We start from the raw sequence: 72,089 nt of genomic DNA, 5'->3' as shown, positions 1-72,089 counted from the left end.
TAGGCAGGTGATCCCCTGTGCCAGACCACTGCTCAGACAATGAAAACAAAAATTAACCCATTGTGTCCTATTAATCCCTTCACACAGTGCATTCAGAGACACTCATTCTGGCCGAAGTGGAATTTCAAAAAAATCATTCTTTTATGGGGTTTGGACATCACTGGATGGGCCAGCATTCATTGCCCATCTCTAATTGCCCTTGAGAAGGTTGTCGTGAGCTGCCTTCTTGACCAACTGCAGTTCATGTGGTGTAGCTACACCCACGGTGCTGTTAGCAGGGGAGTTCCAGGATTTTGACCCAGCGACAGTGAAGGGACCACGATATAATTCCAAGTCAGGGTGGTATGTGGCTTGGAGGGGAACTTGAAGGTGTGGTGTTCCTATGTATCTGTCACCCTTGTCTTTTGAGGTGCTAGAGGTTGTACGTTTAGAGGGTGCTGTCAAAGGAGCCTTATATGAACATACGAAATAGGAGCAGAAGTAGGCCATTTGGCTCATCGAGCCTGCTCCGCCATTCAATAATATCATGGATGATCTGTTTGTGTTTCAAATTCTACATTCCCATTCCAAGAATCAATCTAGCTCCACCTTAAAAATATTCATTGACCATAGCCTTCTGAGGTAGGGAGTTCCAAAATCGCACAACCCTCTTGAGAGAAAAAGATTCTCCTCATCTCAGACCTAAACGGCGTCTCCTAATTTTAAAAGCGTGTCTCCTAGTTCTGGACTCACCCACAACAGGAAACATACTTTCCACATCCACCTTGTCAATACTGTTCAGGAGCTTAAATAATTCAATCAAGTCTTCCCTCAATCTTCTAAACTCCAGTGGAAACAAGCATGGACTGTCCAACCATCCCTCATAAGACATGAGGATTGGAGGCCTAACACTTCAACTTCAACTCAGCAGAGAGAGTGAGTTCCAATTGATTTTAAAAAGTGTATTTTGAATCTCTATTCTAACTTGCTTTCAGATTAAAGGTAAATAGGAGAAATATTTTACAGATTGATAAACTAAAGTCCAGTAGGAAATTTAAAAACTAGTTAAATAAAATAGAGACGCAGGGCCAGGTGATGTGTTGTAGCTGCATGATGTGGGAGCTGGTGGACCCCATTGTGGTTCCTAGTGACCACATCTGTAGCAAATGTTGGTTGCTCGAAGAACTCCAGCTCAGAGTTGATGAGCTGGAGTCTGAGCTTTGGACACTGCGACACATCAGGGAGGGGGAGAGTTACCTGGATGCTGTGTTTCAGGAGACAGTCACACCCCTTAGATTAACTAACTTAACTTTGGCCAGTGTTCAGGAACAAGAGGATGTGACTATGAGTGAGGCAGGTAGAGGGATCCAGGAAGTGGCACTGCAGGAGCCTCAGCCCTTGCCCTTATCCAACAGGTTCGAGATTCTTGCTCCCTGTGTGGACGAGAGCGGGGACTGTAGGGAGGATAAGCAAACTGACCATAGCACCGTGGTACAAGGAGCAATTCAAGTGGGGGGGAGAAAAGATAAATGTAGTTGTAATCGGGGATAGGATAGTTAGGGGAATAGATACTGTTCTCTGTAGCCAGGATCGAGAGTCCCGAAGGCTGTGTTGCCTACATGGTGCCAGGGTTAAGGATATCTCATCTGGGCTGCAAAGGCACTTGGAGTTGGAGGAAAAAGATCCAGTTGTCATGGTCCACGTAGGTACCAACGATATAGGTAGAAGAAGGAAAGAAGTTCTGCTGAGGGAATACGAGCAGCTAGGGGCTAAATTAAAAAGCAGAACCAAAAGGGTAATAATCTCCAGATTACTACCTGTGCCATGAGCTAATAGGGCCAATACGATTAAATAAGTAAATGTGTGGCTCAATGATTGGTGCGGGAGAAGTGGGTTTGAATTCATGTGACATTGGCAACAGTACTGGGGAAAGAGGGAGCTATTCTGTTCGAACAGGCTCCACTTGAATCATGCTGGGTCCAGTGTCCTGGCGAATTGCATAACTAGGGTCGTAGATAGGGCTTTAAATTAAATAGTCGGGGGGAGGGTTCAGTTGCACGGAAATATTAAAAATCAAAGTTTAAGGAGAGGATAAGAGTGCAGGTTAGTGACGAGGCTGATTGCTATCAAAAAGTGAGAGGAAGGGACAGAGTGTGTGAACGCCATATTGCACCAAAGAATAATATAAGATCAGGGAAAATTGACAATAGGGCAAACTTAAAGGCTTTTTATCTGAATGCACGTAACATTCAGAATAAAACTAATGAGGTATCAGCGCAAATAAAAATAAATAGGTATGATTTGGTAGCGATTACTGAGACGTGGTTACAGGGAGAACAGGTTTGGGAGTTGATGTTTCCAAGGGTGCTCAGTGTTTCAGAAGGATAGGCAGGAAAGAAAAGGAGGTGGTGTAACTTTGTTAGTAAAGGAAGAGATCAGTGCTATAATCAGGAATGATATAGGAACTGGAGAGCAAGACGTAGAGTCAGTCTGGGTAGAAATAAGAAATAACAAGGGAAAGAAGTCCCTGGTGGGAGTAATCTATAGGTCCCCAAACAATAGTTTAGCAGTAGGGCACAATATAAACCAGGAAATACTGGGAGCATGTAAGAAAGGCATGGCAATAATCATGGGTGATTTTAATATGCATATAGACTGGACTAATCAAATCGGCAATGATAGCCTTGAGGGAGAGTTCATTAAGTGTATTAGAGATTGTTTCTTGGAACAATATGTTGTGGAACCAATCAGGGAGCAAGCTATTCTGGATTTGGCTTTGTGTAATGAGATGGGATTAATTCATGATCTCATAGTAAAGGATCCTCTAGGGAAGAGTGATCATAGCATGGTAGAATTTCAAGTTTAGTTTGAGAGCGAGAAACTTGAGTCCCATACAAGTGTTCTGGAGTTAATCAAAGGTAACTAATTAGGTATGAGGGCAGTATAAAAGCTGGGAAGTCATGCTGCAGCTGTATAGAACCTTGGTTAGGCCACACTTGGAATATTGCATGCAATTCTGGTCGCCACATTACCAGAAGGATGTGGAGGCATTGGAGAGGGTGCAGAGGAGGTTTACCAGGATGCTGCCTGGTCTGGAGATTACTAGCTATGAGGAGAGGTTGGAGAAACTCGGATTGTTCTCACTAGAGCGATGTAGATTGAGGGACGACTTGATAGAAGTTTACAAAGTTATGAGTGGCATGGACAGAGTAGATAGTCAGAAGCTTTTTCCCAGGGCGGAAGAATCAATTACAAGGGGACATAGATTTAAGGTGAGAGGAGAAAACGATAGAGGAGATGTGTGGGGCAAGTTTTTTACGCAGAGGGTAGTGAGTGTCTGGAATTCGCTGCTAGAGGAGGTGGTGGAAGCAGGTACGATAGTGGTGTTTAAGAGGCAGCTTGACAAATACATGAATAGGATGGAAATAAAAGGATATGGACCCCGTATGTGCAAAATGTTTTAGTTGACAGGCAATATGATCGGCGCAGGCTTGGAGGGCCGAAGGGCCTGTTCCTGTGTTGTACTTTTCATTGTTCTTTGTTCTTATTTGGCCCTAGTGGACCGGGCAGGAAGACTACAAGGTAGGACAGTTGATGAACAGTGGCAGATATTTAAGGAGATATTCAATTCCTCCCAAGTAAAATATATCCCAATGAGGAAGAAAGGTGGTAAGAGGGGGAAAAAGCATCCATGGCTAAGCAAGGAAGTTAAAGATAACTTAAAGGCAAAAACTAAGGCATACCAAATTGCAAAGGTTAGTGGCAGGCTTGAAGATTGGGAAACTTTTAGAGATCAACAAAGGGTTACTAAAAAAATAATAAAAAGAGCAAAGGTAAATTAAGAATGCAAACTAGCACAAAATGTAAAAACTGATAGCAAAAGTTTCTGCAAGTATATAAAAGGAAAGACAGTAGCTAAAGCAAATGTTGGTCCCTTGGAGAGACTGGGGAGTTAGTAGTAGGGAACGTAGAATGGCAGTGACGCTAAATCAATATTTTGCCTAAGTTTTCATAGTGGAGGACACTAGTACCACCCCAACAGTAACAGGTAGTGCAAAGGTTATAGAGAAGGAGGAACTTAGAGCAATCACCATCACTAGAGAAAAAGTACTGAGCAAACTATTGGGATTAAAAGGTGACAAGGCCCCAGGACCTGATAGCCTACATCCCAGGGTTTTAAAGGAAGTGGCAGCGGAGATAGTGGATGCATTGTCTATAATATTCCAAAATTCCCTGGAATCTGGAAAGGTTCCAATGGATTGGAAAAATGTTAAAATAATGCATTATTATTCAAAAAGGGAGAGAGGCAGAAAGTAGGAAACTATAGACCAGTTAGTTTAACATCTGTCGTTGGGAAATTGTTGGAATCCATTATTAAGGAAGTAGTAATGGGGCATTTGGAAAGTCAAAATGCAATCCAACAGAGTCAGCATGGTTTTATGAAGAGTAAATCACGTTTGACTAATTTTCTAGAGTTCTTTGAAGATGTGACAACTCTAATTTCTTACTCCTGATTAAGTTTTTAGTCATTCTCTGCCATTCTTTATATTCTGGCCAATCACCTGACCTGCCACTCATCTTTGTGCACTTAAAAGCCTTTTTCTTAAGTTTGATGTTTTTCTTAACTTCTTCAGTCAAACACGGATGGTGGGTCCTCCCTTTAGGATTTTTCTTCATAGTAGGAATATGCTCATTCTGAAATATTGCCTTAAATGTCTGCTACTGCTTCTCTATTGATCTATCCCCTAGCCTAGTATCCCAGTTCACTTCAGCTAGCTCAGCTTTCATGCCCATGTAGTTACCCTCATTTAAGTTTAAATTATCAATCTTAGACCTACTTGCCTCCCTTTCAAACTGGACGTAAAATGGCCATATTGTGGTCACTGCTACCTAGGGGTGCCTTCATTCTGAGGTCATTAATTAATCCTGTCACATTACACAATACCAAGCCTAATATAACCTGCCCTCTGATTGTTTCCAGAATGTGCTGCTCACCAATGATTATCGCCGTCCCTTTATCACAAGCACCCAATATTTCTTCTTGCATACTTTGTCCTACATCGTGGTTACTGTTAGGAGGCCTGAAGACCACTTCCACTAGTCACTTCTTTCTTCTACTATTCCTTACCTCACCCAAACCAATTCTACATCCTGATCTCCTGAACCAAGGTCATCTCCAACAATTGCACAAATGCCATTCCTGATCAACAGTGCTACCCCTCCACCTTCACCTAGCTTCCTATTCTTCTTGAATTCCCCTCAATATCCATGAATCCAATCCTTCTCATCATGCAGCCATGTCTCTGTAAGGGCTATCAGATCATATTTATTTACTTCAATGTGCACTATCAATTTATTTACTTTGTTATGAATGCTACACGCATTTAGATACAGAGCCTTTAGTTTTGTCTTTTTGTATTTTTTATTCATTCATGGGATGTGGGCTTCAATAGCTGGGCCAGCATTTATTACCCATCCCTGATTGCCCTTGAGAAGGTGATGGTTAGCTGCCTTCTTGAACCTGCTATGTTATCTTTGTAACATCTAGTCTTGACTATTGGTAAACTCTTAGGTTTTATCTCTTGGCCCTTCCTGCTGTTCTAATGACTCTCATTTCCCATATTATTATTATGGTCAGCTGCCTTGAATCTACCCCTTGATTTGTCACATCTACCCAAGCTTGATCCCTCACCACCTCCCTGTTTAGTTTAAAACCCTCTGTACTTCCCTAGCTATGCAATTCATAAGAACACACATCCTAGCAAGGTTCAGCTGTAGATAAACCCAACAGTACAGCCCCCATTTTTCCCAGTACTGATGCCATTGCCCCACAAACCAGAACCCACTTCTCCCACATCAGTCTTTGAGCCACGGGTTCATCTCTCTAATCTTATTTGCCCTATGCCAATTTGCACATGGCTCAGGTAATAATCCAGAGATTATTACCTTTGAGGTTCTGCTTCTTAATTTGGTACCTAGCTTCTCATGCTGACTAGGCAGAACCTCCTTCCTTGTCCTGCCTATGTCATTGGTACCTACATGGAGCTCGACAACTGGATCCTCCCCCTCCCACTACAAGTTCCTCTCCAGCGCTGAGCAGGTGCACTGAACGCTGGCATCAGACAGGCAACACAGCCTTCTGGACTCTCGCCCTTTGCTGCAGAGAACAGTGTCAATCCCCCTAACTATTATTTCCTCTACTACCACTACATTCCTATTTGCTTCCCCACTTAAACGGCTTCCTCTACCATGGTGCCATGGCCAGCTTGCTCATTCACCTTGCAGACCTTGCTTTCATCCACACAGATTGACAGCAACTCAAAGCTGTTTGACAATTGCAAAATCTGAGGCCCCTCCACTACTGTCTAATCGGTCCTGTTACCTGCCTCACTCATGGTCACATCCTCCTGTCCTTCACTACTGACCAAAACAGACAATGCTATTCTAAGAGGTGTGACCACCATCTGGAACAAAGTGTCCAGGTATTTCTCCCCCTCCCTTATGTTGCAGTGTCTGCAGTTTGGCTCCCAGATCAATAAACCTGATCCGGAATTCCTCTAGCTGCTTACACTTTCCTCAGGCGTGTTTTTCATTACCTGTTGCTAGCCACCTTATTAGTTCCAATGGTACAGAAAGTTGTCCCCCTTATAGTAACATTCTTCATCAGGGCCATAATCTGGTGAAGAGGCTTTGTTTCACTTGCAGGGAGGACTGTCTTCGAACAGACAAATTTTGCCAAGATATATTAGCCTACAATCACAATTGCTGCATCACAGCACTAGGGGATGATGCATGCCAACAGGATCATGAGTCTACTCAGCCAAAAAATAAACGGGTCAAAGAGAAGGTGTTGCACAAGTTCAGTTGTTTCTTTGCAATATAATTGGGGTTCTCAACAACACTGGATTTTTTTTTACATTCGTCATTGAGTGATTCTGTATAGTGCACAAAATGATGTCAAGATTCTCAACATTGAAAATTAGTTTGATTAGACTTCCAGCGGTAAGTGATTTTAGAGATTGGAACATGTGGTTTAATACACCTTTGCATAGAATGATGGAGTGAATAGCTGCTTATGCGGAAACAGTGATGGATATAGACAATTCAAAATTCATTGCATTGCAAAGCAGGCTGAGAGGACAAGGAAATAAAAATGAAGCTCCACAGGTTACAGTCATAACAACTGATATGAATCAAATGAGAAACTATTGAGAAACTATAGCGGTGTTTTTAACTTAAATGGGATGATGCTAGCATTAGACTAACATCAATGACAAAATCTTGGCTTCTGCCTTCTACATTAACTTTTACTTCGCTTTGCAGCACAATAAATGATGAGGCTCAGCTTGTAGGAAAGAAATTCATCCCCAAGGATTCAAAATATGATAGAATCACTGGATCTTAGAATGACACAGCACAGAAGGAGGCCATTCAGCCCATCTTGCTTGTGACAGTTCTTTGAAAGAGCTACCAATTAGCCCCATTCCTTCTTTTCCCTTAGCCTGCAATCTTTCTTTCCCTTCATGTCTTTATCCAACTCTCTTTTGAAGATTATTATTTAATCTTCTTCCACTGCCCCTTCGACCAGTACATCACATTTTAGTGTTGCAGTCACTTTGTTGATTCGTTGCAGGAGAGTTACCAGAATGATAGCAAGGCTGAAAGAATTCAGTTATGTAAAGAAACTAGAGAAGCTAGGATTGTTCATCTTAGAACAAAGATGGCTAAGGGAGTTTTAAAAGAAGTGTTCAAATCATGAAGGGTTTTGCCAGAGTAGATAGGAAGAAATGATTCCCACTAGCAGGATGGTCGGTAATCAGAGAACACAGATTTAAAATATTTGCCAAAAATGCTGGGGGAAGATAAGGAGAAACATTTTCACTCATTGAGTTTTTATGATCTGGAATGCATTGACTGAAAGGGTGGCGGAACTGGATTTGCAGTAACTTTTAAGAAGTAAGTGAATACATCCATTTGCAGGGTGACAGAAAAAGAGCAGGGGAGCGGGACTAATTGGATAACTCATTCAAAGAGCTAGCACAAGCAAAATGGCCACCTCCTGTGCTGTATAATTCTATGATACTATAATCAGACAGTTACTCTGTTGGGAAATTTAGATTAAATACACAAGGCAGCTGTGCAGTGAATTAACAGAGCATTTATATATCAGGTTCGTGTCCCTCAAGTGACTGTGAGTATTAGGTTCACCATGAATGCCTTTGAACAGTTGCAAGCGCACCAGCCAAATGGATATCAATCAGTCACATCATCTATCGTTTCTCAAGTTGTCATTGATTTATACAAGAGCACATCTAACCAAATCAGCTCATGCCATGCCCAAAACAGTAACAGAGCATGCCAAAAAGACAATAGCCAGGGATTTTCTCAGACCTGCTCCTGTCCTACCACATGCGCAAACAGGATCTCCCTTTGCACTTCTGGCCAAGTTAAGTAAGCAGGTGCAGTTCCCAGGAATTTCCTGGCCAATATTTGCCACGTTCCCCTCCCAATCACCTGCTCTAACTTGACTATAACTAAGTGTCCACTTGTGCTATGTTTACTTTTCTATATGTCAATGTAGCCAAAGTCAAAATGATTTATTATTAATTTACATTTTACGAAGGCAGAAATATCTTCACAAATAAAGTAACCTGACCGTAAATCTACAGCAGTAGTAGATTTGCACAGGTTTGGACAATTTAACTGAGGTGAACCATATTCAGCCACAAGTGCCGAGTGGATGACTCATCTCGGCCTCCACCAGAGGTCCCAGCATCACAGATGCCAGTCTTCAGTCAATTCGATTCACTCCACTTAATATCAAAAAACGGCTGAAGGCACTGGATGCTGCAAAGGCTATGGACCCTGACAATATTCCGGCAATACTACTGAAGACTAATGCTCCAGAACTAGCCACATCTTAGCCAAATTCTTCCAGTACAGCTACAACACTAGCATCTACCTGACAACGTGAAAAATTGCCCAGGTGTGTCCTGACCACAAAAGAAAGGCAGGACAAACTCAAACTGATCAATTACCACCCCATCAATCTACTCTCGATCATCAGCCAGGTCATTGACACCTATCAAGCAGCAATTACTCAGCAACAACCTACTTACTGACACCCAGTTTGGGTTCCGCCAGGGCCACTCAGCTCCTGACCTCACTACAGCCTTGGTCCAAACATGGACTGAACTCCAGTGGTGAGGTGAGAGTGACTGCCCTTGATATTAAGGCAATTTTTGACCAAGCATGGGATCAAGGAGTGCTAGCAAAACTGGAATCAATGGGAATCAGGGGAACACTCTCCACTGTGAGGAGTCATACTTAGCACAAAGAAAGATGGTTGTGATTGATGGAGGTCAATCATCTCAGTCATAGAAACTAGGAAACGAGTAGGCAATTCAGCCCTTCAAGCCTGCTCCATCATTCAATATGGTCATGGCTGATCATCTATCTCAGCACCATATTCCTGCTTTCTCTCCATACCCCTAAATGCCCCTAATATCCAAAAATTTATCAATTTCTTCCTTGAATATACTCAGTCACCCGGCCTCCACAGTTTTCTATGGTAGAGAATTACACAGGTTGACCATCCTCTGAGGGAAGAAATTTTTCCTCATCTCAGTCCTAAAAGGCCTGCTCTGTATCCTGAGACTGTGGCCTCCGGTTCTAGACTCCCCAACAAGGGGAAATATCCTCCCTGCATCTAGTCTGTACAGTTCTGTCAGAATTTTATACATTTCAATCAGGTCCCCTCTCATTCTTCTAAACTCTAGAGAATACAGGCATGGTCAAACCAATCTCTCCCCATACAACAATCCTGCTATCCCCGGTATCAGCCTAGTGAACCTTTGCTGCACTCCCTCTATGGCAAGTATGTCCTTTCTTAGATAGGGAGATCAAAACTGCACACAATACTCCAAGTGTGGTCTCATCAAAGTCCTGTATAACTGCAGTAAGACACCCCTACTTCTGAACTCAAATCCTCTTGCAGTGAAGGCCAACATACCGGCCAGAATTTTCTGGCAGACATGAGGATGGCGTAGGCCATACGTCAGCGCGTAAAATGTCGCACACTGAGGTCGCGCGAGCGTGCCAACGTCAGCATTGCAATATTTTGTTGGGCGGGATCAGTTCGCCCGCCATTAATTGAAGGGCTTGTTAAGGCCCTTAACTAGCCAATTGTCCATGATTTTGAGGGGCCCATGCGAACTTCAGATTGGCGCACGGGCCCAACGGGCAGGCAGGTAGGAGATTATTTAAGAAAACTTTTGCAATGTCAGGATATGTGGGCTCAGAGGGGTTGTTCATGTTTTACATGAAGTTATAATTGATGAAACTGTTTAAAAGTTGCCTGTGTGATTGTTAGTAGTTCTCATCGATTTCCAATAGCTTCTTGTGTACTTTGCACCCAGTCTGCAGACAGTAATCTTTCTCGGGCCTGCAGCTTTCTGGAGGCCTCCATTTAGCCTGGGGATATGGGTTCTGATCTCTTCACTGGAGGCAGCTCCCCTGAGGAGGAAGGGACGGATAGAATAAGGAGCAGGCCAGGACTGGACAATCAGCCTCCAGAGGAGCCACCTTTGGGAGGCCAGGCTCAGGCACAAGGGGCACAGGGCCAAGAGGTTGTCCAAGGTGGAAGGGGTCGCTGAAGACGCCACTATCCTGCTGCCAGGGTATACAGGCGGCAAAGCAGCTACCTCAATATGACTGAGGTGCAGTGCCGAAGGAGGCTCCGATTCTCAAGGGAGACAGTCAACTATATCTGTCAGATGATTGGCCCTGAGATCTCCCCTAACTGTGTGGGTGGACACCCGATGCCAGCGACTCTGAAGGTCACAGTTGCCCTCAACTTCTATGTCTCTGGCTCCTTCCAGGGCTCAGTGGGTGATCTTTGCCGTGTCTCCCAATCAGCTGTCCACACTTGTGTCAAGCGGGTGACAGACGCTCTGTTTAGATGGGTATCCACCTTCATCCACTTCCACTGCGACCAGGCAAGTCAGGCACAGCGAGCCAGAGGCTTTGTGGCCTTTGCTGGCTTCCCCCGTGTCCAGGGTGCTATAGACTGTACACATGTGGCTATCAAGGCGCCAGCAGGTGAGCCCGGTGACTTCGTCAACAGGAAGGTCTTCCTCTCCATGAACGTGCAGATAGTGTGTGATCACAGGATGCAGATTCTACAAGTCTGTGCAAGGTACCCAGGCAGCTCCCATGACACCTACATCCTCAGACACTCCCAGGTGCCGAGGCTCTTCAGTACTCCGGCCTGGCTGGATGGTTGGCTGCTGGGTGACAAGGGCTATCCCCTGAGAAGGTGGCTCATGACGCTCCTTCGCTATCCAAGAACAGAAGCTGAGCAGCGGTACAATAGGAGCAAGGGCACCACAAGGAGAGAACCATCGGTCTTCTCAAGATGCGCTTCCGATGCCTGGACCGCTCAGGAGGCGCACTCCAGTACCTCCAAGATCGCGTCTCTGTGATAGTGGTAGTCTGCTGCGCCCTGCACAATCTTGCGCTGGAAAGGGGGGATGCAGTTGACGATGAAGACCTAGACGCCCTGGATGAGGCTGCATATGATGAATCCAGCAGTGCCTCAGAGGATGAGGAAGCACAGGGCGATGATGAGGGGCAGTACGCCTACCCGCTAAAACACCAAGGAGGCAGGGACCCCCAGGACAATTTAATCCAAAGAACCTTCAGCTAGCTCCACACACATGGATCAGCAGGAACAGCATTGCCTGGCGCTTCCACACGTGGCACTTAGGTGCCACATCTTCCACCTGTTCAGCTGCAAATAAGGAATTAGTACAGAAACATCAATGTCCACTTAAACACTCATGATAAATATGTGAAAAAGAAAAATACACCACAAACAAAAGACCCTCAGCCATGGTTACAAAGGTGGACTTTATTTTGTCCAAAACAAAAACACACACCACTTGTTAGCGATCACAAAAATATGGGTCCCTATTCTAAGGCCAACACAAAATCACCAGTGACATACCCGTGGAGTGCTTAAGGTGCCTTATGCTTACGTTTCCGGGTGCTACGTCTGGATGCCGCCCCATCGCTCGGAGTGGCTTGTGAGACAGCCTGCTGACTCTGCTGTCCTGTTGGCCTAGATGACCTTGGTGGGCGTCCTCTGGCCCGTGGAGCCTGTGATGGCCCCGCCTGGGAGGGTGTGGCCAGCTCCTGAACTGGCACCTCCCCAGTTGTCGCAGCCTCAACGGAAGAAACGTTGACTGGCAGAGGGGCGGAGGAGCTGCTGCCCTCATCCGGAGCACCATGAGAGGAGCTCGCAGCGATGGCAGGAAGCTGCTGCTCCGAGGTGAGGTCCAAATTGACCTCCCTGCTTACCGCAGATGCATGGGCACCGAGTGCCGGCGCTTGGTGTCCACAACGTCTCCCACAATGGAAAACACCACCTGTGGCCAGAACTGCTGTGAGGGCTCGCAGGTCAGAGCATAACCCAATCATATTTTGATCCATTTGGTGGAAGCCCCTCTCTACGAGAGTTGCCAATCTCTCATTGAAGGAATCCTGAAGCTCTGCCCTGAGGGCGGATTCTTCACGTGGACTCTGCCTAGAATCCTCCGTCGCAGAGAGCAACTGAACCATTCCCTCATGCAACCCTGCCAGATGCAAACGCACTTCCTGCTGCCTTTCCTGCAGCTGCTGCAATGGGGACAACTCCAGAGGCACGTCATCAGTGCCGGACTCAGCATGTGCCTTGTACCCTGCAGCCCTCTGGCTGCTGGAGCCATTGGCACTTTCTGCCCCTACCATCTCCTCCAGCGATCGTGATGTGCCCTCTCCACTGTGACCCGGGACACTAGCCGACGGTAAAGTCCCCGCCAAGGTGTGTGTGTCTGCGCTGGTGCGTGGCTGGCTGAAATGATGTGCCGCAAGTTGCACTTGTTGGCCCTCAGGTGTGGAGGGGGGGCAGTGGGGTCGAGGTGTGGGTCACTCTGGTGGTGATGCTGAAATTAACAACAAGGACACTGCATCAGTTAGCGTGCATTCAGTTCAACCTTTCATCCCTTTCCCCCCCAGCCTCATAAGTCGCTCACCCTTCAAGACCCTAAGGAGAAGAACATTGGTGAGGTGAAAAAGAGTTAAAAGGAGCCCCAAACATTAAACGCACATGCAGACAGGCTGGTCAGTTGGCCTCAGGAATGCCACATGGCATGTTATGAACCATAGGAGTGGGGAGAGTGCAGGGGTATCTGACCTGGATGCATTGTTGCCTGGATAGTTGCGGGGCTGAGGAAACATTGCAAACAGTAGCGACATTTGCCGTCGATCACAGGAGATTGAGAGGTCACATTATTGCTCTTCATTCCGTAAGGAGGGGCATAGACCGGGTGGGCAGAAGGCAACATTTCCCCTTGGTGCAGGGATGAGTAACGTGGTGGCATTCATTTAAGTTGAGTGCCATGATGTTCACAGCTGAGGTGCTGAGGACCTTTTGGACAAAGTAATGTGGGGTGCACTGGCTGAAAGGGTGCTGGAGGTCCCAAAGCCCCTCAGATGAAATATGTCTTTGGCTGTGCAGCAGCGATCCAATGGCATGTGAGACCATGGTGATAGTGGTCACAAATGGGATAAGGTGACTTTGGAAGGTGGTGGAGAGGCTATTCCTCAAGGGGATGAGGGTCCCTTCTATATGACCCACATGTCAGAATGCCTCAGTCTGTGAATGAGCATTGTTTCCGCATTAACGATTGCAGCAACCATCAGTGGTTTGGATGGTGGGCAGACAGAGTGGATGGGACTGTGGACCTCAAATACCTGGCCGCTGGACACCAGCCTCGCCGCCTCCAGCCTCGCCGCCCCCGGCTGCCCTGGCCTCCTGCCTCCTGCCCAGCTCCGTGGCCTGCTCTTCAAAAGGCATGAGGCGCTGCAGGAGGGCGCGCCCACCTCCAGTCCTCTGGCGTTCCCGGGCATTGTGGTGAGTTTTTGCCTGCAAAACAGAGAAGATGATTTATTGGGGCTGCTCGCTCATGTAGTCTGCACGCACACGCCGCACCCCAACCACAATGGCCCATCTGAGGCCTCCAGCGGCTCCTGTCCACACTACTGGTGATCAGTCCCCAGAAAATAGTACGGCTAGTCCCAACCCCCTCCCTCAATGGCCACCTTGGACACATTTGGCGTCCAGCACTTTGAATATCACACGGCTCTTAGCGCCCATGGCAAGGAGGCGCAGCTAGGTGCGGCGCTGATGCCAGCAGATGGCACTTGCCCAAAAGACCTTGAGGCACCCCTTGCACCATCTCATTACCATCACTATGCCATTTGTTGGAGTTCTGAGTATGTGCCGTGCGGCCTCCCCTGCAGGTTGCCCCCAGACTACTCAAATCCCACAAAGACCAACATATGCTGCGGGGAGAACCCTTCTCCTCAACCACTAAGGCTGGTGTAAGCATGGTCAGTACCCATTTGCCCACCCAGCGTGCAACAGATGCCCTATGCAGTAACGACAGCAAGACATGGTGGGGGAGGGTCACAGGCTTAGGCTGCCTTCTGGGTCAAATGGCCAATACAGATATGGTACTCACCCGTCCAGAGCGCAGCAAATCATTGAATTGTTTCCTGTGCTATGTGCCAATGCGCCGCACATCATCATGGGCGCTTACAGCGTCACCCACCTCCTCCCATGCCTGGCTGGTGACATGGGGGGCCCTCCTCCTCCCATCCTCCGGATACAGAAGGTGCCAATGGATGCCCACCTCTTGCAGGAGGATAGCAAGGCATGCATCAGAAAATCGGGGGGGCACAGTGGCCCCCTGCTGGCCTCTCCTGCAGCCTGCGCCCCTCCTCCTGCTCATGCTGCTGTCCACTCGGACACCCCTCCCTCTCTCCCCGAGTGGACATGGTGCACTGCCTCAAGCAGGCTGCCTGGCCACTCTTTAAACAGGCTGCCGGCTCCCCATTGGAACCGGCAGTCTGAGGCCGCCCGCCCCTGCGACTATTTTCCCGTTCTCCATGGAGTTGCTTACCCACGGGGCGGGCCTTAATTGGCCCGCCCGCGGAAAATGGCACGTGGCCCGTTTCGCCAGCGGCAATCGGCCACCCGCCCGCCACCGAGTCGGTTGGGACTGCCCGACCGAAGAACATAAAATTCTGCCCACCATTTGGCTTCCTAATTGCTTGCTGCACCTGCCTGTTTACTTTCATTGAGTGTTGTACAAGGACACCCAGGTCCCTTTGTACATCACATTTCCCAATATATCACCATTTAAATAATAGTCTGCCTTCCTATTTTTCACACTGAAGTGTATATCTTCAAATTTATCCATGTTATAATGCATCTGCCATGTGTTTGACCACACACACTTGTCTAAATCGTGCTGAAGCCTCCTTGCATCCTCCTCACAACCCTGGCCAGTTTTGTGTCATCAGCAAACTTGGGAATACCAAGCATTGTTCCCTGCGGTACACCACCAGGCACCGCCTGCCACATGGAAAAAGCCCAATGATTCCCACTCTCTGTTTCCGGTCTGTCAACTAATTCTGAATCCATGCCAGAAAATTACCCCCAATCCCATATGCTTTAATTTTGTCCACTAGCCTCTTATGTGGGATCTTATCAAAAGCTTTCTTGAAATCCAAATACACCACGTCCACAGGTCCTCCCTTATCTATTCTACTAGTTACATCCACAAAAAACTCCAGTGGATTAGTTAAGTATGATGTCCCTTTCATAAACCCATGCTGATGGGTTTTGTCTAATCCCTTTAATGCTTTCCAAGTGTTCTGTCACTGAATCTTTTATAATAGGCTTTAGCATTTTCCCCACTATTGATGTTAAGCTAACTGGTCTGTAATTCTCTGTTTTTTCTCTCCTTCATTTTTTTGAATAGTGGGGTTACATTTGCCACCCTCCAACCTGCAGGAACTGCTCCAGAGTCTAAAGAATTTTGGAAGATGACCACCAATGCATCCAATAATCCCAGGGCCACTTCCTTCAGTACTGTGGGATGTAGATTATCAGGCCCTGGGGATTTTTCAGCCTTTAACCCCATTAATTTCTTTAGCATCATTTTTTAATAATGCTGATTTTCTTCAATTCCTCCCTCTCACTAGACCCTTGGTTCCCTAACATTTCTGGGAAATTATTTGTGTCCTCTTTTGTGAAGACAGAACCAAAATTTTGTGTTCAATTCTTTTGGCATTTCTTTGTTCCCCGTTATAATTTCCCCCATTTCTGGTTTTAAGGGACCTGCATTTGTCTTTGCTAATTTTTCTCTCTTCACAAATTTATAGAAGCTTTTACAGTCAATTTTTATGTTCCCTGCAAATTTACTCTCATACTCCATTTTCTCCTTCTTGATCAATCTTTTTGTTCATTTTTGCTGAATTCTAAACTGCTCCCAATCCTCAGGCTTACTGCTTTTTCTGGCAATTTTATATGACTCCTCTTTGGATCTAATACTATCCATAATTTATTTTGTAAGCCATGGTTGAGCCACCTTTCCTGTTTTATTTTTGTGCCAGTCAGGAATGAATAATTGTTGTAATTCATGTATACATTCCTTAAATATTAGCCATTGCCTATCTACTGTTAACCCTTTTAGTAATATTACCCATCAATCATTGCCAACTCACGCCTCAGACCTTAGTTTCGGATTCAGCTTCTTCACTCTGCATCCTAATGAACAATTCTATCATTTTATGTTTACTCTTCCCCAAGATTGTTAATTAATCCTTTCTCATTGACAATACCCAGTCTAGGATAGCCTGCTCTCTAGTTGGTTCCTCAACGTAATGGTTTTAAAAATCATCACATATACATTCCAGGAAATCCTCCTCCTCAGCATTATTGCTAGTTTGGCTTGTCCAATCTATATGTGGATTAGAGTCACCCATGATTACAATTGTACCCTTATTGCATGCACCTATAATTTCCTGCTTAATGCCTTCCCTTACATCTCCATTACTGTTTGGGGGGCTATAGACAACCCCCGCCAACGTTTTCTGTCCCTTGGTGTTTCTTATCCCCTCCCAATCAGATTCCACATCATGATTTTCCGAGCCAATATCCTTCCTCACTATTTCTTTGATTTCCTCCTTCACTAACAGTGCTACCCCATCTCCTTTCCCTATTTGTCTGTCCTTCCTAAATATTGAATACCCCTGGATGTTCAGTTCCCATCCTTTGTCACCCTGCAGCCAAGTCTCCATAACTGCAGCTATATCATAACCATTTATATCTATTTGCACTGTTAAATTCATCGACCTTATTGTGAATGCTCCGCGCATTAAGATACAATACCTTTAGACTTGTCTTTTTAACCTTGTTATTTGTCTTAGTTTTATTTTGCACTATGACCCCATTTGTTTTTCACCCTTGTTTTTTCTGCCTTCCGCTTTTGCTTCTTACATTTCTGTCTTTTGTTTCTATCCTTGTTTCCCCCTCCTCTGTCTCCCTGCTCAGGTTCCCATCCCCTGCCATTCCAGTTTAATCCCTCCCCAGCTGCAGGACAGTCCCAGGACATCGCTGCAGGATTTCTTCAAGGTACTGTCCTGGGCCCAACCATCTTCAGCTGCTTCATCAATGATCTCCCTCCACCCAGAGGACTGGAGAATTGCAAACATTATGTGCTTGTTCAAAAAAGGTTGCAAGGATAAGCCCAGCAATTACGGACCAGTCAGTTTAACTTCAGTGGTGGGCAAGATTCAAGAAACAATTATCCAGGATAGATCTAGTAGTCACATGGAAAAATATGGGTTGATAAGGAAGAGCTAGCATGGACTTCTAAAGGGGAAATCGTGTTTAACTAACCTGCTGGAGTTTTTTGAAGAGGTAACAGAAAAGGTCAATGAACGTAATGCTGTTGATGTGGTGTACATGGACTTTGAAAGGGCATTTGACACAATATCACACAACTGACTTGTGAGAAAAGATCTTGTTCATGGAATAAAAGGGACGGTAGAAACTTGGATACAAAAATAGGCAGCAGAGAGTAACGGTCAATGGATATTTTTCAGGCTGGAGGAAGGCTTGTAGTGGAGTTCCCCAGTGGTCGGTATTGGGACCCTTGCTTTTCCAAACACATTCACTCCCTCCACCACCAACGCACAGTAGCAGCAGTGTATACCATCTACAAGATGCACTGCAGGAATTCACCAAGTCTCATTCAACAGCACCTTCCAAACCTATGACCACTACCATCTAGAAGGATAAGGGCAGCCGATAGATGGGATCACCACCACCTGGAAGTTTTCCTCCAAGTCACTCACCATCCTGACTTGGAAATATATCGCTGTTCCTTCACTGTCGCTTGGTCCAAATCCTGAGTGCACCTACACCACATGGACTGGAGGTGTTCAAGAAGGCAGCGCACCACCACGTTCTCAGGGGAAATTAGGGGTGGGCAATAAATGCTGGCCTAGCCAGTGACACCCACATCCCATGAATGAATAAAATAAAAGTCAGTGCGCACCTTTAAACACCCTGTTAGATTTTATCCAGTTAGCGGCAACATGCCTGTAACTGGTTTTCTTTCTAATAACACTGGAAATTTCTTGCTGATGTTCCTGAAATTCATCTTTACAAACATTAGCACTTGAGACTGTCAAAGACAATGAAAAGAATACAAAAGGCCATTGTAATGTTTTCTTCCAATTGAAATGTTGTTGGATTGTTTTGTGATCTTTTAACAAAAGCTTTTATGGAGAAGATTGAACCTCAGAAATAATCCCAAATGTTTTTGTTTAAATTAATAACAGCTGGATCTTCCTTTCAAAGTGCAGAAATAACTATGAACTGTGAGTGTGGCTTTCAATCATTTTGTTGACAGAATGTTGAGATTAAATTATAGGCTTTGAGAGAGTGATGACAACGCAGCAAAAATAATGCTGTCAGATAACTAACACAGCAATATAATGGAGAAATTATTTTGCATTCTTCAAAGTTGAACTATGAATCTGAAGTCCGCTATGTGATAAACTGGTTGTGTTTTTTCCCTATAACTTAGAGTCAAATAGTACTTAATGCCACTTCACAGAATCACAGACTCACAAAATTGTTACAACAGAAAAGGAGGTCATTTGGCCCATTGCGTCTGCACCAGCCCTCTGAATGAGCAGCTCACCTAGCGCCATCCCCCCACCTTCTCCCCAGAGCCCTGCACATTCTTTCTTTTCAGGTGACAGTCTTAATTCCCTCTAGAGTGCTTTAATTGAACCTGCCTGTATCACAGGCAGTGCATTCTAAACCCTAACCACTTGCTGTGTAAAAGGTTTCTCCTCACATCAGTATTGCTTCTTTTATAAATTCCTTTAATCCTGAGCCCTCCTTCTTGATCCCTTCATGAATGGGAACAGTTTCTCCCTATCTACTCTGTCCAGACCCTTTATGGTTTTGAATACCTCTATCAAATCTCCTCTCAACCTTCTTGATGGGGGAGGCGATGGCATAGTGGCATTGTCGCTGAACCAGTGGGCAGAATTTTGCCCTTGGATGGCGGGCGGGCACCACCGGCTTGGTGGCGGGCGGGCAGCCAACTCCTGCCACTGAAACGGGGCCCACCGCTATTTTAAGTGGGCGGGCCAATTACGGCTCGCCCAGCGGCGTCCCCGACGGGAAGCGCTATGCGCTTCATGTGCGGAGGGGAGGGATTCGCCATCTGTCAAAGTGCGCTCTTTCGCGCATGCGCGCAAAACAGCGCACTTCTCCCTGAGGCAAAGTCCTGTCTCAGGGAGAATAGTGAGAGTGGAAAAAACATTAAAAATAGAAACATTAAAAAATTATTAACATGTCCCCCTCATGTGACAATGTCACACGAGATGGGACATGTTAATAAAGAACACATACACTTTATTAATTTTTTACAAAACAGACATGAAACTTCATCCCGCCAGTGGATGAAGTTTCATGAATAATCTGGAGCCTGCTGGGGCTCCTGGTCTGCCCGCCAGCCTTAAGGTTGGCCGGGCAGGCCTTTAAGTACTTTAATTAGCCTGTCAATGGCCTCAATTGGCCATTGACAGGTCGGCGGGCGGACAGCTGATTTCGCTGTCCTTCCCTAAAAATTTTAATGGACCGGGATGACGTCGGGGATTCCTCCCGACGTCATCCCACGTCATTATCCCCTCGGCGACTGGGCCCGCCCCCAAATTGCCGAGGGGAAAATCCTGACCAGTATTCCAGAGGCCCGGGGTAATGCTTCAGGGATCCGGGATCAAATTCCGCCAAGGCAGATGGTGGAATTTGATTTCAATTAAAATCTGCAATTAAAAATCTAATGATAACTATGAAACCATAGTGGATTGTTGTAAAAACCCACCTGGCCATGCTTACATGTGACCCCAGACCCACAGCAACCTCATGGTTGACTCTTAAATGGTCTAGCAAACCACTCACTTGTACCAAACCACTATAAAGCCGCAAAAAAGGAATGCCGGCATTGACCTAGGCACCGGAAACGACAATGGCAAACTCAGCCCTGTTGACCCTGCAAAGTCCTCCTTGCTAACATCTGGGGCTAGTGCCAAAATTGGGAGAGCTGTCTCACAGGCTAGTCAAGCCTGACATAGTCATATTCAGGAATCATACCTTATAGGTAGTCTCCCACATACCACCATTGCCACCCCTGGGTATGTCAGGGCCAGCAGAGGTAATGGCACAGTGATATACAGTTGGGAGGGAGTTACCCTGGGAGTCCTCAACATCAACTCTGGATCCCATGAAGTCTCATGGCGTCACAGAGGCAAGAAGATCTCCTGCTGGTTGCCATGTACCGCCCTCCCTCTGCTGATGAATCAGTGCTCCTCCATGTTGAGCACTCCTTGGAGGAAGCACTGAGGGTGGCAACTGTGCAGAATGTACTCTGGGTGGGGGACTTCAATGACTTCATCACCAAGAGTGGCTCGGTAGCACCACTACTGACCGAGCTGGCCGAGTCCTAAATGACATAGCGGCTAGACTGGGGCTGAGGCAGGTGGTGAGGGAACCAACAAGAGGGAAAAACATACTTGACCTGATTCTCACCAACCTGCATCTGCAGCTGCATCTATCCATGGGAGTATCAGTAGGCATGACCACCACACAGTCATTGTGCAGACAAAGTCCCACCTTCACATTGAGGATACCCTTCGTCAGGTTGTGTGGCATTACCACTGAAATGGAATAGATTTCAAATAGATCTAGCTACTCGAGACTGGGCATCCGTTAGGCACTGTGGGCCATCAGCAGCAGCAGAATTGTACTCAAACACAATCTGTAACCTCATGGCGCCAGCATCAAGCCTGGTTCAACAAGGAGTGCAGGAGGGCATGCCAGGAGCAGCATCAGGCAAAGCTAAAAATGAGGTGTCAACCTGGTGAAGCTATAACACAGGACTACTTGTGTGCCAAACAGCATAAGAAGCAAGTGATAGAGCTAAGTGATTCCACAACCAACATCAGATCTAAGCTCTGCAGTCCTGCCACATCCAGTTGTGAATGGTGGAGGATGATTAAACAACTCATTGGAGGAGGAAGCTCCACAAATACCCCCGTCCGCAATGATGGGGGAGCCCAGCACATCTGTGCAAAAGATAAGGCTGAAGCATTTGCTACAATCTCTAGCCAGAAGTGTCAAGTGGATAACCCATCTTGGTCTCCTCCGGAGGTCCCCAGCATCACAGATGCCAGTCTTCAGCCAATTCCACTCACTCCACGTGATATCAAGAAATGGCTGAAGGCACTGGATAGTGCAAATGCTTTGGGCCCTGACAATATTCCAGCAATAGTACTGAAGAATTGTGCTCCAGAACTTGCCGCGCCGCGAGCCAAGCAGTTCCAGTACAGCTACAACACTGGCATCTGCCCGTCTATGTGGAAAATTGCCCAGGTATGTCCTGTACACAAAAAGCAGGAAAATCCAACCCAGCCAATACCGCCCCATCAGTACGCTCTCGATCACCAGTAAAGTAATGGAAGGGGTCATGAACCATGCTTTCAAGTGGCTCTTGCTCAGCAATAACCTGCTCACTGATGCCCAGTTTGGTTTCCGCCAGGGCCACTCAGCTCCTGACCTCATTACACCCTTGGTTCAAACATGGACAAAAGAGCTGAACTCCAGAGGTGAGGTGAGGGTGACTGTCCCTGACATCAAGGCCGCATTTGACCATGTATGGCAACAAGGAACCCTAGCAAAGCTGGAGTCAATGGGAATCAGGGGGAAAAATCTCCACCAGTTGGACTCATACTTAGCACAAAGGAAGATGGTTGTGGGTAGTATCCCCAGCCCAATCATCTTCAGCTGCCTCATCAATGACCTTCCTTCCATCATAAGATCAGAAGTGGGAATGTTCACTGATGATTGTACAATGTTCAGCTCCATTCACGACTCCTCAGATACTGAAGCAGTTCATGTCCAAATGCAGCAAGACCTGGATAATATCCAGGCTTAGGATGACAAGTGGCAAGTAACATTCACACCACACAAGATCTAGGCAAAGACCTCCTCTAACAAGAGAGAATCTAACCATCGCCCCTTGATGTTCAATGGCATCACCATCACTGACTCCCCCACTATTAACATCCTGGGGATTACCAATGGCCAGAAACTGAACTGGACTAGCCATATAAATACTGTGGCTACAAGAGCAGGTCAGAGGCTAGGAATCCTGCGATGAGTAGCTCACCTCCTAAGTCCCCAAAGCCTGCCCACCATCTACATAGCACAAGTCAGGAGTGTGATGGAATACTTCCCACTTGCTTGAATGAGTGTAGCTCCTACAGCACTCAAGAAGCTTGACACCATCCAAGACTAAGCAGTCCACTTGATTAGCACCACATCCTCAAGCATTCACTTCCTCCATCACCGATGCACAGTGACAGCAGTGTGCACCGTCTACAAGATGCACTGCAGGAATTCACCAAGGCTCCTTCAACAGCACCTTCCAAACCCATGACCACTACCATCTAGAAGGACAAGGGCAGCAGATAGATGGGAACACCACCACCTGAAAGTTCCCCTCCAAGTCACTCGCCATCTTGACTTGGAAATATATCACCATAGCCTCACTGTCGCTGGGTCAAAATCCTGGAACTCCCTCCCTAACAGCACTGTGGATGTACCTACTCCACATGGACTACAGTGGTTCAAGAAGACAGCTTACCATTACCTTCTCAAAAGCAACTAGGGATGGGCAATAAATGCTGTCCCAGCCAACGAAGCCCACACCCTGTGAATGAATAACTTCCTAACTTCTACAGTCTATCTTCATAACTGAAGTTCCTCATCCTTGATCCATTCTTGTGATTCTTTTCTGCACCCTCTCTCATAGCTTCAAATCCTTCCCAAACTGCAGTGCCCAGAACTGGATACAATGCTCCTGCTGAGGCTGAGCTAGTGAGCTATACAAATTCAACATAACCTCCTTGCTTTTGCCCCTATGAATAAAGCCAGGGTGCCTAATGCTTTATTAACCATGGTCGCAACCTGTCCTGCCACTTTCAATGATTTATGCACATGTACACCCATGTCTCTCTGATCCTGCGCCCCTCTTAGAACTGTACCCTTTATTTTCTATTGTCTTTCCATGTTTTTCCCACCACGATGAATCACTTCACATTTCCCTGCATTGAACTTTATCTGCCACCTGCCTGCCCACTCCACAAACTTATCTATATCCCTTTGAAATTCTACACTATCCTTCTCACAGTTCACAATACTTTCAAGTTTTGTATCATCTGAAAACTTTGAAATTGTGTCCTGTACACCAAGGTCTAGGTCATTATTATATATCAGAAAAGTCAATGGTCCCAAAATTGACTCCTGGGACTCCAATACAAACTTCGTCCACTCCGAAAAACATTCATTAACCACCACTCTCTGTTTCCTGTGTTCAGCCAATTCCATATCCATGTTGTCACTATTCATTTTATTGCATGAGGTATAACTTTTCTCACAAGTCTGTTGTGCAGCACTGCATCAAATGCTTTTTGGAAGCTCTTGTACACCACCTCAATAGCATGGTCCTCATCAACCTCTCTGTTACCTCTTCAAAAAACTCCAAGTTAGTTAAACATGATTTTCTCTTAAGATCCATGATACTTTTCCATAATTAATAGTCCATGTGACTATTAATTTTGTCCCAAATTATTATTTCCAGAAGTTTCCCCTCCGCCGAAGCTAAACTGACTGGCCTACGGTTGCTGGACTTATCTTCACAGCCTTTTTTGAACAAGGGTGAAACGTTTGCAACTCTCCAGCCCCCGGGGACCATCCCTGAAACTAAGGAAGACTGAAAAATTATGGGCAGTGCCACTGCAAGTTCCACTCTCAGTTCCTCAGTATACTTGAATGCATCTCATCTGGTCCCAGTGCCTTTATCAACGTTGTACAGATAGCCTATCCAATACTTCCTTCTTCTTAAATTTAAGCTCACCCAGTGTCTAAATTACCTCATCTTTTCACATGTCCTGGGTGGCATCTTCTTCCTTTGTAACGGCAGGTGCAAAGTGTTCATTTAGTACCTTAGCTATGCCCTGTGCCCCCATATGTAAAATTCCCTTTTTGGTGCCTAATTGTCCCTATTGCTCCTTTTACCACCTTTTTATTATTTATATGCCTATAAAAGACTTTGGGATTTCCTTTTATGCTAGCTGCCAGTCTCTTTTCATACACCCTCCTTGTTCCTTTTATTTGCTCATCCACCTGCCTTCTGAACCTTGTATATTCAGCTTGGCTTTCAATTGTATTTTCTACCTGACGCCTGCCATAAGCATACTTTATCTTCTTTATCTTGATTTCTATCTCCTTTTTTTAGACTCTATTACTTTCACCTTTACTCACCTATTAACTTGATATTCCTTATGCTAGTGTGAACTATCTCTCCCAGTATTCTACGCACCTTGGTATTCCTCTCTAATATTATTTCTTGGTTCCCACACCCCTGCTGAGTTAGCTCAAGACCTGCAAGGAACACTATCCCAGCTCTGTTCAGGTGCAACCTGTTTAGCAAGTACAAGTTCCATCTCCCCAGAGCTGGTCCCAATGGTCCAAGAATCTAAAGCCCTCCCTCCTGCAGCACCTTTCTAGCTACACATTCATCTGTCTCATCCTTCCGTTTGTGTACTCACTTGCATGTGGAACTGGAAGTAATTCAGAGATTGCTACTTTTGAAGTCCTACTTGCTAATTTTCTACCTATACCCCTAAATTCTGACTGCAGGACCACATCCCTCTTTCTACCTATATCATTGGTACTGATGTTCACCCTTCTGGCTGTTCACCCTTCCCCTTCAGTGTGTTCTACAGCCACTCAGTGACAGCCTTGACCCTGGCAATACACCACTCTGGATTCACGCCTGTGGCCACAGAAATACCTCTCTATTCCCCTAACTATAGAAGCACCTATCACTATTGCTCTTCCAGTCTTCCTTGTACCCTCCTGTACAGCTGAGCCACACATGGTGCCATGAACTAAGCTCTGGGTGCACTCCCCAGATGACTCATCACCCTCATCAGTATGCAGAACTGAATACTGGTTGGAGAGTGGGATGCGCTCAGAGGATACCTGCTCTACTCACCTGTTTCATTTTGAAGGGTCACCCCTTCCCTCTCTCGCTGCATACTCTTAAGCTGCAGGGTGACCACATTTACAAACAGGCTATCCATGTGACACTCAACCACACAGATTCGCCGCAGCAAGGCCGGCTGTTGCTTACAGTCCACAACCCAGAGCTCACGCTACTGCAACTGATGACATTTCCTGCACAAATGGTTATCCAGGACACGGGAAGCATCTTGGAGCCCCCATAGCACAGGATGGACACTCTCAAGGTTGGAGCAGCCCAGCCATCTCTCTATGTATTAATTGATAACCTTGTGACTGCAATTAAACCTTACTATTGGTAATAAACCTTCCAATATTAATAAAGCTTTACCAATACCGATAAGATTTAGCAATATTGATAAACCCTATCAACACTTGCCATATCTCACTCGTGGTAAGAAATTTTACTTAAGAATAAAAGATAAGACTCATCAGCTACTCACTTGTTAATTGTTGCTAATAGCTAATATTTTAAACATTTTTTAAACTCTCAGTTGTTTAAACTCAGTCCCTAGGCAGCAATACTCACCAACCAATCAACGTACGACTTTCCTGTGATATCACGGTTTGATTTCTTTTTCATCCTGGTGTCACAGCAGCTGCCATATTTGTCCTCTCCTTCTGTAGTGTGTTCCTTACAGGTCCACTGCCTCCTCTTTCTTCCAGGTAACTGTAGGCCAGAAGCTTTGGTCTGTTTTATGTCCTCTCCCTGCACAGATTGCTCCATACAAGCCCACTGACTCCTTGCTCTCCATGGTTTTGATTCAAACATGACAGCTATCAGACAGTTTAACCTTGGTGTTGGGGAAGCTTTTAGAGACAATAATTCTGGACAAAATTAATAGTCACTTAGGCAACTGTGGCTTAATTAAGGAAAGCCAGCATGAAATTGTTAAGGGCAAATCATGTTTAACTAACTTGCTTGAGTTTTTTGATGAGATAATAGAGAGGGTTGATGAGGGTAATGTAGTTGATGTGGTGTATATGGACTTCCAAAAGATATTTGATAAAGTGCTTCACAACAGATTTGTGAGCAAAGTTAGAACTCATGGAATAAAAGGGACAGTAGCAACATGGATACAAAGCTGGCTGAGTGACAGGAAACAGGGAATAGTGAATAATTGTTTTCCTGGATGGAGGTTCCCCAAGTGTATATGTTAGGATACCTGCTCTTCCTGATACTTGTTAATTGCCTAGACCTTGATATACAGTGCACAATTTCAAAATTGCAGATGGCACGAAACTTGGAAGTATTGTGCGCTGGGAGGAGGATAGTGTTAAACTTCAAAAGGTTATAGACAGGTTGGTGAAATGGGTGGGCAAATGGCACATGAAATTTAATGGTGAGAAGTGCAAAGTGATTTATTTTGGTGAGAATAATGAAGAGAGGCGATATACAATAAGGATACAATTGTAAAGGGTGTGCAGGACCAGAGGAACCTGGGAGTACACGTGTACAGGTTTTTGAAGGTAGCAGTGTAGGTTGCGAAGGTGGTTAAAAATGCATATGGGATTTGAGCTTTATAAATAGGGGCATAGAGCACAAAAGCAAGGAAGCTATGATAAACCTGTATGAAACATTAGTTTGGCCTCAAGTGGATTATTGCATCCAGTTCTGGGCACCACAGTTGAGAAGGATGTAAAGACATTAGGGAAGGCGCAGAAATGATTCATAAGAATGGTTCCAGGGATGAGAAACTTCAGTTACTTAGATAAATTGGAGGAGCTGGGACTATTCTCCCTGGAGAAGCAAAGATTAAGGGGTGATTTGATAGAGGTGTTCAAAACCATGAGGGGTCTAGACAGAGTTGACAGGGAGAAATGGTTCCCATCGGTGTAAGTGTCGAGAACCAGAGAAAACTGATTTAATGTGATTGGCAAAAGAAGTAAAGGCAACCAAAATCCTTTCCATGCAGTGAATGGTTAAGATCTCGAATGCATTGCCTGAGAATGTAGTAGAGGCAGATTCAATCTTGGCTTTCAAAAAAGAATTGGATCATCACAGAACCACAGAATTGTTATGGTGCATAAGGAGGCCATTCAGCCCATCGTGTCTGCACTGGCTTTTCGAAGGAGTAACTCACCTAGTACCATTCTCCCACCTTCTTAAAGCCTGCGCTTTCTTCCTTTTCAAATAACAGTCTAATTCCCTTTATGAATGCCTCAGTTGAACCTGCCTCCACCACACTCCTCAGGCAGTGCATTCCAGAGCCAAACCACTCTCTGCTGTGCAGCTTTTTAAATTCATTCACGGGATGTGGGCTTCGCTGGCTGGGCCAGCATTTATTGCCCATCCCTAGCTGCCCTTGAAGGTGATGGTGAGCTGCCTTCTTGAACCACTGCAGTCCATGTAGTGTAGATACACCCGCAGTGCTGTTTAGAAGGGAGCTCCAGGATTTTGACCCAGCAACAGTGAAGGGACGGCAATATATTTCCAAGTCAGGGTGGTGAGCGTCCTGGAGGGGAACTTCCAGGTGGTGGTGTTCCCATCTATCTTCTGCCCTTGTCCTTCTAGATGGTAGTGGTCGTGAGTTTGGAAGATGCTGACGAAGAAGCCTTGGTGAATTCCTGCAGTGCATCTTGTAGATGGTACACACTGCTGCTACTGTGCGTCGGTGGTGGAGGGAGTGAATGTTTGTGAATGATATTGGGGACTATGAGGTTTGAGGCTGTGGAGGGAAGATCTCTAGAGGTGATGAGGTCAGAGGCAGTCCTGGAAACAATGGCTTGATGTTTAGTGGTGGGGTCAAGACCCAGGGGGAGGTAGGAAGAAGTGTCTGACAGTTGGCACTCAAGCTCTGCATGGTAGAGGTCAGTATGCCAGACAACAGCACCCTTGTTGGCTGGTTCGATAACAAAGTCTGGGTTCATGTCAGGAAATGTCAGAGAAGATTCTGAAAGCACAGCACTTGTATCCTGGTCAGGAAGTGGGAGTACTTTTGAAATGTAATCACTGTATGAGAAATGTATGTTCTTAAAAATATTTTTGGGGAATATTGTGTTATACTGTGAAAAAGGCTGTGTGTGTGTGTTTGTGTGTGTATGGGCAGAATTTTACAACAGCGGGATTTTACGTCCCTGCTGTCGTCAATGGGATTTATAATGGCCTACCGCATTTTACAGCCCCGTCCCCGCCGAAATGGGGCCGTAAGATTCTGCCCTATGTATGTATGTGTGTCTGTGTGTGTGTGTGTGTGTGTGATTTAATTAAGCTGGGCAAGGATTAATAGGAGACAGGTTGGCTGGTGGGGGGGTTGAGATACAAGGGAATAGGTTACATCTAAACTTTGCATTTTTAGATAAGTGGAGAGTTTATTTGAATGTCAAAGGGAAATGAAAGGTGACAAGAAACAGGCTTGAGGGGCCGAGTAAACTACTCCTGCCCCTAATTTGTATGTTCCTATTTCATATGTTTGCATCTTCCTTGAATTTCATAGGTAAAGGAGCTGTTATATTTTATTGACCTAGAAGCAAAGACAAGGTGGTAACATGAAAGATCTTATATTTTTAAGGATTTGAGTTTCAAAGAGGTGTGAGGACAATGGAACCTGAGAAGAAAGGGGAAAAAGGTATTTTATAGTTACTGTGGAGAGCTTAGGTTAGCTATGGCTACTAAGCTGGATCTGTGAGAAGTAGCTGAGCTGTGGCTCTCGGTTGGGAGGAGATGCAATTTGAATCAGCCTTCAGTCAAGCTAGAAAAGTCTGGAGCTGCAAAAAGCAGTTTTATCCTGAAGTCTGGGTTTCCACAGCAGAGTGGAGGATAGTTATTGGTCATGTGGTGTGCCTTTATTAATGCTACAGCAGTTTGCCATGGGTAATATTACTGGAGTTTTATAGTTAAATATCTATAAGGAAGTGTTGCCTGGAAGGTGTTTACTTGTGGTTTTGACCAAGTAGAGAACCTTTTGGGGGAATGTGTTGTAAGACTAACCTTAATTATGCAACTGTAATCTTGTGTGCTTAAGTTTTCTTTTATTCTTGTTAATAAAACTTTTACTTTTAATTTTTAAAATCGCAGATGTGCTACTGGACTTCTTACTGCTGAGATCAGAATGGCTTCTTCTTGTTTTCAGAATAAAAAAAAAAGATGGCCTGTTCCCTCTGGGATTTGGTTTGCACAGCAATTAACATCAGCTGTGATCAGAACAACTGTTGTAAAGTAGGAATGAAAGAAAAGTCAGGAGGTGCTCTCAGGCCCTGTCCCTGCATTGGCGAAACCCAGGAACATTACTGTCACATCAAAAAGCCTTCCGCATGGCCACCTTTCCCTAGGAGCCAAAGATAAGTAGGTGGATAGGAGGAAAACCCATTCAGGAATCGAATTTTTCCCCCCTATGTATATGGTTGATGGGGAAGCACCGAGTTGTGAAGAGGGACATTCCAGTCAGGGTGGGAAGTGGCAATTGGCCTCTTGTCTGCATTTTCTGTCACTCATTGCCATGAATTGCAGAGGAGACTCTTAGCTGAGAGCAGTGGAATGTAAATCAGGCAGTTTTGATAAAAGAGCAATTGATCCAACTTATGGTCCTAAGGTCAAAGCTGGAAATTACCTCCTCCCATTTATATGTAAACAGTTGCTAAATAAAGACGAAGGAGCCTCTTTAGCCTCAGGATGTCTCTAAGCACTGTCATGGACAAAAGTGATATGTTTTCTTACTGCCTATGATCAATGTGTTTTGTATGTGAGGTGAGTGTATTTCCTTATCCTCAGACTGATTGTCCCAATTTAAATAATTCCAGCATCAAGCTTTTTGTGAGTTTTAAATTAAAGAAGGTTATCTATTATCCCACACTTGCCCCAGAGGTTTAAGAACGTAATGTTTCACTCCCACAAAGATTAGATACAGAAAAAGAAAAACAATACAATTACAAAGTATAATTCTCTCAGTCACTCTTTTGTGGCAGACTGTAGTTTCTTAGATGAGTTGGTGGCTTTAGTTGAAGTGAAGGTCTTGAAAGCAGGGGATTCTCAGTAATCTCTGAGGCTTCTTGTAGTTGAATTTCCAGTAAGTTGGTTCTCAGGTGAACTTAAAGTTTGAGCAGGCTGGGACAAGTCTTTCACCCACTTTCAAGATATTGCTGTTTATTACCTTTGCTTCTTTGTTGGCTGCAGCTAGTTTAATGGCTTTCTGCCCAAAACAACTTATTGCTACTTTATAAGCAGGCCACAAAAATGGCTGTCTCAGAATATGACCTGTTACGAGTCCACAGTCCTTTTCCAAATAAGGTGGGTGACCAGGTCCGTTAGCATCCTAGGTGATGACTTTCACACCTTTAACGTTTGAGACAGCTACACCTTTGTATTTGAATGACTCATCCAATTTGAAATTACTCTTTCAAATTGGTTTCAGGGAAAAGGCATTGAGTCAACATCAGTCTGGGAAATTCCTTTTGTTCACTCTTGAGTTAGGGGAGAGTTTCAAACCACAAGACAAATCAGGTGATCCTTGGGAGGCCATCTTTTTTTTGTAGGCTTTTATAGTTTTTGACTGAGAGTTCATAACATACTGGAACATGACAGCACTTTACAGCCAGTTAAGTACTTTTTGAAATGCAGTCACTGTTATAATGTAGCACGTGGCATATTTCAATACTGAGATTAACCTGATCAGACATTCAAATTGGCATGGTTTACAATAACACCTGTATTGCTGAATGTCTTAATAAAACATAAGTATGAAAGCACAGAATAAAATAATTGGTTTGGACCTGAAAGCACCCTCCTACCACATCCTATCAGATTTTCCCTCAAATAGATTCGCCTGAGCAATGATTTTGTAATTTTTCTCTTCACACCCCCAAATCAAGCAAAACATCAGAAATTTTTATTTGTTCTTATGCGCTGCATTATTTACCCTTAATCGGTAAAATTAGAGAGGAAAGAAGGAAGGGAAGGAAAAGGGATGGAGGGAAAGAGGGTCATATTTCTATAATGCTTTTCATGATCACTGGATGAACAAAGTACTCTACAGCTGATGGAGTACTTTTGAAGTGTAGTCGCTGTTGTAATGTAGGAACAAAATGAAAGGTCTGTGATAAAGTGGAAGGCAGGGGAGGTTAAATGACAAAAGGTTTCATTGTACAAAGTCAAAGGGAATCATAATGTGTCAAATGAAGAAACAGAAACATAGAAAATAGGAGCAGGAGTAGACCATTCGGCCCTTCAAGCCTGCTCCGCCATTCATTATGATCATGGCTGATCATCCAACTCAATAGCCTGCTCCCGTTTTCCCCTATATCCTTTGATATTTTTTGATGAGGGGTGAATGGTGGAGTAACAACCATTCTAAAACAAAGTAAAAGGATTAAGAACAAAATAAGACAGAAAAAAAATGAACCAACACAAAAAAAAGGAAACAAAATGAGACCAGACGTTCTGATCTGAAGTTGTTGAATTCAGTGTTGAGTCCAAAAGGCTTTAGGGTGCCGAGTTGAAAGATCAGATGCTGAATGAATGTGCATTGAGCTTTATTGGAACACAATAGCAGGCCAAGGACAGAAAGGTCAGAGTGAGAAAAAGTGGAGAATTGAAACGACAAGCGGCAGGACACTCAGGGTCATGCTTACAGAGGTAGGCACATCAATCAGCTGCATTGTAACATGAACACTGACATTCTGCCCTCTCCCTTGCAGAGCAAGGTTGCCCACAATAGGAGGGAACGAAGCTGACTGGCAGGGGGACAGGCCTGCCTTCAGCCCCTGAGCCCAGCAGAGGAGATGGTGTGACTATGGACCTCTTGCCTTATACCTACCACCCTCCAACACGCCAACCCTCCCCTTCCGAAGTTGTGTTTTCAGATATTCAAGAACTGCTGCCTGCTCAGCACAGCAGCTCCAGGAAAACAGAGCAACGCCAAATAATTGATGAAGGAAGAAAATCATTTGACCTGACAGTCGCAGCCATCAGTTACTGGAATTCACTACCCGATAGAGTTGTGGAAGCTGATCCAATAATAACTTTTAGAAAAGAATTGGATTGATACTTCGAAAGGAAAAGTTGCAAGGCTGAGGGGAAAGAGCTCTTTCAAGTAACCGACACTGGCACAATGGGCTGAATGGCCTTCTTCTCTGCTATAAGATTTTAAGGCTGCCAAAGGCTGTGCCCTCATTTTACTTATTCTTTCATGGGATGTGGACTGAAGGTATTGTATCTGAATGCATGCAGTATACGATATAAGGTAAATGAACTTGTGGCGCAGATTGAAATTGGCAGGTATGATGTGGTGGGCATTACGGAGTCATGGCTGCAAGGGGATCAGGACTGGGAGCTAAATATCCAAGGATATACATCCTATCGACAAGATAGGCAGGTTGGCAGAGGGGAAAAAACAAAAAACTACTGCGGATGCTGGAAATCCAAAACAAAAACAGAATTACCTGGAAAAAACTCAGCAGGTCTGGCAGCATCGGCGGAGAAGAAAAGAGTTGACGTTTTGAGTCCTCGTGACCCTTCAACAGAACTGAGTAATAAATCCTGTCAAGGAGCAGAGCAGTACTTCTTCAAGGTAGGCATTTCTTGAAGAGGAGTGGGAGTCAATTAAACATAGAGATAAAAAACAAAAAACTACTGCGGATGCTGGAAATCCAAAACAAAAACAGAATTACCTGGAAAAAGGGGGTGGGGTTGCTTTGTTAGTAAGAAATGAAATTAACTCGATAGCAAGAAATGATGTAGGGTCAGATGATGTAGAAACTGTGTGGGTAGAGTTGAGGAACCGCAAAGGTAAAAAAAAAACATAATGGAAGTTATGTACAGGCCTCCGAACAGTAGTCAGGATGTGGGGCACAAGATACACCAGGAGATAGAAAAGGCATGTAAGAAAGGCAAGGTTGCAGTGATCATGGGAGATTTCAATATGCAGGTAGACTGGGAAAATCAGGTTGGTTGTGGATCCCAAGAAAAGGAATTTGTGGAATGTCTACGAGATAGCTTTTTGGAGCAGCTTGTGGTGGAGCCCACTAGGGAACAGGCAATTCTAGATTTAGTGATGTGTAATGAGGCAGATTTGATAAGGGAGCTTAAGGTGAAGGAACATTTAGGAGGAAGTGACCATAATATGATAGAATTTACCCTGCAATTTGAGAGGAAAAAGCTGGAATCAGATGTAACGGTATTACAGTTGAATAAAGGCAACTACAGAGGCATGAGGGAGGAGCTGGCCAGAATTGACTAGGAGATGAGCCTAGCAGGAAAGACAGTGGAACAGCAATGGCAGGAGTTTCTGGGAGTAATTTGGGAGACACAGCAAAAATTCATCCCTAGGAAGAAGAAGCATACTAAAGGAACGACGAGGCAACCATGGCTGACAAGGGAAGTCAGGGACAGCATAAAAACTAAAGAGAAAGCATACAATGCGGCGAAGAGCAGTGGGAAACCAGGGGATTGGGAAGCCTACAAAGACCAACAGAGGACAACTAAAAAAGAAATAAGGAGGGAGAAGATTAAATATGAGGGTAAACTAGCCAGTAATATAAAAAAAGATTGCAAGAGTTTTTTTTTAGATATATAAAGGGTAAGAGAGAGGCAAAAGTGGACATTGGGCCCCTGGAAAATGACACTGGAGAAGTAGTAGTGGGGAACAAGGAAATGGCGGAGGAACTGAATAGGTACTTTGCGCCAGTCTTCACAGTGGAAGACACGAGTGACATCCCCAAAGTTCAAGAGAGTCGGGGGGCAGAGGTGAGTATGGTGGCCATTACCAAGGAGAAGGTGCTAGGAAAACTGAAAGGTCTGAAGGTGGATAAATCACCTGGACCAGATAGATTACACCCCAGAGTTCTGAAGGAGATAGCTGAAGAGATAGTGGAGGTGTTAGTGGTAATCTGTCAGGAATCACTGGAGTCAGGGAGGGTCCCAGAGGAATGGAAAATCGTTAATGTAACTCCTCTGTTTAAGGAGGAAGTGAGGCAAAAGACGGGAAATTACAGACTGATTAGCCTGACCTCGGTCGTTGGTAAGATTTTAGAGTCCATTTTTAAGGATGAGATTTCAGAATACTTGGAAGTGCATGGTAAAATAGGGCAAAGTCAGCATGGTTTCATCAAGGGGAGGTCATGCCTGACAAATCTGTTTGAATTCTTTGAGGACGTAATGAGTAGGTTAGACAAAGGAGATCCAATGGATGTTATCTACTTGGACTTCCAGAAGGCCTTTGACAAGGTGCCGCACAGGAGGCTGCTGAGTAAGAAAGGAGCCCATGGTGTTAGAGGCAAGGTACTAGCATGGATAGAGGATTGGCTGTCTGGCAGGAGGCAGAGAGTGGGGATAAGGGGGTTCTTCTCAGGATGGTGACCGGTGACTAGTGGAGTTCCACAGGGGTCAGTGTTGGGACCACAACTTTTCACTTTATACATTTATGATCTAGATGAAGGAACTGAGGGCATCCTGGCTAAGTTTGCAGATGATACAAAGATAGGTGGAGGGACAGGTAGTATTGAGGAGGTGCGGAGGCTGCAGAAGGATTTGGACAGGTTAGGAGAATGGGCAAAGAAGTGGCAGATGGAATACAACGTGGGGAAATGTGAGGCCATACACTTTGGTAGGAAGAATAGAGGCAGAAACTATTTTCTAAATGGGGAGAGAATTCAGAAATCTGGAGTGCAAAGGGACTTGGGAGTCCTAGTCCAGGATTCTCTTAAGGGTAACTTGCAGGTTGACGCGGTAGTTAGGAAGGCAAATGCAATGTTGGCATTTATTTCAAAAGGACTAGAATATAAAAGCAGGGATGTGCTGCTGAGGCTTTATAAGGCTCTGGTCAGACCACATTTAGAATATTGTGAGCAATTTTGGGCCCCGTATCTCAGGAAGGATGTGCTGGCCCTGGAGAGGATCCAGAGGAGGTTCACAAGAATGATCCCAGGAATGAAAGGTTTAACATATGAGGAACGTTTGAGGACTCTGGGTCTATACTCGATGGAGTTTAGAAGGATGAGGGGGGATCTGATTGAAACTTACAGAATTCTGAAAGGCCTGGATAGAGTGGACGTGGGGAAGATGTTTCCAGTAGTAGAAGAGACTAGGACCCGAGGGCACAGCCTCAGAGTAAAGGGAAGACCTTTTAGAACAGAGATGAGGAGAAACTTCTTTAGCCAGAGAGTGGTGAATCTATGGAATTCATTGCCACAGAAGGCTGTGGAGGCCAGGTCATTGAGTGTAGTTAAGACCGAGATAGATAGGTTCTTGATTGGTAAGGGGATCAAAGGTTACGTGGAGAAGGCAGGAGAATGGGGTTGAGAAACTTATCAGCCATGATTGAAGGTGGAGCAGACTCGATGGGCTGAATGGCCTAATTTCTGCTCCTATGTCTTATGGTCTTATGGATGTGGGTGTTGCTGGCAAGGCCAGTACTTGTTGCCCATTCCTAACTGCCCTTGAACTGAGTGGCATGCTAAGACATTTCAGAGGGAAGTTTAGAGTCAACCACATTGCTGTGGATCTGGAGTCACATGTAGGCCAGACCAGGTAAGGACAGCAGATTTCCTTCCCTAAAGGCCTAGTGAACCAGGTGGGTTTTTGTGACAATCGATGTTGGTGTCATGGTCACCATTATCAATGCTAATTTGTTTTTAATATCCCAGATTTATTAACTGAATTCAAATTCTACCAGCTGCCATGGTGGGATTTGAACCCATGTGCCCAGTGCCTGGGACTCTGGATTATGAGCCCAGTGACATTAACCACTATGCCACCACCTCAACATTCTCATGATGTTATGAAGGACACCAGTAGGCCACCCTAAACTTGGACATACCCTCCAACATTTCCCAGAGGATTCCCTGAATGGTCCAGGCATTGGAAGTGTTGCTTCAGCATGCCGACGGCCTTCTCTACAAAGTTCCTGATGACTCCATGGTTCTCGTTACAGGCTTACTGTCCTCACATCATCTGGGAGTTGAAGGCAGTCTTCAGCCATGTGAGCAGAGGGCAGTCTTTGTTCTGAAGCAGTCGCCCTTTGGTTGTTTTTGGAGATACAAAGGTGGAGGGAACAGAACAGTGCCTCAGGATGCTCACGGCATTCACCCAGATGATGTTCACCAACTGCGCTTTAATTGAATAGTAGCCCTTGCAGTTTCTATATCGCTTCCTGTTGAAATGGGGAGCCAGATTTACATGCATTCTGTTGATGGATTCCTGCAAAATTAGAAATTCCAGCATCCTGGAAGATCCACATTTTCAATGCTTCTCTCTCCTTAGATAGAAGACTCGCCTCTCTTAACATCTAGACTCTTCGTCACCTCCTGGATGATTTGATGGACAAGATATAGCGACTCTGGGTCTATACTCGATGGAGTTTAGAAGGATGAGGGGGGATCTGATTGAAACTTACAGAATACTGAAAGGCCGGGATAGAATGTACATGGGGAAGAAGTTTCCATTAGTAGAAGAGACTAGGACCCGAGGGCACAGCCTCAGAGTAAAGGGAAGACCTCTTAGAACAGAAATGAGGAGAAACTTCTTTAGCCAGAGAGTGGTGAATGTATGGAATTCATTGCCACAGAAGGCTGTGGAGGCCAGGTCATTGAGTGTATTTAAGACCGAGATAGATAGGTTCTTGATTGGTAAGGGGATCAAAGGTTACGGGGAGAAGGTGGGAGAATGGCGTTGAGAAACTTATCAGCCATGATTGAATGGCGGAGCAGACTCGATGGGCCGAATGGCCTAATTTCTGCTCCTATGTCTTATGGTCTATTATGGAGATACAGAGAGATGTTAAACATGTGGCCAGCTCCTGCCTGGAAAGACTCGGTCACATAGGAATTTGATGTTGCTGTGACCTTTACGGCCACTGACAGTACCATCCTTGCCCTGATGTAGGGTCCAGGTCATGCTGGAGGCACTGGCACAATTCTGTAACCACCTCTTTGGTAAACTAGTGTCACCTTAGCCATCGCCTCTGACTCAGGTGGAGGTATGAAAAATGCTCATGGAAAACCAATGGTGGAAAGGAGCTTCTCTGGAGCTTCTCTCTCCTTGTCTGACCCCTCTTCACAGAGCTGCCCTCTCTGCAACCTCTGCTCCATTTGTTGGTTGTATTGCAGACCCAGAGGCTTTGCGGCAGGCCCCATACCCTTGGCAGACTACAGGTGACAAAATCCTTTGCTCTCCTGGAAGGGATGAAGAAGCTCACCAAAGTACCTCCAAAAACAAGCAACCGTCCTCCCATTAACTTGGTCACAGGAGAATTAACTCAAAAGCATCTCACTTGCAAGTCTCCTTAAATAGCGCTAGTGTGCGGGGGATGGGTGGAGTGGTCCCTGTGTAGCTGAGCTCAGCACAGGAATTCAGTTAACCTGCGGAAATAAAAAGTTCAAAACACGTGTGTCAAATCAGCCGGAATGGCCCAGATCTTCCATTCTCCAAAGGTTCGTACCCTGGAAGCACCCCGGAAATTTGCTGGGAGACTCCTCGGAAGTCCCCATGCAAGGGCTGCATGGGGAATGCCCGGGTAGTTTCAACTGCATCTGGAACCCTCTAAAACTCTGGCATAAAGTCAGAGACTTCGGATGGTTCTGACTTACTTGGCAGAATTGTTAGCCAGGAAATGTTAGAAACATTAAAACCACTTCTAACTCCTAGGTAATGATACTACTGACCCCCACTCTCCACCTCCTCCAATCAACTGGACCACCCGTCAACACCCCCCCCGCCCCCGTGACTACCCCCTAACCTTCCCCAACCATCTGACTACCTCCGACCCCCTTGACCATCTGAATATCCCCACCCCCTGACCACCCTCCCATCCCGTGACTTCCCCTCCACCCGGCTAAGCCCGATCCCCCCACCCCTGACTACAGTCCCGAACCCCCAACTGCCCTCCCACCCCCGACTACCTTTCAGACCCCCCCGGTTACCTTTCAGGCCCCCCTAACTAACCCCCAAACATCGACCACCCCTCCAACCCCGATGCCTCATGACCACCGAACTATCCCCCATCCACCCAACCCCGACTAACCGGTCCCCCCCCCACGGCCATTCGCCCCTACCCCAGCTACCCAACCCACCCTACCCCCTCACCCACATAGCTTACACCTTCTCTCCTAGCTTTTCAAAGTGGCTGGGACATTTAAATTTACCGAAATGCGGCAGCTAATGCCGTAAAAAGGGGCTGTGGCTTAATTTCCCCCGACGGTACTACGTTACACTGAAGGGCTACAGCAGCAGCTACGCTCCACCTTTTTCAGCAGGTCTGGGCTGGAGGTCCAGGTGAGAAACGTGGAGCTCTAGGCTCAGGTGGCAAAATAGGAACAGAGTGGGGTTATCCACTCCACGGAAGATTCGGCTCATTATTCCCAGCACTAGCAGAAATTCCTGCGAACCATAGCCCTTTCGCAAAAAAATAAATGCAAAATATTCTGGTGAGACTTTGTGGATAACAAGAGAATAAATTGTGTCACATCAGCACAGAGCTCGAAGTGGCACATTTTTGAGACTGTGTACATCAAACCAGGTGGATATCAATAGCTGCATTGTTATCTACCCCTAGGAGTTGTTATAAAAACTCAGGCACAATATCTTTTTGATAGTGCTGCAGCAGTACTTCTGATGTGTAGCAACTGATGTATTATAGGAAACAGGGCAACCAGTGTGCACAGTGTAAGGTCCCACAAACAGCAGCGCAATAATGATCAGATAATTGGTTTTACTGACATTGGTTCAGGGATGAATATTAGCCAGGAGGTCTCCCCAGCTCTTGTGTGAAATAGTGCCCTGGGGTCTCCTACATCCACATGAGAGGCAGGACATGGCCATGGTCTTTTCTGAAAGTCTGCACCCCTTACAGTGCAGCCCTCCCCGAGTGCTGTACTGGAATGTCAGGCTAAATAACATGTTCAAGTCTCTGGAGGGGGACTTATACCCACAGCTTTCTGACTCAGAGGTCAGAGTTTTACCAACTGGGCCATAGCTAACACAAGCCTCACTTAGTAGGTATACAATTACAGCCTAATTCACTCACGTCCTTTAGGGAAGGAAATCTGCCATCCTTCCCTGGTCTGACCTACATGTGACTCCAGATCCACAGCAGCGTGGTTGACATTTAACTGCCCTCTGAAATGGCCTAGCAAGCCAATCAGTTCAAGGGCAATTAGGGATGGGCAACAAATGCTGGCCTTGCCACTGATGCTGACAACCCATGAAAGAATTTTTAAAAAGCCATAGAAAGGAAGAACCTTATTGCTGGAGGTGATCAGATCGAGCCTGCTTGAGTTGTGCTATGAGATCTGTTGTCACGCTGGAAGTAGATTATAGACCACAAATAATGGGAAAGAAATCAAGCACCAGTGGCACTGCCATTCACTAGAGCTGCCAGCCTCTGATTGGCAGCTCTTTGTGGGCAGGGCTAGCACCCCAGGGTCCTTGATCCTGGGGAAAGCCCATGTCTGTGCAGTTAAGTACCTTATTGGCACTTAGTGCGGGGAGCCTTCTGTAAAAGAGGCGATGCGGGGCTCTTGTTCCTGTAGGCGAGATCTACATAACCTCCCATAAGTGCCACCCATGCATGTAGTACTGAAGGAAACATTATCATTCTGAGTTAGACTGGGATGGCGGGGGAGGGGAGTTGTTCCCATGCATCTGCTGCTCTCGTCCTTCTAGATGGTAGTGGTCATAAGTTTGGAAGGTGCTGCCTAAGGAGCTTTGGTGAATTCCTGCAGTGCATCTTGCAGATGGCACACACTGCTGCTACTGTGCGTCTGTGGTGGTGGAGGGAGTGAATGTTTGTGAAAGGGGTGCCAATCAAGTGGGCTGCTTTGTACTGAATGGTGTTGGATATGTTGAGTGTTGTGGGAGCTGCGCTTATCTAGGCAAGTGGAAACTATTCCATCACACTCCTGACTTGTGCCTTGTAGATGGTGGACAGGCTTTGGGGAGCACTAAGTATGGTAGCAGGTGGGAAAAATCACATTTTACTCGTCGGCCACAATGGTGGCTTCTCACGCCATATTATCCCAATCCTGCTGCATTAATTATGCACCCTCTGGAAACAAGCCGTTTTGATGGCCACTGGGCTCCATTCACCCACTGCACCATCACCTCACCGCTTCATTACACCGGGCGCCATATTTAAAGTGCAACAGCAGACACGCCTCTCAGCGCTTCCAGCCCATGGCTGCTGTATGGAAGACATGGCCCAGAAGGGCAAAAAGACTGCAGCCACCAGGTTCAATGACACTTCTCTCGGGCGCATTTTGGATGCCATGGAAGCCCGTAGTGATGTCCTCTACCCCCACTCTGGGGCAGCAACATCACCAACCCAGCTTGGGAGGTGACGGCAGTGGTGGTCAGCGTCAATGCCTTGGAAAAGAGGACAGCTACCTAATGCCGCAAGAGGATGAATGATCTCCTCCCTTCCACTAGAGTAAGTCACTCATCTCATCACTCTCAACTCAGACACTCACAAAACCATCACACATCCACAGGGCCCTCACTCACTGTCAGTTCAAGGAACATTTGCATTCACTCTCTCATACAGACTTTCATTGTCCTTGTCCTGTCCATGAGACCATTCACCACCTACACATGCCAGGCATACTTATCATCTGGCCTGTCAAGCGTCCTGCTTATACTCTCACCACCTCTATCCTTGCAGGACAAGCTGGCACACAACAACAGAGAGAGGTCACCGACTGATGGTGGAATGCCTGAAATCAAGGTCTTCACGGACTTTGAAAACAGAGCCATTCAGCTGGCCAGCGAGGATCTGGAACGGTTCTGTGCTGATGGTGTAAGGACCCAGCAGTGCAACTTCCATCAGATAACCATGCCGTGAGTGATGTATCCTCTTTCACAGGCCACTGCCATGTACTAATTATCTCCCCTTGCTTTTGCAGGCACATCTGCCAAACAGCCGACAGAGTTCACGACTCAGGGCCTCCAATCAAGACCCAAAGAAACCTCTGAGGAGGAATCTGAAGGCACCCTCCCTGAAGTCCCATCACAGCATCACCCACACCCTGCACCAGCGCAGAGACACACATCTTGTTGGGACCTAGTTTTAGAGTAGCCTCGGGATCACAATCTGGTGAGCACATCGCATTTCCTGATCCACAGCAGGTGGTGGCACAGGCTTCCCAGGTCTCCATCACTCAGAGGACTGTAGAGGCCAGAAATTTGCTGAGTCCAAGTCAGATGACGAGCCTTTGGACTCGGTCATGCCACAGTTGCTGGAGCTGCAAAGGCAAGCTCGGGAACATCAGGGAGGGATGTCTGTTGCACTCCTCAGATTGCAAGGCACAATGCATCAGGCCATTAAGCTGAGGTGATAGCGCCATCATACCAATGCACCAAAATCAACACTGGTTGGTTAGCAGCTGCCATGGAGGCCTTGGCTCAGGACATCACTCCTGCACTGCTGTGCAGGCTGAACTTCATCACTGACACCATAGTTGGCCTCCAACAGTGTGTACGCAAGAGGGGTGCTGGGCAGCTCGACCTCAGTCCAGCTACCCCTTCTCCTCAAGGAGTCAGCCTCGGGCCCTTGGGCACCCTTAGGGAGGAGGATCAGCAGGTGTACCTCCCGGGGCCATCCATTCAGGTGACTCGGGGAACATCCAGCCCATCCGAATCGCTTCTTCCTGTGAGCTCAGCAACTCCAGCTCCAAAGATTGACGAGGGCACCACTGCCACACAGCAGGACCCCGAAAGCAGGCCGGAGCCCTCCACATCATCCTCCTCAAACCTAAGAGCTATGAGGGCCTCCCTGCCTCGACGGGCCTATGCGAGAGCCTCATCGCCATCATCGTCGCCTCGAGAACATCCTCACCCTCATCCCTGTTGAGACCTCCTCATTAGAGGAGGCCTCCAGCTCCTCCACCTCCTCCTCAGCCAGCTCCTCTCCCCATTGCAGCATCAGGTGGTAAAGGGCACAGCAGGTGACGTCGATGCATGACACCTTCTGTGAACTCACACTGCAAGGCTGCACTGTCAGACTGAACCATGGGGAAGACTGGCCCAAACTGGGACGATGACAGTGCAAGGGGCTGTGAGCGACTCCACCGGTGACTGCTTGAGTGAGCGGATAAACTGAAGACCCAGCTTTATGCATGTCAATGTGGCTGTATCATAACTGTCACAGCTCCAGGGGAATGGTCACTTGACGCAAGGTTTACCTAATGCGAGCCCCGCTTCCCTCCCCACAACCCCGCACATGCTTGTGCACTGCCTTCAACTGCAGTGTAGCCCTTGCCCACATGCCCCCCCACCCCCAACCAAGTCGCCACTACCGCAGGGCAGCCCTTGCACCACCCCCCCCACGCAAGTCGCCTCAACCTTGAAGTCCAACCGGCAACCCTTGCAAGGGCTGTGCAACGTTACTGTGCACTCATCTCCAAGCTCCCCTCACAGTGCGGCCATCAAGTGCATGCCTTATATATGCTGTTGTGAAACACGTCAGCATGAATTCATGCCAATGTGGCCGGACAATGCAGTGGAGGTAGGATAATTCTGGCTGGCTAGCCTTATAATGATTTTCAGATGTGTTACAATGAAGTTCCTGATGTCTGATGGCGGAAATGTGGCCCGGCATTGAAAAGATGAGTGGATGATCACAAAATCGTTTCACAATGTCGTGAAACTGATTTTTGGCCTTGTTGCCACATTGTCCGCTCATGCCGCCGAACACGCCCAATGCCAGCGGGCGCGGAAAATTCCGCCCATGAAGTGAATTACTTGCCGCAGGATTCCTGGCCTCTGACCTGGTCTTGTAGGCAGTCGCTCTCACCTCACCTCGGGAATTCAGCTCTTTTGTCTATGTTTGAGCCAAGGCTGTAATGAGGTCAGGAGCTGAGTGGCCCTGGCAGAACTCAAATGGAGTGTCAGTGAGCAGGTTATTGCTAAGTAAGTGCCTTTTGATAGCACTGTTGATGACCCCTTCCATCACTTTACTGATGATACAGAGTAGACTGATGGGGCAGAAATTGGCCTGGTTGGATTTGTCCTGATTTTTGTGCACGGGACATAACAGGGCAATTTTCCACATTGACGGGTAGATGCCAATGTTGTAGCTGTACTGGAACAGCTTGGCTAGGGGTGCGGCAAGTTCTGAAGCACAGGTCTTCAGTACTATTGCTGGGATATTGTCAAGGCCCATAGCCTGTGATGCTGGGGACCTTCGGAGGAGGCCAAGATGGATCATCCGCTTGGCACTTCTGGCTGAAGATTGTTGCAAATGCTTCATCCTTATCTTTTGCACTCATGTGCTGATTGCCCTAGAGAAGGTGGAGGTGAGCCGTCGCCTTGAACCGCTGCAGTCCACATGGTGTAGGTACGTCCATAATGCTATTAGGGAGAGAGTTCCAGGATTTTGACCCAGTGACAGTGACAGGGCTATATAGTTCCAAGTTAGAATGGTGTGTGGCCTGGAGGGGAGCTTCCAGGTGGTGGTGTTCCCATAGAATATGGGAATACAATCAATGCAATTGTAAGTGAGGCTTGAGTAAGAAGGCTTTTGATGATGTAAAAACATGTTGGCAGGTGTCAGGAAGAATTAAAAAGCCCAAAAGGTAAGTCAGAAACTTTCCTTTGTGGGGCTTCTTCCCTCCCCTTTCTACACAATGGGACTCCCTTCTGTGCCATTTACCTGACAGTGGATGGCCAAGTGTGGCAGCCATTCTGTGAATAAGATCATCATGGATTTACTTGTGTTCAGCTTATTTCATAGGACTGTCTTTGATAATACAGTAAACTGAGTAAATTTTAAAGGCGGAGTAACTCAAGTGATTTTAGAAATGCAGTAGTTTGAGTTATTTTAAAATATACACTGCATGTTTGAACACATCTCTCTGTCCAACTGACTGGTAGTCTTGGGGAAGGGGTTATGATTGACGAGTAACTGAAGCTTAGGAAACATATCAGCAAGCTCTGTTGTATGTAAAAGATCAATGAACTAAGTTACTAATTGTAACAATGGGGTGAATTTACAGGGGGGACATATTCCTCAACTCCCTACCCTCTGGTCGAAAAGCTGGTTGGCACCATGCCGACTTTAAATCTGGCTTCCCCACAGTGATAATACACTGGGGGCGGCCTCAATGAGTTGAGACAGGAAGTCCCACCCTTAAGGGCTGCCAACTAATCTGATTGGTCAGCAACTCTTGTAGTCCCAGCAGCGCCAGAAGACAGTAGTGGCCATGACTGGCAATACAAGGAGTCCTGCAAAGAACTAAAGATGGATGCCAGTCTTCAGGTAAGACCGGGCATTTTGGTCGGGCATGTTTTTGTGACCCCAGGGATGTGGTGAAGGGTCGGGTTTTAGAGGCCAGGGTGGGAGGCACAAAGTCGGGGGGGGGGGGGGCACCATCTTCTGGGGGGTTCTCCTGATGGGCACAGGGGACCCCCCCTCCCTGCCCACCTTTAGCCCATGCCGTGAAACTTGACAGACTGGCTGCCTTTCTTCTGTCTTCCCCATTTGCACACATTATTGCGGCGGAATGAGGTTTTTAAGAGGCCATTAATCGGCCTAAGGGCAGGCAGGCTGCCCACACCTTACCCACCCCTGGGGGCAGTTCAGGGGTGGGCGGAAGTCAGTGTCTTGGCCACCTACTTTAATTTACATGGCCCCTCAACCTTCAAATTCATGAGTGAGTGGTGACCAGACCAAAGTGAGTAGAAAAACAGGATACCTCATAGGTTCATAGATGGATGGTTACAGCACAGAAGGAGGCCATTTGGCCCATCGTGTCCACACTGGTTATCAAAGATCTGACTACACTATTCCCATTTACCAGCGCTTGGCCCATAGCCCTGGAGGATATGGCAATGCAAGTGAAAATCTAAACACTTCTTAAATGTTACAAGACTTTCTGACTCAACCACCTTTTCAGGCAGTGAGTTCCAGACTCCCACCACCCTCTGGGTGAACAGATTTCTCCTCGACTCCCCTCTTAGCCTTCTACCACTTACCTTAAATCTATGCCCTCTGGTTATTGACCCCTCTACTAATGTAAAAAGTGTCTTCCTATCCACTCTACCTATGCCCCTCATAATCCTATACACCTCTATCAGGCCCCCTCTCAACCTTCGCTGCTCCAAGGAAAACAATCACAGCCTATCCAATCTTTCCTCATAGCTCAGACCCTCCAGCCCCAGGCAGCATCCTGGTAAATCTCCCCTGCACCCTCTCCAGTGCAAACACATCCTTCCTATAATGTACCTCTCTGCTCTTGTATTCTATGCCTCAGCTAATAAAGGCAAGTATTCCATATGCCTTCTTAACCACCTTATCTATTTGCCCTGCTACCTTCAGGATTTATGGATATGCACACCAAGGTCCTTCTGATCTTCAATACTTCCCAGGGTCCTACCATCCATAGTGTAATCCCTTGCCTTGTTATCCCTTCCCAAATATATTACCTCACAACTTTCTGGGTGGAATTCCATTTGCCACTGCTCTGCCCACGTGACCAGTGCATTGATATCCCCCTGCAGTTCACAGCTATCCTCCTCACTATTTACCACTCTACCAATTTTCGTGTCATCCACAAACTTTTTGATCATACCCCCTACATTTAAGTCCAAATCATTTATGTACAACACGAACAGCAAGGGTCCCAGCACCGAGCCCTGTGGAACCCCAATGGAAACAAACTTCCATCACAGGAACATCCCTCTACCATCACCCTCTGCTTCCTGCCTCTCAGCCAATTTTGGATCCAACATGCGACTTTGTCTCGGATCCCATGGGCTCTTACTTTCTTGACAAGTCTGCCATGAGGGACCTTATCAAAAGCCTTGCTAAAGTCCATATAGGTCACATCAAATGCATGACCCTCATCAATACTCCTGGTTACCTCCTCAAAAATTTGATCAAATTTGTCAAACACAACTTTCCCTTAACAAATCCATGCTGACTATCGCTGATTAATCCATGTCTCTCCAAGTGTAGATATATTTTGTCCCTCAAAATTCTTTTTAGTAACTTCCCCACCACTGAGGTTAGACTGACGCGCCTGTAATTTCATGGACTATCCCTTCCTCTCTTTTTTAATAATGGGACAACGTTAGCAGTCCTCCAATCCTCTGGCACCTCACCTCTGTAAGATTGGACAGGATGTGGAAGTGTTCATGTCCAATTAAACTCAAGATGTATAGACCTGTTGGGTAAGCAGCAAACCTGAGGTTAAGATAGCATGGACTAAAATGATTGGACATTTTGAGGCATAAAAGAAGAAAGATTGTGAGCGGTCAGGTACAGAAGCAGAGGAGAAAGGCCCAGATCATCCAATCACCAGATCGTCAGAGACTGGTTGTACCCCACAAGAAGCACTGTAGAATTAGGTCTGATGCATTGACTCCATGAGAATTGCCCTGGGCGTTTGAACATCTGATGGGCAATTCCCCTGTCCCCCGGTCCCTCCTGAGTTTGAGTCAGAGATGTCGGACTGTTCCAGCTCACTTACTTGGATAGTTACCAAGGAAATGTTAGATAGAAACATCCTAGTCTAACTCCTGGGTAACTATACAGCTAACAGCCCCCCCCCCGACATGGCCTTCAACCCCCTGACTAGCCCCCTGACTCCCCAACTCCCCCGGTGACCACCTGACAGCCCCCTAACCTAAACTGACTGGCCCCACCACCTTACTCCCCCTAACTCCCTGACTGCACTCTATCCACACCTGACTAGCCCCTACCACCCAACTCTCCCCGAACACCACCCCCCATACGGACTTGACTCGATCAGATCAACTAGCCACTAACTTAACAAACCCACCCACCCACCCACCCACTCATCCACCCTACCCACCCCATTCAGCTTCTACCCTACCCAATTGCCACCCTATCCACTCACCTACCTATCCACTTGCATACCTACACACTCACCCATTCTTTCACTCACTCACTCACTCACTAACACACTGAGAAGCTTGGGGACCTTTAAACGCTTACCAGAATATGCAGCTTGTAAAAAGGGGGCATGGCTTCTGTGCAGATTCTTTATGCTGCTCTCTGTAAGGATTCCTGCACTGAGGGAGTTCTGCGGGATCATCATGGGGAGTCGGAGCTTTTGCAACACATATAGGTAAGTGGGTAGTTTTCTGCCTCGTCATACACGGGTTTTGACTCTGATTGGGAATTTTGGGCCCAAGGCTTGTGTGGATGGATGTAAATGCTGGCTGGCGACAAACACCAGTCTAGTCAAGCAAAACAGACCAATAGGACATCACAACCTCCTCTGCCCAGTGACCGTGCAGATAATAACCAACCGAAGCTGAAGCCTACTGCCACGAAACACTGATAGGTTATTGATCTCTGCTGTGTACCCAAATAACGATTCACTGTAAGTAACTGGTATCAAATGCAAATCCTTACCGGTGCCCTCTTCCTGCCTATTTTAGGTAGGTTGTGGACCAATAGTACTTCAAGGAAGCTCGCTGGTTAAAATCAGAGCAGGCCCCTGCTGCCCATGGTGGGTGTGAAATTAATTTGACAGAATGTTTTCCCATTGAAAACCTGCTCCAATTTTAAATGACCTTGCAAAACGAATTCTGAATAAGTCATAGTTGGGATTTCTTCTGGTACCTGCAGGCAGAGTAGCATTGTAAATGTGCTTGTGAACATTTTCTCTGTTGGATATTTCAAACAACTAATAAACACAGTCTAAAAGACCAGAGGGACTCTTGCCCCGTTATTTGTGATGTGATAACATTGTTGTGGGTTATTGAAATTTACCACGTCTAACCAAGAACTTGTGTTCAAAATGAAAAGGACTGTGTTTGTTCCAAGATAACTCAATATTTTTTTGCCTGAGACCACTATGGGATGGCGACATTAAAAGTCCAGTCTTTCTTCCCTCCTGTCGCTAAATTCCATTTCTCTTTCGACCAGTTCTGAGAATATATGTTCCTTGTAGCTTGTACCGGGCTTTATCTGATTGCTGCCTTTGCTAAAGGCTAAACCTTTATATGAACACAATCTACAGATCCTGGTACAATATTTTTTTTTTGAAACTTTGGCAAAATCAGAGACTAGAGGGCCAATTTTAACCCAGTGCTTTATTGATGGAGCAAGTTGATCAATTGTTTCTTGATGCAAACTCTGTCCTAATGTGTAGTTACTGTTAGGGGCCTGTAAACTACACCCAACAGTGACTTCTTTCCTTTGCTATTTCTTACCTCCACCCAAACTGATACAACATTTTGATCTTCTGAACCAAGATAATTTCTCACTATTGTACTGAACTTATCCTTTATTAACGGAGCTACCCCACCTCCTTTTCCTTTCCCTCTGTTCTTCCGAAATGCCAAATACCCTTCAATATTCAGGTTCCAGCCTTGGCCTCATTGTAACCATGTCTCTGTAATGGTTATTATATCAGACTCATTCATTTCTATTTGTGCTACCAATTTACCCATCTTGATATGAATGCCACAAACATTCAGTTAAAGAGCCATTAATTCTGTTCTTTTACTGTTTTTGCCAATTGTGACCATATTTTCTGGAGCACCCTAATGCTTGTATGCTTTGCCCCTACATGCCACACCCTGATTATCATTACCCGTATAATTACCTGGCACTATTGCCTTGCCTTTTCTCTTTAACTTTCCAAATTACCCATTAAGTGAACCCTACCCCCATACCAGCACTCCCCCCACCCCTGCCTCTAATTAGTTTAAAGTTGTCTCGACAGTCCAAATGATTCACTAGCATTCCGGTCCCAGCATGATTCAGGTGAAGGCCATCTCAATGGTACAGCTTCCTTTTTCCTCAGTACTGGTGCCAGTGCCCCATAAATTGAAGCCCATTTGTCCCACACCAATCTTCATCCAACATTCAACTCTCTGGTCTTATTTACCCTATAATAATTTGCCCATAGCTCAGGTAGTGTTATGGCACAGCCGATGGTAAATGGTGAGTTGTTGAAATCCCAAAGGGAAACTTGAAACAATTGCCACAACTTGTTTTGTAATTGGTATAAATTTCGAGATGTGTGCCTTGAATTCAGTAGTAATACAACCACCAAGTCTTATGTAGCTTTTTACAAAACTAGGTTAAACAGTTATTAATAAGAGAAATGATTTTAAGTACATACATAGATCTACAAATTACTGCTATGATAATTTCTAAATCCCTACTTCATCTGACTTTCAGTTACACTTTTCTTCAGGCAACAGTAAGACACATATGGCAGAATTTTCAGTTTGATGTGCGGGGGGAGCGGGTGATATTTCACTGGGCGGGCATGTGATGAAGTCTAACACGTGCCCATCATTAATTAATGGGCCAGTTAAGGCTCTTTAGTCTTCAATCGACACCAATTTTCAGGCACCTGTGCGATCTTCGGGTTGGTGCATGGGCGCAATGGGCAGGCGGGTAAGAGACTTTTCTGTGAACCTCATCCACGGGCGAGATAAGAGGGCTCAGTGGAGTCGTCATTCTGCTTTGTGAAGTATTTATTGGAGAAAATATTTTAAACTTGCCTATGTGATCTGCAATAGTTCAGAACACATTCCAGTAGCTTTTTGTGTACTTTTAACCTTCAGGTCATCACTCTGCAGTCAGGAATCTTTTGCGGGCCTGAAGCTTTCAGGAAGCCTCCACTTAGCCTTGGTATGGGATCTGAAACAAAAATAAAAATACCTGGAGAATCTCAGCAGGTCTGGCAGCCTCTGTGGAGAGGAACACAGTTAACGTTTTGAGTCCGTATGGGATCTGACATGTCCACTGGAGGCAGCTCCTCTGAGGAGGAAGGGAGGGCTAGAGTAAGGAGTAGGCCGGGGGTGCACTATCAGCCTCCAGGGGAGCTACCTTTGGGAGGACAGGCACAGGCACAAGGGGTGCAGGGCCAAAAAGTAGTCCAAGGTGGAAGGGACCGCAGAAGACGCCACTATCCCCGCCCTGAGATCTCCCCTAACTGTGTGGGCGGACACCCCATGCCAGCGGCTCTGAAGGACACAGCTGACCTTGACTTCTATGCCTCTGGCTCCTTCCAGGGCTCGGTGGGTGATCTTTGCGGTATGACCCAATCAGCTGTCCACACTTGTGTCAAGCAGGTCACAGACGCTCTGTTCAGGCATGCATTGACCTTCATCCACTTCTGCTGGGACCAGGCAAACCAGACACAGCGAGCCAGAGGCTTCGCGGCCATTGCTGGCTTCCCCCGCGTCCAGGGTGCTATAGACTGCAATCACGTGGCTATCCAGGCGCCGGCAGGTGAGCCCAGTGCCTTCGTCAACAGGAAGGGCTCCCACTCCATGAACATTCAGATAGGGTGTGATCACAGGATGCTGATTCTACAAGTCTGTGCAATTTACCCAGGCAACTCCCATGATGCCTACACCCTCAGGCTCTCCCAGGTGCCGGGGCTCTTCAGTGCTCAGGGCTGGCTTGAAGCTGAGCAGCGGTACAATAGGAGCCATGCCTCCGCAAGGGCTGTGGTGGAGAGAACCATTAGCCTTCTCAAGATGCGCTTCCAATGCCTGGACCGCTCAGGAGGCGCACGCCAGTACCCCCCAGATTGCATCTCTCTGATAGTAGTAGTCTGCTGCGCCCTGCACAATCTTGCGTTGGAAAGGGGGGATGCAGTGGACGATGAAGACGTCGACGCAGTAGCTGTGGCTGCAGACGATGAGTCCAGCACTCATTCTGAGAATGAGCATGCACAGGGGAATGCTGAGGGGGTAGACGCCAACTCGAGACTACTCCAGGGAGACAGGGACACCCAGGAGGCTTTAATCTAACTAACCTTCAGCAAGCACAACACAGATGGATTAGCAGGACCAGCTTTGCCTGGCGCATCCATACTCGACCTATGTGCAAAATCTGTCAGGTCATCAGCAGGCACTGAGGGCCTTGTACAAATGTCCAAACAAACACTCATGACAGTTTTCTTAAACATACAAATGCAGAATAAACGAGCCACACTCAGCCATGGTCACACATCTGATTTTTAATTTTAACATCAGATGTCCTCTCAATTGCAAAACAATACTGTAAGCAAGCAAAAATAAATTATAAGGACCTAATCTTGGGCCAACACAGAAGCACCAGTGAGAGACCCGTGGTATGCCCAATGTCCCTTATGTTTCCATTTCCGGGTGCTACGTCTTGGTGCTGCCCCATCACTTAGAGTGGCATCTGAGCCAGCCTGCTGATTCTGCTGTCCTGTTGGCCTCGATGACCTTGGCGGTCATCCTCTGGCCCGTGGAGCCTGTGCTGGGCCTGCCTGGGAGGGAGCTGCCAGTTCCACAGCTGCCATCTCCCCAGTTGTTGCAGCCTCACTGGATGATACGATCACTGGGAGAGGGGTGGAGGAGCTGGTGCCCTTATCCGGAGTGCCTTGCGGAGCCCGCAGATACAACAGGCAGCTGCTGCCCTGACGTGAGGTCGCCTCGGACCTCCCTGCTCACCGTGGATGGATGGGCAACGAGCTGGAAAGCTTGAAGCCCACACCATCTCCCACACTGGCACTGACCAGCTGAGGTCAATGCTGATTTGAGGGCTTGCTGGTTTGAGTGCATCCCCAGGAAGCCCTGACAGGTCTCCTGGAGGACCCTCTCCACGAGAGTCGCCACTCTCTCCATGGAGGACGCATGGCGCTTGGACATGTGGCTCATTGCTTTGGTGATCATCCACTTAGACTCCTCCACCACGGAGACAAATCCAAGCATAGCCTCACATATCACACCCAGATGCTCCCGCACACCCAGCCACATTTCCTGCCCTTGCTGCGTCGCGGACCACTCCAGAGGCACATCATCAGGCACTGACTGAGCATGTGCCTGATCCCCTGCAGTCCTCCGACTACTCGCACCATGGGTACTCTCCGTCTCTGCCAGCTCCTCCAGTGAATGTGAAGTGCCCTCTCCACTGTGCCCCGGGAAACTAGCCGATGATCCAATGCCCACTGAGGTGCTAGTATTTGCGCTGGTGCGTGCCTCGCAGAAATGTTGTGATGCTGGTGAGACTTGAAGGCCCTCAGGTGTGAGAGGGGGCACCTACTGCTCCTCCTGCCGGCCCTGCTCTGATGATGCTGAAAGGAACAACAAAGACAGTGGATCAGTTAACGTGCACACACTGACAAACTTCATCTCTGTCCCCCTGACTCATTATGCGCTCAACCTTCCAGAACCAATAGACATGAACATTGGTGGGGTGGTAAATAGTGAGGAGGATAGCCTTATCTTACAGGAGGATATAGATGGGCTGGTCAGATGGGCTGATGAGTGCCAAATGGAATGTAATGTGGATAAGTGTGAGGTGATGCGCTTGGGCAGGACAAACAAGGCACAGGAATACATGATGAATGGTAGGACCCTGGGAAGTAACGAGGATCAGAGGGACCTTGGTGTGCATGTCACCTGGTCCCTTAAGGTAGCAGGACAGGTACAGAAGGTGTTTCAGAAGGCATATGGCATACTTGCCTTTATTAGCCAAGGCATAGATTATAGGAGCAGGGAGGTAATGTTCGAACTGTAGAAAATGCTGCTTAGGCCACAGCTACAGTACTACGTGCAGTTCTGAAATGCGCATTATAGGAGGGATGTGATTGCAGTGGAGAGAGTGCAGAGGACGTTTACCAGGGTGTTCCCTGGCCTGGAGAGTTTCTGTTATGAAGGTAATATAGCTAAATTTGCAGATGACACCAAAATAGGTGGGAAAGTAACTTGCAATGAAGAAAAAATAAATTTACAAATGGATATGGACAGGTTAGGTGAATGGGCCAAAATTTAGCAGATGGAGTTTAACGTGGATAAGTGTGAGGTTATCCATTTTGGTTGGAAGAATAAAAAGGTGACTTATGATTTAAATGGAGAGAAACTTCAGAATGCTTCAGTGCAGCGGGATCTGGGTGTCCTCGTGCATGAATCGCTGAAAGTAAGTATGCAGGTACAGCAGGTAATAAGGAAGGCAAATGGAATTTTGGCATTTATTGCTAAAGGAATAGAGTATAAAAATAGTGAAGTGTTGTTGCAACTGTACAAGGCATTGATGAGACCGCACCTGGAATACTGTGCACAGTTTTGGACCCCTTACTTGAGGAAGGATGTAGTTGCATTGGAGGCAGTTCAGAGGAGGTTCACTAGATTAATTCCAGAGATGCAGGGCTTGTCTTATGAGGAGATATTGAGCAGTTTAGGCCTATACTCAATGGAGTTTAGAAGGATGAGAGGAGATCTACTTGAGGTATATAAGATGCCAAAAGGGGATAGACAAAGTAGACGTGGAGCGGATGTTTCCTCTTGAGGGGCATTCTAGAATGAGAGGCTATAGTTTTAGGCTAAGGGGTGGTAGATTTAAATCAGAGATGGGGAGGGATTACGTTTCTCAAAGGGTCGTGAATCTGTGGAATTCACTACCTCAGAGTACAGTGGAAGCCGGGACCCTGAATAAATTTAAGGAGGAGATAGACAGATTTTTAATTAGTAACGGGTTGAAAGGTTATGGGGAGAAGGCGGGAAATTGGAGTTGAGGCCAAAATGAGATCAGCCATGATTGTATTGAATGGCGGGGCAGGCTCAAGGGGCTGAATTGCCGACTCCTGCTCCTAGTTCTTATGTTCTTATGAGGAGAGATTGCATAGAATGGGGTTATTTCCCCTGGAGCAGAGGAGATTGAGGGGGGACATGATTGAGGTGTATAAACTTATGAGGGGCATAGATAGGAAAGACAGAAAGGAACTTTTCCCCTTGGCGGAGCGATCAATAACCAGGGGGCATAGATTTAAGATAAGGGGGCAGGAGATTTACAGCGGATGTGTTGAGCAACTTTTGCACACAGAGGGTGGTGGGAATGTGGAACGCACTGCCTGAAAGGGTGATAGAGGCAGAAACCCTCATAACATGTAATAAGCGTTTGGATGTATACTTGCGATGCCATGGCATACAAGGCCATGGGCATAGTGCTGGGGAATGGGATTATAAGACTTAGGAACGTGTTTGACCCATGCATCCTCGAAGGGCCGAAGGACCTTTTTCTGTGCTCCACACCTCTGACTCTAACACTCTGTGACCGAGCAATGTTGCAACAATAACAAATTAAACAATCATCAGTGCTATGGATATTGGGAGGACATAGCGGATCTCACTGTTGGCCTCAAATACCTGGCCGTGCCTCCCCAGCCTCACCGACACCAGTCATGGGTGCATGGCGCCTCTCCAGCTCAAGGGCCTCCTGCTCGAATCTGCTTAAGATGAGGAGGTGAGCCTGGCCGTCTCCAGTTCTCGCACGGTCCGAGGCATTATGAGCATTCTTCTCCTGAGAAAGAGAGAAGACCATTCATTACGGCAAATTGCACATGGACTCTGCTCGTGCATGCCGCACCCCAACCACAGTGGGCCATATCAGGCCTCTAGTGCCTCCTCTCCCCGCTACTGCTGATCAGTCACACAAGGATAGTACACCTGCCCCCCTCTCCCGCAAAGGGCCCTTGGACATATGCTGCATACATCACTTCAGGAACCACACGGTATTTGCTCCCATAGCAAGGATGCGCAACTACGTGCAGTGTAGAGGGCAGCAGATGGTTCTCTGCCACGACACCTTGAGGCTCCCCTTCCACCATCTCATCACCCTGAATAGGACATGTGCTGGAGTTCTGAGTATGTGCTTAGCTTCACCTCCTGCAGGTTTCCCCTAGGCTAGTCGTGTGCGACTAAGAGTAACACATGGTGCAGGGGAGAACTCATCTCCTCATGAACCATTCAGGCTGATCTAAGCATGGACACTATCTGCTTGCCCACCCAGTGAAGGAAAAATACCCTACATGATTCAATGCAGTCATGACAGTAAGACTTGTTGGGGGGGCCTCAAAGGCTAACGCTACCTGCTGGGTTAAATGCCCAATGCCAACATGGTACTCACCCTGCCAGAACTCAACAAATCGTTGAAGTGCTTACGGCACTGGATCCAGGTGCGCCACACCACGTTGCGGGAGCTCACCACCTCCGCCACCTCCTCCCAGGCACGTTTGGTCATGTGGGGGGGGCCTCCTCCTCCCACCCTGGGGACCAACACCTCCCGCTGTGCTGCCACCACCTCGAGGAGGGCAGCAAGGCATTCATCTGAAAAACGAGGGGCACATTGGCCTACTCCTGTGGCAGACCCTGCAGCCTGGCCTGCTCCTCTGCCCTTCCCTTCAGCCTGGCCTGTTCACCTGACACCCTGTGGTGCGCCCTCAAACTGGCCATTGTCAGAAGCCTACAAAATGCTGCCAGGCCTTCTTTTAAACAGACTGCCAGGTTGCCATTGGACCCGGCGGTCTATGCACGCCCACCGGCATCCACACACTCCCGCTATTCATGAGAGTCGGCAAATTCGCTGGGTGGGCCTTAATGCAAAATGAAGATTTGATTCAGAAGAGATTACTGTCTGAAACAAATTTGGATTTTCCAAAGGCAGAGGAAATAGAACTGGCTATGGAAGGTACAATGAGGGACTCGAAAGCCATGCAGGGAGCGCAAAATAGCGCCGTCCTCCACGTTGGGTGGGGAGCCTCAGCCAAAATGGGTGCGAAAATGTACAGCTCTGACGGGAAGCGGAACCAATGACTTGGCAGCAAATACATGGAACAATGGTAACAGAGGTGGAAGCTGACAACCGTGTAATGAATCAAGGTTTAAAAAACTTGAATATTTTTTCTGTCATCAAAATTGCACCTCATGAGATACTGCAAGGATAGAATCAGGCAGACTTTCAATCAAAAGAATAAACCTTGTGAGGTCCATAACATGGAAGAGCCTGAAGTAACAGATTCAGATATTTATTCATTGTATAATTTAAACGTAGGAAGAACAGAGCCAATCCATGTAACAGTGAGGGTGAGTGATAGGCCTATTGGAATGGAGGTGGATACAGGGGCTTACTCTACAGTGATAGGTGAGAATACTTTTAAATACCTGAATCATGGAGAATGTAAATTAAATTTGGGAGAAATGGATGCCAAATTGAAAACTTACACAGGAAAAGACAGCAAAATCAAAGGCATAAGCAGGGTTACCGAACAGTACGGAAGTTAATCAGTAAAATTACACTTAATGGTAGTAGCAGGTGAGGGACCAAGTCTCCTTGGACGAAACTGGCTGAAAGAAATTAAATTGGATTGGACTGAGCTCTTCCAACTGACAGCCACTGGGTTACCTGAGCTACTACAAAATTACGCCTCAGTTTTCCAAGATGAACTCGGGAAGATCCAAGGGCTACAAGCAAAACTTGTAGGCCCAGACTGTACCCCCTGATTTATGAAGGCAAGGCCAGTGCCTTATGCAATGCGGGAAAAGATAGACACTAAATTGGATAGATTAGAGAGACCAGGAGGGATATAACCTGTGCAGTTCTCGGAATGGGCAGCACCAATAATTCTCATATTTAAGCCTGACCAAAGTGTTCAAATTTGTGGAGACTATAAATTTACTGTCAATAAAGTGGCTAAGTTGAACAGACACCTTATACCAATAATTGAATGCATGTATGCTAAGTTGGTAGTTAGAGCCGCCTACACGAAACTTGATATGAGCTATGTTTATCAACAATTGGAGTTAGAGGAGGCCTCCCAGAAGTTTGTCACAATTAATACACACAAAGGGTTTTACCAACATACCAGTTTGCTTTTTAGTGTATCCTCAGCATGCACCATATTCCAGAGGACAATAGGAAATTTACTGCAGGGATTGCCTCATGTTGTAGTTTATTTAGATGACGTTCTAGTGACAGGACTCGTTGAAAAGGAGCATTTGGCAAACTTGGAAGAAGTTTGGAAGTGTTTTTCACAAATAGGAATGCGTTTTAAAAAAGAAAAGTGCACATTCTAAGTGAAAGAGGTAGTCTATTAGGTCAGGGTAGATGCACAGGGCATCCACCCGGTTGAAGAAATAGTGAGAACCAATAGAGAGTCAGCAGAGTCAAGGAATACCTCCGAGCTCAAATCATCCTTGGGGACGATCAGTTACTATGGACGCTTTTTGCCTAATTTGTTGACAGAGCTGGCACCCTGTATTACCTACTCAAGGAAAGCCTACTCAAGGAGAACAGCAAATGTGGTTCCGCTATTTAAGAAGGGTTGTAGAGATAAGCCAGGGAACGACAGGCCAGTGAGTTTCATGTCAGTTGTAGGGAAACTATTGGGGAAAATTCTGAAGGAGAGAATCTATCTCCACTTGGAGAGGCAAGGTTTGAGCAGGGATAGTCAGCATGGCTTTGTCAGAGGGAGGTCATGCCTAACAAATTTGATTGAATTTTTTGAGGAGGTGACCAGGTGTGTCGATGAGGGCAGTGCAGTTGATGTAGTTTATATGGATTTCAGCAAAGCCTTTGACAAGGTTCTATATGGGAGACTTATAAAGAAGGCAAATGCACATGATAATTTGATAAGGTGGATTCAAACTTGGCTTATTTTTAGGAGACACAGGGTGATGACAGAAGGATGCTTTAGTGACTGGAAGCCAGTATCCAGTGGCGTACCACAGGGAGCTGTGCTGCGTCCCCTATTATTCGTCATTTATATAAACAACATAAGATGACTATGTGGGGGGTAGGATTAGTAAGTTTGCGGATGACACAAAGATTGGCCGGGTGGTTAACAGTGTGTCATGGGCTACAGGAAGATATAGACGGGATGGTCAAAGGGGCAGATAAGTGGCAGATGGAATTTAACCCTGAAAAGTGTGAGGTGATACACTTTGGAAGGAGTAATTTGACAAGGAAGTATTCATTGAACGGCATGACACTAGGCAGTTCTGAGGAACAAAGGGACCTTGGCGTGTGTGTCCATAGATCTCTGAAGGCAGAGGGGCATGTTAGTGGGGTGGTGAAAAAGACATATGGGACATTTGCCTTTATCAATCGAGGCATAGATTACAAAAGTAGGGAGGTCATGTTGGAGTTGTATAGAACCTTGGTGAGGCCACAGCTGGAGTACTGTGTGCAGTTCTGGTCACCACATTATAGGAAAGATGTGATTGCACTGGAGGGGGTGCAGAGAAGATTCACCAGGATGTTGCCTGGGATGAAATATTTAAGTTATGAAGAGAGGTTGGATAGACTTGGGTTGTTTTCATTGGAGCACAGAAGACTGAGGGGCGACCTGAGGGGCATGGACAGGGTGGATAGGGAACAGCTGTTCTCCTTAGTTGAAGGGTCAGTCACGAGGGGACACAAGTTCAAGGTGAGGGGCAGGAGGTTTAGGGGGAATGTGAGGAAAAACATTTTTACCCAGAGGGTGGTGACAGTCTGGAATGCACTGCCTGGGAGGGTGGTGGAGGCGGGTTGCCTCACATCCTTTAAAAGGTACCTGGATGATCACTTGGCACGTCATAACATTCAAGGCTATGGGCCAAGTGCAGGTACATGGGATTAAGTAGGTAGGTCAGGTGTTTCTCACGTGTCGGTGCAGACTCAATGGGCCGAAGGGCCTCTTCTGCACTGTGTGATTCTGTGATTCTGTGATCTTTGGTGTCAAGAAATTTCACCAGTATGTAGGTTGTCATTTTACTGTTGTTTTGGACCACAAGCCTTTGCTAGGATTGTTCAGCGAGAAGAAGGCTATACCATCCATAGCCTCAGCAAGAATACAGAGATGGGCATTGATTCTGGCAGCGTATGAGTATACTTTCAGCCACAGGCCTGGAAATCAGGTTGCAAACACTGATGCACTTAGTCGTTTGCCTTTGAAAGAAAACAATGAGAATGTTCCAGTTCCTCGAACTTGTTTTATTATTGAATGTCTTAGATTCATCACCATATGTGCTGGACAGAGCAGAGATCGGACAAGTCAAGACCCAGTCTTATCCAAAGTACAAGGACAAGTTCTTCATTGTTGGTCACAAGATCAGGAATCTGGCGAACTGAAACCATATTTTCACAGAAGATATGAGATAATCAACCAGGATGGTATTTTATTATGGGGAGCTAGAATGATTGTTCCTCCAAAAGGACCAAAGCCTTTGTTAACTGAATTACATAGTACACATCTAGGTATTTCCTGAATGAAGACCACAGTATGCAGCTTTCTATGGTTGCTGGAATGGATGGAGAAATAGAGAGCTTAGTGAAAATTTGTATGCAGTGTCAGCAAGTGCAAAAGTTATCTCCTGCAGCTCTGTTTCACCCATGGGAGTAGCCAGGTAGTCCATGTGTGCGATTACATATTGACTATGTGGGGCCTTTAATGCAAACAATGTTTCTCCTTATTGTTAATGCTCACTCAAAATGGAGGGACATATATGAGATAAAGTCACAAACATCTTCTGCAACAATTGACAAACTATGACAAAGTTTTGCCATCAACGGACTACCAGAAGTGGTCGTATCGGACAATGGCATGGCATTTACAAGTACTGAGTTTCAATGGTTTATTAGCCTCAAAGGTAATATTCATGTAAAAACTTCACCATGCCACCATACTTTGAATGGACTGGCCGATCAAGCAGCTCAAAAATGGTATGAAGAAATTAACTGGAGGCTCCATAGCAACCAAGTTAGCACGTTTTCTTTTCCATTATAGAACCAACCCTCACAGGACAACAGCTGTCACACCTGCGGGATTGTTGATGAATCGCTGTCTCAGAATGAGATTGAATTTAGTAACACCAAGTTTAGGGGGCAAGTTGGAAAGGAGTCAGGGAAATCAAAAAAATTGTACACGATTGGCATAGTTGTGACAGAAAGTTTACCATAGGAGAGAAGGTATATGTGAAAAATTTTGATGAAGGCCCTAAGTGGTTATCAGGTGAAATAAGTGCAGTTACTAGACCTCTTTCTTACCACATGAAAGTAGAAGACTAAATCATACAGAGAGATATAGATCATAGAAAGAGGAGAGAAACAAAGTATCAGGAAATGGTTCCTCCAAAATTCACAACTGCGTCAAAATCTCCAGTTGAAAGAACTCAGCTGAGTACAGATGTGTTTGAAGGATCGGCTGTACCTGCAAGAGTTGAGGAAACAGATTTGCAGGTGCCCCCCTAAGAGCCTGATGTTCGGACAACACTAGAAAAGCAGGTCCCTTACAAAATATCTGAAGCTGTAGAGCTGAGACATTTTACACGCATAAGGAAACCCCCAGAAAGACTGAATTTGTAAATTACTCTTCTGTGTAATAATTTGATATTTTGAGAAAAATTGTGATTGTAACTGTAAATATATATTTCTGAATAAAGGGGGAGGAATGTGGTAATCTGATGTGCAATATACTTTTAAGAAGGATGTTATAATGGAAGATCACATGATTTTAGTATCCGATGACAGAGTAGCGCGGGCTACCTTTGTAGTTAGTAGTCAGTATTTAGAAGTCTAGAGTAAGAGTCTGTAATGTAGAGACAGTGTTTTAGTTGTATGTACACAAGTGTAGCAGCTGAGTTCCTTTGTAAAAAAAAATAGAATGCATTCTACATAAGAACTGTTTGCTGATCTGCTATGTCCATGGTACCAACTTGGTCATCCCAAAACAAGCATGCAATCCGGATCCATTAGTTCAACTAAACTAGTGACAAGGATCCAACAACTTCCAATTTTGGCCTCTTGCACAAAACCAATGTTCTTTGATCCACCATTGGTGGATTTGCCTTCAGCTGCCTTGGCCCTTAGCTCTGGAATTCTCTCCCTAAACAGATTTGCTTCTTCTAGTTCTGTCTTTCCTTTTAAGTCTCTTCTTCAAACCTTTCACTTTAATCAAACTTTTGATCACTTGTCCTAATTATCCTTACATGGCTTGATGTCATATTTTGTTTGATCGTGCCTCTATCAAGCACTTTGTGATGTTTTACTATGATAAAGGTGCTGTATAAATATAAGTTGTTTTTCTTCTTCTGCTGCTGCAGGAGTTTCTTCATGTTGAGGAAGGTCATAATCAAAGAGGAAAAAAAGGAGATAGAAGTAGCACATGATCAACTGACAGATTCCTGCAATGGGCCTGATGCTCGGGATTCCTGTGCGCAGTGAAGGATTGTTAGTAACATTGGCAAGTCTGGCTCCATTGCAATCAGTCACATGACATTTTATTACCACCACCATTTCCAGATCTAGTACTTTTAGAACCTAGGGACCGTTTACCATAGTTAATATATACAGGGTCGATTGGTGGGGTGTCTGTTCCTCATTGTCTTGAGAAACAACTTGCAAACTCCTTGTAAAACTTTCTAACTCAGTCTACTTACAAAATAAAAGAGAAAGCTTTAGGGGCTAAAACATCAAAGAACAAATACTGTTGCCGTATAGGTAACACATGTTATGAAATGGATGAAATGCAATTTTGTGAAAGTATTAAATTGCCTTAAGACAGGGAGCAAGGGAAATTGTGAAATTTGAATAATAATCAAATGAGTCAAAATCAATTTCACACCAAATCATTAATTTCCCACATTCCCCCAATAAACATTCTTTTCTTGCTTGATGCATCTATGATAACTAATTTTAAATGCTTGCACAATAGGAATCTTCACATAAAAAGAGAGCGTGCTTCACTAACTGGAGGATAATCTGCTCTGAGGTTCTGCTGAGCACAATAGTGGGTTGAGTTGTAAATCCAGTTGAGAGATTAGGTCAAAATGTCAAGACGCGAGGCACAATGGCATGAGCAAAATGCTTGCAGAACTGATCAGATCAATGTCAGCATTGTTACAAATTACAGCTTTCTCCCCACCGCCCCCGGCAGCTGAATCAGGTTCAGCATTCCAAAGGCATTCCGGAGATAATTACATTAGAGGCTTGTGTGAAAAAAGGGCAGCTGAATCAACAGAAACAATAAGCACCAAAGAAAATAAAGCATTAACATTCCCCAATTTATTTGCTTTCCAAGCGACAGGAGAAACAAATTAATGAAATCAAGAGTAATTTCCATGTGCTCCGCTTGGTTCAAACTTGACAATGACAGCCAAGCTTTGAAATTCCCAAGAGAAAGAACCATGGCATATATAGCTTTCAAAGAAGGATTTATGAGACTCCGGTACCATTTTTTCAAAAATATTTTTAAACTTATAAGTATTAAATGCTATGTCAGGCTCTTGCTTGGCTGTTAGTCATCTGTTTGACAAAGCATTTTGGTACACTGATCTGTATCATGCCAGCAACTGGAACTAAAGGTGAATCATTTCATAGTTTACAATAATATGTTGATTTTTCATTCCGGCAAATAGCATGCTGAGAGGCTTGTATTCCCATCCTTTTGATACCTCTTCTGTATTCATTGTGAATTTTATTTATTTTCAAGGGTCGAAATAAACTTTGCAGTCTGGATTTATATTCTAGCTTTCAGTTTATGTACAGAATACCATCCATGAATCAGAAACAGCAGTATGCATTTATTTGGCATCTTTAATGTAGAAAATAATCCCAAGGAATTTAATTGAGGCATCAAGGAAACAAAGATCTTTGAGCTGAGGAAGAAGATATTTACACAGGGTTAGGTAGCTATTAAGGACATAAGAACATTCTATGCAATCTCTCCTCATAAGAACATAAGAACTAGGAGCAGGAGTAGGCAATTCAGCCCCGCGAGCCTGCCCCGCCATTCATTACAATCATGGCTGATCTCATTTCGGCCTCAACTCCAATTTCCCGCCCTCTCCCCATAACCCTTCAACCCATTACTAATTAAAAATCTGTCTATCTCCTCCTTAAATTTATTCAGCGTCCCGGCATCCACCGCGCTCTGAGGTAGTGAATTCCACAGATTCATGACCCTTTGAGAAAAGTAATTCCTCCTCATCTCTGATTTAAATCTACCACCCCTTAGCCTAAAACTATGGCCTCTCATTCTAGAATGCCCCACAAGGAGAAACATCCACTCCACGTCTACTTTGTCTATCCTGTTTATATATCCCAATTAGATCTCCTCTCATCCTTCTAAACTCTAGCGAGTATACGCCTAAACTGCTCAATCTCTCCTCATAAGACAAGCCCCACATATCTGGAATCAATCTAGTGAATCTCCTCTGAACCACCTCCAGTGCAGCTACATCCTTCCTCAAGTAAGGGAACCAAAACTGCATCGTACTCCAGGTGCGGTCTCACCAATGCCTTGTACAGTTGCAACAACACTTCCCTATTTTTATACTCTATTCCTTTAGCAATAAATGCCAAAATTCCATTTGCCTTCCTTATTACCTGCTGTACCTGCATACTAGCTTTCAGCGATTCATGCACAAGGACACCCAGATCCCTCTGCACTGAAGCATTCTGAAGTTTATCTCCATTTAAATAATAAGTCACCTTTTTATTCTTCCGACCAAAATGGATAACCTCACACTTATCCACGTTAAACTCCATCTGCCAAATTTTGGCCCATTCACCTAACCTGTCCATATCTATTTGTAAATTTCTTATCTCTTCATTGCAAGTTACTTTCCCACCTATTTTGGTGTCATCTGCAAATTTAGCTATAGTACCTTCAATCCCTGAATCCAAGTCATTAATATAGATTGTAAATAGTTGGGGCCCAAAGACCGAAACCTATGGCAACCCACTAGTTGCAGCTTGCCATCCAGAAGATGACCCATTTATCCCGACTCTATGCTTTCTGTTGGCTAGCCAATCCTCTATCCAAGCTAATATATTACCTCTAACTCCGTGTGATCTTATCTTGTGTATTAATCTTTTGTGTGGCACCTTATCAAAGGCCTTCTGGAAGTCCAGGTATACTTCATCTACAGGATCCCCATTATCCACCATGCTTGTCACATCTTCAAAGAACTCTAGCAAATCAGTCAAACACGATTTACACTTCATAAAACCATGCTGACTCTGATGGATTGCATTTTGACTTTCCAAATGCCCCATTACTACTTCCTTAATAATGGATTCCAACAATTTCCCAACGACAGACGTTAAACTAACTGGTCTATAGTTTCCTACTTTCTGCCTCCCTCCCTTTTTGAATATGGGCGTTATATTAGCATTTTTCCAATCCACTGGAACCTTTCCAGAATCCAGGGAATTTTGGAATATTATAGCCAATGCATCCATTATCTCCACTGCCACTTCCTTTAAGACTCTGGGGATGAAGGCCATCACGCCCTGGGGACTTGTCACCCTTTAATCCTAATAGTTTGCTCAGTACTTTTTCTCTAGCGATGGTGATTGTTCTAAGTTCCTCCTTCTCTATGTCCTCTGCATTACCTGTTACTGTTGGGGTGGTACTAGTGTCCTCCATTGTGAAAACTGAAGCAAAATATTGATTAAGCATCACTGCCATTTCTGTGTTCCCCACTATTAACTCCCCAGTCTCGTCGTCCAAGGAACCAACATTCACTTTAGCTACTGTCTTTCCTTTTATATACTTGCAGATGCTTTTGCTATTAGTTTTTACATTTTGCACTAGTTTTCTTTCATAATTTACCTTTGCTCTTTTTATTATTTTTTTAGTAACCCTTCGTTGATCTTTAAAAGTTTCCCAATCTTCCAGCCTGCTACTAACCTTTGCAATTTGGTATGCCTAGTTTTTGCCTTTAAGTTATCTTTAACTTCCTTGCTTAGCCATGGATGCTTTTTCCCCTTCTTATCACCTTTCTTCCTCTTTGTAATATATTTTACTTGGGAGGAATTGAATATCTCTTTAAATATCTGCCACTGTTCATCAACTGTCCTACCTTGTAGCCTTCTTGCCCAGTCCACTCAGGCCAAATCTGCCCTCATGCCTATGTAGTTACCTTTTTTTAACTCCAGAACACTGGTGTGGGATGCAAGTTTCTCGCTCTCAAACTGAACTTGAAATTATACCATGCTATGATCACTCTTCCCTAGAGGATCCTTTACTATGAGATAATTATTAATCCCATCTCATTACACAAAACCAAATCCAGAATAGCCTGCTCCCTGATTGGTTCCACAACATATTGTTCCAAGAAACACTCTCTAATACACTCTATGAATTCTCCCTCAAGGCTACCCTTGCCAATTTGATTAGTCCAGTCTATATGCATATTAAAATCACCCATGATTATTGTCATGCCTTTCTTACATGCTCCCAGTATTTCTTGGTTTATACTGGGCCCTATTGCTAAACTACTGTTTGGGGACCTATAGATTACTCCCACCAGGGACTTCTTTCCCTTGCTATTTCTTATTTCTACCCAGACTGACTCTACGTCTTGCTCTCCAGTGCTTATATCATTACTCACTATAGCACTGATCTCTTCCTTTACTAACAAAGTTACACCACCTCCTTTTCTTTCCTGCCTATCCTTCTGAAACACTGAGTACCCTTGGATATTCAACTCCCAAACCTGTTCTCCCTGTAACCACGTCTCAGTAATCGCCACTAAATCATACCTATTTATCTCTATTTGCGCTGTTAACTCATTAGTTTTATTCTGAATGTTATGTGCATTCAGATACAAAGCCTTTTAATTTGCCCTGTTTTAAATTTTCCCTACTCTTATATGATTCTTTGGTGCAATATGGCATTCACACACTCTGTCCCTTCCTTTCACATTTTGATAGCAATAAGCCTCGTCACTAACCTGCACTCTTAGCCTCTCCTTAAACTTTGATTTTTAATATTTCCGTGCAACTGAACCCTCCCCCCGACTATTTAGTTTAAAGTCCTATCTACGACCCTAGTTATGCAATTCGCCAGGACACTGGTCCCAGCATGATTCAAGTGGAGCCTGTCCGAACGGAATAGCTCACTCTTTCCCCAGTACTGGTGCCAATCTCCCTTGAATTCTAACCCACTTCTCCCACACCAATCTTTGAGCCACGCATTTACCTCTTTAATCTTATTGACGCTGTGCCAATTAGCTCGTGGCTCAGGTAGTAATTATTACCTTTTTGGACCTGCTTTTCAATTTAGCCCCTAGCTGCTCATATTCCCTCAGCAGAACCTCTTTTCTTCTTCCACCTATATCGTTGGTACCTACGTGGACCACGACAACTGGATCTTTCCCCTCCAACTCCAAGTTCCTCTGCAGCCCAGGTGAGATATCCTTAACCCTGGCACCAGGTAGGCAACACAGCCTTCGGGACTCTCAATCCTGGCTACAGAGAACAGTATCTATTCCCCTAACTATACTATCCCCGATTAAAGGTTGAGAATGAGATAAAGAGGCAGAGCCATTTAGTGGAATGATTCCCGTGCATTTAGCCTGGAGGATTGAAGGCATGGCCACCAATGCGGAGGTGAAGAGAGGGAAGATGTAGCAGCCAGAAGAACACAGAGTTTAGCAGAGTAATGCAACTATGGAGAGGGTCTCTTCAGCTGTCTCTCGATTCGAGGATGATATCTACTCAGGGGCATGAGTTAACGACCATACGAATTAGGAGTAGGAGTAGACTATTCACCCCTCGAGCCCGCTCTGCCATTCAATAAGATCATGGCTGATCTGATTGTGGCCTCAATATTCCACCTACCCCTGATAACCTTTGACTCCCTTCTTAGTCAAGAAACTATCTACCTCTGCCTTAAAAATATTCAATGACCCTGCCTCCACCGCTGTCTGGGAGAGCTCCAAAGATGCATAACTCTGAGAGGAAGTATTTTTCCTGATCTCCACCTTAAATGGGAGACCCTTTATTTTTAAACTGTGTCCCCTAGCTCCAGCCTCTCCCTAAAATGTTCTCTTCTTTTGTAAACAGGGTAAGTTAGAAAGTGTTGCAAGGAGTTTGCAAGTTGTTTCTCAAGACAATGAGAACAGACACACCATGCCGCCGAGTGGATGCAGACTGGCGCAGGCCAGGCCTGGTTGGCCATCGTGACTAGATATGAGCAGGAGGCGCTGGATCTGGAGAGGCACCATGTACCCAGGTCCACCGGTGGCGGCGAGGCTGGGGTGCCATGGGGAGATATGGTTGCCGAGCACTGAGGTCACCATGTGTGTCCCAGCAGCCATGGCACTGCTGAATGCTCAGTGATTGAAGTTAGCAATATGGATTGACCATTGATTATGGAAGGACGAGCGCATACTAATCCGGGGGACAGCACACACATTGACATTGTCTCCACTTTAACTAATCAAATGCTCTTGTTCTTCCTTTCAGCATCACCGGAACAGTGCCAGGAGGAGGAGGCAGAGGGGCCACCTCTCACACCTGAGGGCCCTGAACAATTGGACTCACCAGCGTCACACCATCTCTGCCAGGCAGGCACCAGCGCAGATACTAGCACCTCGGTGGGAATTAGATCATCGGCTAGTGTCCCGGGGCACAGAGGTGAGGGCATTTCACACTTGCTTGAGGTGCGGGCGACGACAGAGAGTGTCCATGGCGCTGGCAGGACTACAGGGGACCAGGCACATGCTCGATCGGTGGCTGATGATGTGCCTCTGGAGTCGTCCGTGAGGCAGCAGAATGCTGGAGGATCTGGTGGAGATACATGAGGCTATGCGTGGCATAGCGCCCATGCAGGAGGAGTCCACGCGGAGGTTCACCATTGCAATGAGCCTCATGGCCAAGCACCATTCTTCCTCCACGGATAGAGTGGCGAGTCTTGTAGAGAGGCTCCTCCAGGAGAACAATCAGGGCTTCCTGGGGTTGCGCTCGGACCTGCAAGCTCTCGCAGCAGCATTGACCTCAGCTGGTCAGTGCCAGTGTGGGAGATGGTTTGGACACCAAGTACCCCAGCTCGGTGCCCATCCATCCACGGTGAGCAGGGAGGTCCGAAGTGACCTCACAGTGGCGCAGCAGCTGCCTGTCGAATCTGTTGTCTCCTCTCAGGGTGCTCCGGATGAAGGCAGCAGCTCTTCCGTCCCTCTGCCAGTGACCATGGGGTCCCATGAGGCTGCGGCAACTGGTGAGATGCCAGCAGTGGAAACTGGCCATCAAAGGCTCCATTGGCCAGAGGATGCCCACCAAGGTCATCAAGGCCAACAGGACATCACAGTGAGCACGCTGTCTCAGATGCCAGTGTCAGCAAGGGGGGAGCACCTAGACATAGCACCCACAAGCGTAAACTTAAGGCACCTTAGGCACACCATGGATTTCTCACTGGTGGTTTTATGTTGCCCCGTTATTAGTTCATGACCACTTGGTGTGATGTGTAGCACCTTTGTAATTATTTTTTTCTAAACTTAATTTTGTTAAGTCATTAAATCTTGATATTTGAGCATGGCTCAGGGTGACTCCTTACTTCTTCAGGTGGACAGGAGCCCACAATGTTATCAGTGAGTTGTTTAATATTGAGCTTTATTGACAAAGCCCTTAGTTAATGTTCCTACCCAGGCAGAATTTGCACTCAGGTTTCAAGTTTAGAGCCTGCAGCCCTGGCTTGTGTTGGTGGTCCATCTGTGGTGGGCTAGCTGAGAGTTCATTGGATTTATTGGTGTCCCTGTCTCCCTGGAGTATGCCCGGGTCAGTGTCTACCCCTTCAGCGTTCTCCTGTGCGCGCTCACCCTTGGGCTCACTACTGGACTCATCTTGTGCAGCCGGAGCAACTGCATCTACATTTCTTCATCCACTGCGTCGCACCTTTCCAGCGCCAGATTGTGGAGAGTACAGCATGCAACCACTACCAGTGACACACAATCTGGGGGATATTGGAGTGCGGCCCCTGAGTGGTCCAGGCATCGGAAATGCATCTTGAGAAGACTGAGTTCTCTCCACCACAGCTCTTGTGGTGCCCTGGCTCCTATTGTACCGCTGCTCAGCTTCTGTTCTTGGATGGTGGAGAGGCGTCATGAGCCACCTTCTGAGGGGCTAGCCCTTGTTACCCAGCAGCCATCCATCCAGCCGGGCTGGAGCACTGAAGAGCCGCGACACCTGGGAGTGCCTGAGGATGTAGGCGTCGTGCGAGCTGCCTGGGTACCTTGCACAGACTTGTAGAATCAGCATCCTGTGATCACACATTATCTGCACGTTCATGGAGTGGAAGCCCTTCCTGTTGATGAAGGCACTGGGCTCACCTGCTGGCGCCTTGATGGTCACATGTGTACAGTCTATTGCACCCTGGACACGGGGGAAGCCAGCAATGGCCATGAAGCCTCTGGTTCGCTGTGTCTGGCTTGCCTGGTCCCAACGGTAGTGGATGAAAATCAATGCACGCCTGAACAGAGCATCTGTCACCTGCTTGACACAAGTGTGGACAGCTGATTGGGAGACACCACAAAGATCACCCACCGACCCCTGGAAAAAGCCGGAGGCATAGAAGTTGAGGACAGCTGTGACCTTCAGAGCCACTGGCATGGGGTGTCCACCCACACAGTTTGCGGAGATCTCAGGGTCTAATATTTGACAGATGGAGTAGGCTATCTCCCTTGAGAGACAGAGCCTCCTTCGGCACTGCACCTCAGACATATTGAGGTAGCTGCTTCGCCACCTGTATACCCTGGCAGCAGGATAGTTGTGCCTTCTGCTGCCCCTTCCACCTTGGACTTCCTGTTGGCCCTGTGCCCCTTGTGCCTGCGCCTCTCACCCCAAAGGTGGCTCCCCTGGAGGCTGAATGTGGACTCCTGGCCTCGTCCCCCTTCTGGCCCTCCCTTCCTCCTCAGAGGAGGTGCCTCTAGTAGAGAGCAGAACTGCCATTCCCAGGTTAAGGGAAGGCTTCCTGAAAGCAGCAAGGCCCCAGAAATGATGTTTACTCAGCAGTCCTGACCTGAAGGCTGTTACTCCTGTCCGAGCAGCTGTGAAGAGTTTTGAAGTATTCCTGCTCACACAGGCAAGTATCAGTGACTTTAACAATTAAACATCTGATGAATAACACTCGCGACCCCATTCACCCCACTAATCCCGCCCATGGATGAGGTTTATACAAATGTCTCCTACCCGCCTGCCCGTTGTGCCCGTGCGACGTCCTGAAGATCGCACGGGCCCCGAAAAATTCCAGACAATTGCTGCCTCAAGGGCCTTAAGTGGATCATTAATTAATGGCGGGCACGCATCAGAGAACATTGCGCGCCCTCCCACCTAAATATCGCGATGGCACATGGTGACGCTGAGGCACTCACCCGCACCCCACACGTCGACGAGAAAATTCTGGCCCTTATTTCTCATGCAGTTAGGTATTTTTGAATGTTATGTTCACTGCTAACAACTGCTTAACTATCTACCTTTATACCTTTGCTATAGGGCTAGCACACAATTGTGGTGAGGGCACAGCATGTTTCCCATTGGGAATTCACCATCATCCATTTTTTTGAAGGAGACAAAAGCAGAGCAGCAGGAGGCCTGGCTGGTGAGGAAATACTGGAGGCATATGGCACCCAAGTTCTGCTTGTGGATGTGGATTACCACATTTAATGTGACACCTAGTCAGCAGATCATGCTCTGAGCATGAATGTTTTGGGCCGAGGACTGGCACTATGCAACCAAAGTGTGACTGAGCTGAAAGGCCTGTGGAACAATTAAAAAAAAAGGCACTCGGATCTCATCAACATATCGGCAGCTGATGCTAGGGTGAAAAAAGACATGTAGAAAAGAGAATATTTCAGGCTGACCGATGAGGGCTAATGCTATAGCCATACATGCCAGTCGCACATATTGGACATTCAGACGTGCCCTGCTGATGATTTTCTGACCTCGGTCAGTGCTTTCCTGAATTTCCGATACACAAACAGAGTGAGGAGAGTGAAAGTTAGAAGCATCTAAAATCTGCTTGATATCGTATTAAGACGCATGCATTGTTAGGATATTATTGGGTCACCTCAGAGACCATGGGCGGGATTTTCGGGCCCCACCAGGTACCTGGATTGTCCGGTCCTGCCGAAAGTCAAGGGGCTTTTGGCTAGGCCACTGAATCTGCCGGGCGGATCCCGCCATGACAGGACCGGAAAATCCCAACCCGTGGCTACACTATCAAGCATCTTGAAAGCAGAAGAAAGCGGTTTGGAAATAAATGAGAATATTTGCAGTTTGATTCCCTGACCCAGTGTCCACTTTATTAAATGGTATCACACAGCAAGAGCTGTGAACCATTAAAACAATTGACAGTCATTTTCAAAGTGTCGGAGGTTTGATCATTAAAGGGGGTTAGTTTTGGAATAAATCCTCACCAGAATACTTCATCAGGCACAAACAACATCTTAAAGTACGGGGACAGGGAGAGATATAAGCTAAATGCTTCTCCAGAAATGGCAAGTAAGGGTCAATTTTCTGACTTCACATCATGCCAGGAAGCCTTGCCTGCCAAAGAACACGTATCAGAAATAAAGACAGAACATGCTGGACATACCCAGCTGGTCAGGCAGCATTTGTAGAGAAAGAAACAGGGATGATGGTCAGAATCTTTTTCCCTTACAGGAGGTGAGGAATGAGGCAGGAGGGCCTGAAAATTAGGCGGCTTCGGACCGATACACAATGCCTTCCCGCGTCCAGCAGCGGTAAGCTCTGGGTGGGAAGGCCCATGGTTGACCTTCCTGCCCCACCTCCACGTCAGACCCTCAAATGGCCAATTAACAATCAGTTAGGAGCTCCACGTCCACTGCAATTCTCACAGCTCTTGGCAGGTCTGCTGACATTCAGCCGCATGACTGATTAAATTGTGCGGATTGTGTGTGTCAGCTGGAGGGGGCGGGGTGTCCCTCGACCTGCACTAATCTGTGCATGGTCGGGGTCATGGACATGGGGCTGGGGGTTGCTGCTGACAGCCACCCCCATGCCTTTGCTGTCAACCCCCATGGATCCCCTCTACCCATGACCCCCACCATGCGAGACACTTCCCAACAACACCTACCTTTTTCCTGGGTCTCTCTGTGACGCTG

The sequence above is a fragment of the Cetorhinus maximus genome, chromosome 5, assembly GCF_964194155.1.
Source record: "Cetorhinus maximus chromosome 5, sCetMax3.hap1.1, whole genome shotgun sequence".
In the NCBI taxonomy this organism is placed as follows: domain Eukaryota; kingdom Metazoa; phylum Chordata; class Chondrichthyes; order Lamniformes; family Cetorhinidae; genus Cetorhinus; species Cetorhinus maximus.
The sequence above is the reverse complement of the archived record's forward strand: the minus strand, read 5'-3'. Positions refer to the sequence as shown.